This window comes from Muntiacus reevesi, chromosome 5, assembly GCF_963930625.1.
Source record: "Muntiacus reevesi chromosome 5, mMunRee1.1, whole genome shotgun sequence".
NCBI lineage: Eukaryota > Metazoa > Chordata > Mammalia > Artiodactyla > Cervidae > Muntiacus > Muntiacus reevesi.
In genome coordinates, this window is record NC_089253.1 from 39,710,630 (window position 1) to 39,777,860 (window position 67,231).

General features: G+C 47.0%; 2 protein-coding genes and 1 pseudogene across 3 annotated transcripts in view; 2 read left to right on the top strand and 1 right to left on the bottom strand.

Annotated features, from left to right (window-relative positions):
* Window positions 1–262, bottom strand: part of PLAAT5 (phospholipase A and acyltransferase 5) — a 16,861-nt gene extending 16,599 nt beyond the window's left edge. The window contains 3 exon segments of the mRNA XM_065936563.1: window positions 12–68; window positions 71–121; window positions 124–262. Of these exon segments, the coding sequence (XP_065792635.1) occupies window positions 12–68; window positions 71–121; window positions 124–262 (247 nt within the window).
* A 9,719-nt stretch (window positions 263–9,981) lies between these two features.
* Window positions 9,982–18,655, top strand: LGALS12 (galectin 12). Of its 2 annotated transcripts, XM_065936562.1 has the most exons (9): window positions 9,982–10,282; window positions 11,949–12,037; window positions 12,133–12,346; window positions 13,356–13,475; window positions 14,403–14,441; window positions 15,034–15,060; window positions 15,670–15,758; window positions 17,722–17,872; window positions 18,360–18,655. In XM_065936562.1, the coding sequence occupies exons 1-9, from the start codon at window positions 10,214–10,216 to the stop codon at window positions 18,504–18,506; spliced, it is 945 nt and encodes a 314-aa protein (XP_065792634.1). In that variant the 5' UTR covers window positions 9,982–10,213; the 3' UTR covers window positions 18,507–18,655. The 2 variants fall into 2 exon arrangements, with proteins under 2 accessions (XP_065792634.1, XP_065792633.1); XM_065936561.1 differs by lacking the exon at window positions 9,982–10,282 and having other exon boundaries at window positions 11,967–12,037.
* A 27,823-nt stretch (window positions 18,656–46,478) lies between these two features.
* Window positions 46,479–60,368, top strand: LOC136168908 (phospholipase A and acyltransferase 3-like; annotated as a pseudogene).
* The last annotated feature ends 6,863 nt before the right edge of the window (window positions 60,369–67,231 follow it).

Sequence of the window (67,231 nt, forward strand, 5' to 3'; positions counted from 1 at the left end):
ACCACGGTGACCTTTCTGGAGGTCCGAGGGCCTGCTGGGACCTGGAGAAGGACCCCGGAAGGCTCCAGCCCGGGCGTGGCGGCTCGGTGGGGAGAAGCCCCACGCCCGCGGCGGCCTGCCAGGGCCCGGCTGGAAGTCCAGGAGCGGGCTGGGTGCCATTCGGCCCAGTACTCGCGGTTCTCAAGGCGGGCCTGACGCGGGATCGTGCGGGCCTAGGGAGGCGGCTCCCGCCCTCACCCCGGTCGGCGGGGCTCAGGCCCATCCCGTTTGCTGCCGCCCCGCCGGTCCCCGGGCCTCGCAGGGGGCGACTCGCCGCGCTAGCTCCCAGACGGCGCTGGCCCGGTCGGCGGCGCGCAGGGAGGGCAGAGGGGCGCGGAGCCGGCACGCGGGCGCGCAGCAAACGGCGGGGGCGCGCGGCCAGAGCGCTCGGAGCGCCGGGGGCTCGGGCGCGGTGAGCACGTGCCCGAACAGGGAGAGCACCGATCGCGTGCTTGATAGCCCAGGAACCTGGGGGCGGAGGGATGTTGAGAGGAAAGGCCGGAAAAAGCAGCGTGGGCTGTTGGTGGGATGGAAAGTAACAACCGTTTGCGTGGGACTCAGGTGGAATCTGATGTGGTTGGAGAAGTTGAAGGTCATCGTTGCAGACAGGGGAGCGACAAATGGAGACAGGAGTTGAGGCCTGGTTAGGAGGTCTTGGAGAGGCATCTTATTGTTGTTTAGGAGTTAAAATCTTGGGAGATTCAGACTAGGTAGATGGACAGATAGTACAAACTTTAAATTATATACATATGTTATATATATATGTACATATATGTATACACATAAAAAAATAATAATAATGGGATACATGTAGTTTTGAAATTATGATAAAGTTACCACCGATGAATGCACCATCCAGAGTTTTCCAGCTGGCACCAGGGGTTAAAGAATCTGCCTGCCAATGCAGGAGATGCAAGAGATGCGGGTTCAGTCCCTAGGTTGGGAAGATCCCCTGGAGTAGGAAATGGCAACCTGCTCCAGTGTTCTTGCCTGGAAAATTCCCTGGACAGAGGAGCCTGGCGGGCTACAGTCCACAGGGCTGCAGAGAGTCAGACACTGCTGAGCGACTAAGCAGCAGCAGCAATGCACCATCGTTGGTAAGAACGCTGCAGCACATCAATACCCAGCGCAGATGATCCTCCTGCCTGTACGTTCTTCCCTTATCCTGTCTCCCAGCTCCTCTTCACCCCCACCCTCGATAGGTTACCTCTCTCCTGTCTATCATGCTCTTGCTTTATAAAACATTTTTTAAATCTCTTCTTTGTATTCCTAACACGCTGTTTCATTTTGCTTATTTGAAGCTCATAACACAATTTAATCACGCTGTATCTTCTGCAATCTGTTTCTTTTAAAGTTGTCTCTATAATGCATTCACATTGCTATACAAATCTGTAATTTGCTTCCCTTGCTGAAAAATATTCCATTATGTGAATAGACAATTTACTGATCTCCTGATGAAATTACTTGGGGTTATTTCTATTTTGGATTTAGAAAAATATTGAAAAGAACCCAAACTGTGTCCTGGTGTATGTATGCAAGAGAGTCTGTAGGATTTAATAGCTAGCAAGATATGAAAATATTCAACTTTATAGTAGAACACTGTCAAGGAACATTTAACAGGAGGATTCCTGGGTGCTGATTTCTATTTCTCGTAAATCTTCTGTTCCTTATCAGTTCCTGGCAATGGGAACGAGTGAAATGGCACACTATTCCCAGGACTGAGGTCATAGGATGAGACATGCATGAATCCCCTTCAGTGACTCTTTTCAGAGTCAGCGACCTTGTATGTATTAGACTATCCATATTGTGGCTATTGATAAAATTTCATCCTGTGTAATAGCTGAGTAATCATCTTACTAAAGATATATAAGCCTGCATTTCTGCTAATAAAGCACCCTTGCTCCATCAGAGCTTGGGTCCCCGTGTCTTTCTTTCTCTCTCTCTCCTTCTCTCTCTTTCATTTTCTTATCATCGACTCCGGATCACCAGGTTTCAGTTCATTAAAATGCCGCAACAGAACACTAAAACATTTTCCCAATTGGTGGTACCAGTTCCACTTCCACCAGCAGTGGGTAAGAATTCTTGTTGATTTACGTCTTTGTCAACACGTAGTACTATCTTCCAAGAAGGCAATGGCACCCCACTCCAGTACTCTTGCCTGGAAAATCCCATGGATGGAGAAGCCTGGTAGCTGCGGTCCATGGAGTCGCTAAGAATCGGACACAAATGAGCAACATCACTTTCACTTTTCACTTTCACGCATTGGAGAAGGAAATGGCAACCCACTCCAGTGTTCTTGCCTGGAGAATCCCAGGGATGGGGGAGCCTGGTGGGCTGCTGTCTATGGGATCGCACAGAGTTGGACACGACTGAAGTGACTTAGTGTGAGGCTGTCACGGCTAATGCCATGGCAGGCAGCCTAGAGTAGGAGTAGGCCTGGTTTCCCGGGGTAACATAATTATCAGGCCTCCTGGAGCCAGCCAATCAACATATGCCTAGCCAGAAGAAAGGGAACCTATCAGGGGAAAGCTGAAAGCCCCAGGTAGGGCCAACAAAAATTACCTTGCAACTGTGTAACCAATCCACTTACCCCAACTACCCACTGTGTAACCAATCCGCTTGCGCCAACTACCTGCTGCTTGTTTAGACCTAATAAATAGCCGAGAAAATTGGGGCTCGGGGCCTTTCGTCCTCACACACCTGGTGAGGGCGGGAGACCCTGGCTGGAGTCAGTAATAAATTCCCCTATTGCGAGTTGCATTGTTTCGAGGCGTCTTCTTTCCCGACCAGGGACTCGGACTACGGGCAGAACACTTAGCAGCAGCAGCAGTACTATCTTACTTAATTTTTCCAGGTGAGCGGATATAAAATAGTATTTCACTGAAGTTTTCATTTGCACATAACTGATCACTAATGGGGCTTCCCTGGTGGCTCAGACTTACCAGCAGGCTATAATCCTGTGCTGTGTGTAGTCACTCAGTCATGTCTGACTCTTTGCGACCCCATGAACTGTAGACTGCCAGACTCCTCTGTCCATGGGCATTATCGAGGCAAGAATACTGGAGTGGGTTGCCATGCCTTCCTCTAAAGGATCTTCCCAACCTAGGGATCGAACCCAGGTCTCCTGCACTGCTGGCAGATTCTTTACCTTTAAGCCAACAGGGAAGCCCAGGCTATAGTTCATGGGATCTCAGAGTTGGACATATCTGAGCAACTAAGCACAATCACTAATAACATTGAGACCTTTACATATATTTATTAGCCATTTAGACTCTCTCTTGTAAATGTGCCTGTTTGTGTCTTCTGCCCATTTGTCTTTGGAGTTGCACTCTTACTGATTTGTAGGTATTGTTTATAAATTCTCGATATTCATCTTTAGCCAGTCATATTTGTTTGCACACATTTTCTTCCAGTTCCTGGCTTGTCTTTTCACTCTCTCTATGAAATCCTTTGAAGAGAAATTATGGACTTTAAGGAAGCAGAATTTACCAATTCTTTCTTCTGAGGTCAGCTCCCTGTGTCTTTTCATGAAGTCTTACTTTGCCCTGAATTCAGAAAAAAATATTTTTCTACATTTTCTTGTAAATTTTTTAAAACATTCTTTTCATTCTGTCAACCTGGAATTGATTTTTGTGTGCATGTGAGGCAGAGATCCAATGTGTGTTTCCCTCATATGAATAATCGTTTATCTCAGCATCACTTACTGGTAGTTTCTTCCTTCCCTCCCAACCCCACCCCCAACCCCCACCCTCATGATGAGCAAGGCCACCTCTGTCACATGTCAGGTTTTCGTGAATGAACAGGAATATTGTTGGCTCTTATTCTACTCCACAGGAAAATGTGTTTGTCTTTGTGCTACTACTGTTAAGGGAAACACACGGACTGAAACCTCCCACCCTGGCCAGGCACCATAGTAACCATTTGTGTGAGTTATTTTACGACAGGTGGTCCTGGCAAGGAACACAGAACTAACAAGCCAGCACCAATGGGAGGAATCTGGGAAAGGTCAAAAGAAGATGCCACCTGTCCTACCACCTCCCAGAATCCTTCTCACTGCATCCATCTTGGCTAAGCAATGCATGTGCCACTAGGAAGGACCCTGAGTCAGAGTGACTGGCCAGAGAAAACCTGGAAGCGAATCCCATCACCATAAAATTGGGAACTGCAAGCCGCATGGCAGAGCAGTTCTCCTGGGTTCCCTTACCCTACATCTCTGCCTGGGAGCCCCTTCCAAATAAAGTTCCTTGCTTTGTCAGTATGTGTGTCTCCTTGGACAATCCATTTCTGAGTGTTAAACAAGAGCCCACTTACTCCTGGACTCTGGAAGGGATCCAATGATTTTATCATATGATCTTAATTACTATACCTTTATGATAAATCTTAATATATAGGTATCTTCAGATTCCCCTATTTCTTCCCCAGGAGTTTCTTGACTACTCTTGAGTTTTTGCCCTTCCATAAATATTTCAGAATCAGCTTGTCAGGTTGCTCAAAAGAGTGTGTCATCACCTTGATTGACATTACATTGAATTCATAAATCAATTTAGCAATTTTGAGATCTTTACAAAATTGAGTCTTCCAATCTATTACATATTATATCTCTCTTTTTGTTAGGACTTCTTTAATGTCCCTCAATAAAGTTTTATAATATTCTTCATACATATTTGATCTTAGGTGTGTGTTACATTTTTTTCTCTATTCATTTGAAAGTTTACACTCCATTCTTTTATTTATTGACCTCAAAATTTTAACATTCATGCTCAAAGGTTTAAAGTAATATCCTAAGCACCCCTCTGAAGCAATGTGAGAACCTTGGAACACTTTCACTCCAATCTGCCCCTTCCATGCTATTTTAGTTCTGCCCTTTTTTAAAACCCCAAATTCACATTATTAGTGTTACCATTATTATATTATATATACATATATGCTTAGATTTGCCTATACATTTGCCACTCCATTTGTTTATCATTCCTTCTCGCATCACAAACCTTCCCTCTGAAGCCATCTTTCTTCTTCCTAAAATATAGCCCTTTGAAGTTCCTATAGTAAACATCTGTGGGTGATTAACTCCTGGTTTGCTCCAGACGCTTGCTCCTTGGAACAAAAGCTATGACCAATCTAGACAGCCTATTAAAAAACAGAAACATTACTTTGCTGACAAAGGTCCATCTTGTCAAAGCTGTGGTTTTTCCAGTAGTCACATATGGATGTGAGAGTTGGACCATAAAGAAAGCTGAGCGCCGAAGAATTGATGCCTTTGAACTGTGGTGTTGGAGAAGACTCTTGAGAGTCCCTTGGACTGCAAGATCAAACCAGATCAAATCCTACAGGAAATCAGTCTTGAATATTCATTGGAGAGACTGATGCTGAAGCTGAAACTCCAATACTTTGGCCACCTGATTCAAAGAACTGACTCATTGGAAAAGATCCTGATGCTGGGAAAGATTGAAGGAAGGAGGAGAAGGGGATGGCAGAGGATGAGATGGTTGGATGGCATCATCGGCTCGATGGACATGAGTTTGAGCAAGCTTCAGGAGTTGATGATAGACAGGGAAGCCTGGCGTGCTGCAGTCTATGGGGTCGCAGAGAGGCGGACACGACTGAGCTACTAAACTGAACTCAACTCCCGACTCTCATGGTGCCCAGATGAGGACCTCAGAGGTTCCTTGGGTATCATATGAAGAAGCAAGAGCCACAGGGCTGTTCAGGCAGCCAGGCAGGTTGGGAGGGCTAGGGGAGGACAGGCTCCTGTCTCTGAAAGGGCCCAAAGGGAGACCCAGGTGCCTCTCTGAGGGGCTCCTCCATGACAGAGAGTGCTGGAGTAAAAGAACTTTGCCTGTTCTATTTCCACACTATTTCCACTGAGGCCCCCAGCACTAGAACTGCCCAGAGATAGAAGGAGTGCCTGGTGGGCCCCCATGGCCCTCCTCCTCCACCCCCACATTCAGGACCTTTCCACCTCCCCTCCCATTCAGGACACTGCAGTGGGAAGGTGCCCACAGGAGCAGACTGTGCTTCTGCTCTTCCAGGCCTTGCATCTCTCCCCCAGCAAAAAGGATAGGAGAGCAAAAGCTGTCCACTGATTGAGTTTTGGTTTGGGATTTTTGGATTCTTTGGTTGGTTGGTTCAGTAAGATACACATCAAAATATTAATAACAAGAAGTGTCATGTTAGCCTACTGAGCCTATGAGTGTTGCTTGTCCTTTTCCCAATTTTATGATATTTCTATCCATCTCTTTGGGGAGGGGGGAAGAGAAATAAAAACAGCTGGCTTTGTCCTATTGGTTCTCCCCTCCAAGTATATGTCTTCTCTCTCCAATTAGACTGGAGGCACCCCGAGAGTAAGATTGATTGCTGATCCCTTTAACAAATGCAGCATCCAGTTATTTTTTTAAAATTGCTGCAGTCACTAAAACTCACTTACAGGGCAGCATAGCCACCAAAAGAAATTGAAACTGTTTGCTCAAGAGTATACAAACCTGCTTTCAGACAATAGCACCTTCATTCCTTCAAACACACTGATTGAACATCCACTGTGTCCAGGCTCCACCTAAACTGATTCTTATACCCCCACCTCCTCCAAAATGATCTTGGCTGGAATTAACCAGCTTGCCACCCCCTCCAGGTTATACCTCAATCTTCCCTGTTTTTCCAGAATTTTCTGAATCATTTGATTCAAGATATTGGAGTCCCTTTTGGGAGTCCTTTTTCCTTGTCTCCCATATCCAGCCAGCTGTCAGGTTCTGCCAATTCTTCTTGCCTTGTCAATTTTTCTATCCTGCCACTATGTTTTAGGATGATGCAAAACTGGTTCTGAGAGAAAAAGGATCCATGAGCATTTTCAGTGACCTAGAAGGGAATCAGATAGAAGAAAGGGATGGAGACATAGACCGAAGTAGGTTAATCTATGCAGTAGCCCCTCCCTAGGCCCAGAGAGTTACGCCTATTCAGGAGCAGTGAAAGAGGCTGCTAGATCAAAGAATGGGGGAAAGTGGGGCACCTTGAGATCCCTGAGCATGGATTATGTTTCCCAAGCTATTAATTGGTAATTGACAAATATTGATTTTTTTTTTTTTATGTCTCAGTTACAATCTATAGCTAGTTAGAAGAGTATGTGGGCCATTTTGCAGCTGGGCCATGATTCCACACCTGCTACGGGAGAGACAGAGAAGAAGGCAGAGACAGGACAGGAGCTATAAACCATCACTTCTCACAGTCACCCAGTCTATATTCTGAGCACTTTCCCTGCGTCAGGCGTTTGGTTGTAAGAATACATCTGCCCTCTTGGAACTTACAGGTGAGGAGTGGGGGGAATAAGAGACAGACATTAAACAATTCTTCAGCACATAATGACAAGCTATGATAAATGCTCTGAGGAAAAGGTACAGGATGGAGGGTATGGAGGTGGGGTGGGCGAGTGCCAGTCTGTGGCAGGGGAACCCCACCTGCCAGCGTCAGGTCACCTTCAGCCCTTTCCTGAACCTCTCCCACAAGTGCCCCCTGACTCTGGCTCAGGAAGAGAAATTTACTCCACCGCCCCATGCCACCCCTGGACAGACTAACTAAGACCTTCTCTTACTCTGGAGCCTCTCAGATCAGATCCAGCAAGTCTGGATGTGTGCTTTAAACCAACCAGGTCGCCATCTGCCACCAGTTGTCAAAAGTTGGAGTCATCGGAAAAGAGAAATGACATACACCATCCCCCTTCTGCTGCCTCCCTCCTGCAGGCCCTCAGCAGCCTCCACTCCTGACTGTTGCAAAGAGAAACAGTTATAACCACCTGGGGTTTCAGAACCACTCTCCTGTTATGGGCTGAATTGTGTCCACCACCCCCAAATCATCTGTTGAGTCCTGACCCCAAGTATGGCTTCCCCGGTGGCTCAGTGGTACAGAACCCGTCTACCAATGCAGAAGATGCAGCTTCAATCCTGGGTTGGGAAGATCCCCTGGAGAAGGAAATGGCATCTCACTCCAGTATTCTTGCCTGGGAAATCCCATGAAGAGAGGAGCCCAATGGTCTACAGTCCATGGGGTCACCAAGAGCCGGGCTCGACTTAGAGACTACACAACAAAACCACAGCATGTAGAATGTGAGGTTGTGCCCTGTTTGGAGATAAGGCCTTTGAAAGGAAAAGGAAGGTAAAATGAGGTCAAATGGGTGGACCCTAATTCAATATGACCAGCCTCCCTACAAGGAAAGATGAGGCTGCAAACCAAGGAGAAAAACAACCCCAGGGAAAAAACAACCCCGCTGACAGCTTGATCTGGGCTTCTAGCCTCCAGAACCGTGAGAAAATAAACACCTGTTGTCTCAGCCACCCAGCCCCCAGTGTTTTATTATGCTGGCCCTAGTTCCTCAATTCAGGGAGGAGGCGCTGAGGCTGGAAAGGGTGTGGGGGACGGGCATCATTTGGGTGCCGCCAAGCTGAGCTCCGCCCTCTAGGGCTCCCCATCCCTGCCCAGCTGGTTTCTCTACCTCTGGTTTTTTCCCCCCTGCTGTGTATATAGATTATTCTTCCTGAACCCACCTCAGATCCAATTTTCCCACACAGAACACCTTCAGCCGCCCAACTCCCCCTACCCAGCAGGGTCTGAGTAAACAGCCTGGTTCTGTACCTGGAGCCCTGTGGGTTAGGACCTAAGTCAGTGTTTCCACGTAAATCCATGGCTGATTCATGTCAATGTATGGCAAAAACCACTACAATATTGTAAAGTAATTAGCCTCCAACTAATAAAAATAAATGAAAAAAAAATGAAAAGAAAAAAAAGTTAAAAAAAAATAAGTCAGTGTTTCTCAAACATTAAAATGCTGATTCCTGGGCTCTTCCACCCCAATATCTCTAGGGTGGAGCTCAAAAGTTTATATTTCTGGATCTTCCAGACCCAGGGATTGAACCTGAGTCTCCTGCATTGAAAGCAGATTCTTTGCCATCTGAGCCACCAGGGAAGCCCAATAAGTTCCCAGGAGGTATGGATGCAGCCTCTTTCCCTAGGACCCCCCAAGGGCTCACCCATCAGAGCAGCTGCTTCCTTTCCCCTCCCAACCCTGGACCCTCGAACCTTTGCCCAGCTTCATCCTGCCAGGAATTCTCTGCTGCCAAGTCGACACAGTGGTCAGATCCTGGGACTTCCCAACTCAGGATAAAGTTGAGAGGTTGTGCTGCTTTTTAAAGGAAAAGGCTTACTGGAATTTGAACCAGAACTGGAATGGTTCCAGTCCCAAGGATCATCTGTTGTTGTTGTTGTTGTTATTCAGTTAAGTCGTATTTGACTTTGCAGCCCCATGGACTGTAGCCCACCAGGCTCCTCTGTCCATGGGATTCTCCAGGCAAGAATACTGGAGTGGGTTGCTATTTCCTTCTCCACCAAAGGAGAACAGGGTAGCTTAAAAAAAAAAACCACAGAAATCTAGACCCACCTCCCTTCAAGACAGAAGACACGCTACTGTGATCCCCTTTTCTATATGTAAATGATCAAGAGGAGCCCCAGCGAGGGTGAGTGACTTGTCCTGGGGAACAGCTCACTAGAGCAGAGGCTGAGCAAGAACCCAGGCCTCCTTTGGTGTAGTTGTGTGCTCCCCTCTGCTCACCTGCCTCTTCTGAGCCAGAGGGTCTCCTCTCACCCTGCCTGTTCTTACCTCTCCCCATCCCAGTTCCTTGTGACCCCAACTGGGCCCTGGCAGTTCCAGCCATTGCTGAAATGGAGCCCCAAAGGACTATGAAACTTGCCAAAAGGAGAAGAGTGGGGAAAGCGGCAGAAAACGAGGGACAGAGGTGGAAACCTTTTATGGGGAGGGAAGGGGAAGCCCCCCATTGGTGGCCAGGAAGTTGGGGGCGGGGCTTCTCCTGGAACCTGCCCACATGTACCACCAGCTCTGCCTCTGAACCTCGAAGGGCTCTGGCTGCCGCCCTGGAAACCACAACCCCCTCCGGGCCTCAAAGGAACCACTCTGGCTTCCCTCTGCCACAGGCTGCGTGCTTCAGACCCTGAGGATTAGTTACTGCAAGCTTCGCACCCCTCGACCTGGACTTCTGCTGACACCCAATCCAGCCGGTGGGGCTGGAGCTGGGGCCGGGCGCTGGGGGTAGACAGCTCCCAGCGCCACTAGGACCCTGCCTGGTGCGAGTGAGACCGACTGCTGGGAGAGCTGCCCCAGGCACCCCACCCCACCCCCATGTCACCTGGAGAGAAACTGGACCCGCTTCCTGACACTTTCATCCTGCAGCCGCCAGTCTTCCACCCGGTGAGCAGCCTCTCAGGTCTGGAAACTCCTGGGTCTCAGGGCTCCCCCTTCCAGCTGGGCCCGGTCTCCCAGGTTGGCAGGGGGCTGGAGAGGCCCTGAGTCATGGACCCTGTTTCCCCAGCCCCTGCCCATGACTCTTGGAAGGTCCTCCTGAGCTTAGAGTGACTGACAGCTCATTTTCACTTGCTCTCAATGAGCTCATGGGATGATTGCATTTTAAAATCTGTAGAGCCTGAAGACAGTGCTGTCTCCTATTCCACAGTGGGTGACTAAGAGGGCCTGGGGAGGGGGAAGTGCGTAGTACTATTGGGGGACCCTGATCACTTAGGAAAGGCAGTCTCATCTCCAGCCTGGCAGTCAGGTCAGAACCTCCCAGTCAGACACCGGGTTGGGGTTTCCTGGACTCCTCCTTTGGCCCAGGGCCCTGCAGACTTCCTGAAGCCTGACAGTGCATTACAGAAGACCAAACTCCCAGGAGACCCACCCTCCCACTAATGAGCACTAATTATACTTTCTCTTTCCTTAGTCCTCTCTCGGGAGAACAGCTTCAGCTCAGTTAATTACAGGCCAGGCCCGAAGAAGCTTGGGAAGTGGGAGGGACTGACATGCTCAGCCCGGCTAAGCTGTGGGCACTCTGATAGCCGGGGCCTCCCGATCCTCCCCAGGTTAGAGGGGCCCCTTGCTTTGCAAGCTGCAAGCTCCCACCTGGAGGGCAGAGCTGTTGGGTCTCAGCTCTTCTCGGCAGTTTGGGTTTCTGAAAGCTGCCGGGAGTTGGAGAACACTGGGTAAGGGCCCATCTTGTGACACTGCCCAGTGTGAACCTGGGCAAGTTCGTGTTTATTCTGCAGATACCTCTTTAGAGCCCACTCTGTGCCAGGCCAGGCACTGAGCCTGTAGAAGCTAAAGACAGGACTTTGTCTTAGAGGCTTGTCCCTCCCAGCAGGAACAACCAGCCATAGGGCTCTAAGCCAGTCAGCCAAGGGCCAAACTAGCCACAGCAGTAGAGAGCACAGTGAGGGAAGGGATAATTCAGGCACCAAAATGGATGATGCTTGGAAAAGCAATCAGAGCCTGGGAAGTCAAGTCAGATTTCACAAGGTGGAGGGAGGGCTGAGAAAACAGTCCCAGAAAGGGCCAGAAGCAGTAAAAGTATGCGTTGTCTATTAGGAATACCGGGGGAAAGGTGAGCTGAGAAGGTAGACTGAGTCATTATCAGTCCTCCATGCCAGGATCTGTGCTCAGATCCCAACTTGTCCATCCCTCTGCCTCCCAGTTCCCAGGTTCTGGCCTATAAACAGTCCTCGGGGAGACTGGACACCAGGCTGGTGGAGGCCAGAGTGGCAGCCAGGGGACTGTGAACCTCAGTGGGGTCACTACCGTGCCCTAGGAGCTGAGGGGGGGGGGGGGCTGGGCTGGTGCTCCCAGGGTGCAGTGGAGCTGAATCCAGCTTCCCCCGTGCAGTGTGGCCTGGATGTTGTGAAGGTCCAAGACAGGAGAGGAGATGAAAGAGAACATTTCAGAGAAAACTTGTTTTTCCCCATCAGGACATTTTCTGTTTGGGGTGGGAGAGTTATCTTGTTCCTCTTCCCTCCCCATCCCACCCCCAACACAGGGGTCCCTAGGCCCTTTCTCCAACCTTGTATGGATGAGTTTCTTCTTTGTTCAGGTGATTCCTTATGTCACAACAATTTTTGGTGGCCTGCGAGCAGGCAAGATGGTCATGCTTCAGGGAGCGGTCCCTCTAAATGCACACAGGTAAAGGAAGTGCTCCATGGGGCTTCCTCTCTGCCTTCAGGGTCTCTGGGAGTCTCTGACCAGAGGTGCCCTTTGAGAGCCTCACCTCCCCACAGGTTCATGGTGGACTTCCAGTGCGGCTGCAGCCTGCACCCCCGGCCAGACATCGCCATCCACTTCAACCCTCGCTTCCACACCACCAAACCCCACGTCATCTGCAACACCCTGTACCGTGGGCGCTGGCAAGCCGAGGCCCGGTGGCCCCACATGGCCCTGCAGAGAGGGGCCAGCTTCCTCATCCTCTTCCTCTTTGGAAATGAGGAGATGAAGGTGAGCGGGAGGGGACACCAGGGCTTCCCAGCTGGTGCTCGTGGTAAAGAACCTGCCTGCCAATGGAGGAGATGCAAGAGACGATCCCTGGATTGGGAAGACCCCATGAAGGACATGACAACCCACTCCAGTACTCTTGCCTGGAGAATTCCATAGACAGAGGAGCCTGGAGGGCTACAGTCCATAGGGTCACAAAGAGTCCAACATGACTGAAGCGATTTAGCACGCACGCACGGGAGGGGACATCACGGGGTCTAGAACTCGTGTCCTTCTGCCTCTCTTTCCTTCAGCCATCCCCCTTGTCACTGAGTTAAGAGATATTTGGAGGGATGGAGCACAGAGTCCAGTACTCAGAGGACCAAGGAGCTGCCAGGCCCGGTTCCAAGCTGCCCTGGGCCCACCTGGCCTGGTATACATGGCGGTATTCAGCAGATGCCAAGGTGCTGCCACTGTCACTGGGAGCGTCTAGAGAGCACTGCAGATGCAGACGCTGTTCTCAGCTCACTGACTTCTCACAACAACCCATGAGGAGGGAACTTTCATTCTCCCCATCACACAGAACAGTGGGGAGGGAAGGGAGAGAGAAACTTGGCCTCAAGGCTTTCACCGCTGCTGTGAACTCCTGCCAGAAGGATCTTCAGATTTCTCCAGGGCAGAGGGAGCTGGTGCGAGCCAGCACTGCAGAGAGAGATAGGGGTCCCAGAGCCCTGAGGCTCCTCACCTGTGGATGGGGCAGGCGGAGGGCTGCTGCGGCTGCTGGCAGGTCAGCTGAGAGGCGAAAGGGGGCCAGCGTGGTGTGTCAGGGACCAGGCGGAGCACTAAAGGTGCTCTGCCTGCCAGTTCCACAACCTTGGGGAGGCTACTTAAGTTCCCCCAAGCCTTGGGCACCTGTCTGTAAAACATACCTGCCTCCTAGAGTTGGTGTGAAGTTAAAAGAGGAAAATTCCAGTAAGAGACTCAGTGGATGTCTGGCACGTCAGTATGGTCTCAGCCTCGTCTTTCTCTCCAGGTGAGTATAAATGGACAGCACTTCCTCCACTACTGCTACCGGCTCCCGCTGTCTCGGGTAGACACCCTGGGCATATTTGGTGACATCTTGGTGACGGCCGTTGGATTCCTTAACGTCAATGTAAGTTCCTCTGGGGCCAAGGCCTGGGTGGCAGCGGCCTCTGACTTCCCCTGATGCTTGAACAAGCCTGGTACCCCCTTCCATCCCAGACAAGTCCTGACACCAATTACAGCCAAGGTGGAGGGCATCCATCCAAGTGTGGGACATGGCGGGGCTGAGGGAAGAGGTGGCCACGGAAGAGGGGCCCAAGAGCCTGGGGCAGAAGTCTATCCTGGACGTGAAAGTGAAAGTTGCTCAGTTGTGTCTGAGTCTTTGCGACCCCATGGACTGTAGCCTGCCAGGCTGTTCGGCCCATGGAATTCTCCAGGCAAGAATACTGGAGTGGGAAACTGTTCCTTTATCCAGGGGATCTTCCCAACCCAAGGATCAAACCCAGGTCTCCCATATTGCAGGCGGATTCTTTACCGTCTGAGCCACCAGGGAAGCCCGTGAATACTGGAATGGATAGCCTATCCCTTCTCCAGAGGATCTTCCCAACCCAGGAATCAAACCAGGGTCCTTTGCTTTGCAGGCAGATTCTTTACCAACTGAGCTGCCAGAAGAGCTATCCTGGGCGTGGGGTCTGGTCAATGTGGAGCAGTGGCCAGAAGGCAAATGACTTGGAGTCTTGAAGCCGTGAGACCCAAACATAGCACTGGCTGTATCATTCCCAGTTGAGGAGTTGATTTAAAAATGCAGATTTCTGGGACCCACCACCAGAGATTCTGATTTAGTAAGTCGAAGGTAGGGCCCAGGAATCAGAATGATCAAAATGCCAGGTTTGAGAAGCCCTGACAAGGCCTCTAGGGAGAGGAAGAGCTACCAAGGCCACAGCCGGCCTCTGCCCTCCTTCCCAGGCACAGAAGGGCAGACGGGAGCCAAAACAGTCAAGCTCTAGACTTGCAGTGGTCCTGAATCCCACCTGTTGCTTTTTCTCTCTCCCAATAGCCATTCGCGGAGGGTGGCAGCGAGTATCCGGTTGGACACGTGAGTCTTGGAAGCTGGGTTAGCCTTTGCTGTCCCAGCCATCCCAGCTGAGCCGGTGCCTCTCCCTCTGACCCCAGCAGGGCCTGCCATTCTCTGGGCTGCTGCTCACCTTGCACAAGGCCCAGCTGCCCCTTCCCTCACTGTGCGGCCACCATGGTTACAGCTGGCCCTGCCTCAGCCCATGGGAGTCGGGATTTGCCTCTCCCTGGTGCCAGGGCCAGCTAGGGAGGACGGATGGGGTGGGCTGACTTCCTGGAGTGGGCAGGGCCCAGCCTTTCTGCCGGATCCATCTCAGATGGAGTTTCAGCAACCCTGCAAGGTAGCAGGTTGGCCTGCAGGGCAGAAGGGAGATGAGACCCAGGGACTCGGCCAGGGTCACGCAGTGAGTGAATGACAGACCCTCCGTCCAGTTCTTCCCCATTATTCCAGAGCCGGTGTCCACCTGAATTCAAGAGGGCCCCACTGGAGGCCCAATCATTTTCCTGTATTATCTCTGAGAGAAGCAAATCCCCAGTATCCCCAACTTTTAAGGATCCCTTTCATTGAGCGAGCACCACGTGGCCTCCATGTCGCCTCTTTCTTTCCTTGACAGCCTTTCCTGCTGAGGAGCCCTGGGCTGGTGAGTGACCTCTGTTCCTGCATCTGGTGGAAAGACAGTCCCTCACTTGCTCTATCAGGGCTGGGAGGGCGCCCCCACCTGGCGGGAAATGGCCCCCAGCACCAGGATTTCCCCTTGAATTGCAAGTTGTGGGTGAATGGGCAACTTCAGGCTAAAGCTCCAGCTTCATTTTACCTATTCTCCATTTATTCTGCACACAGTTTTCTGATAGTCGTCCCTGCTAGGCCCAGCACCAGGCTCCAGGGTGGAGGTACATATCAGCTCCACCCCCTCCAGCTGCTTACAGGCTGGTGGGGAGGCAGACCAAGGAATGAGCCATTACCATTTGGAGCTCAGCATTAGGAGCTCGCAGCACAGGGGGGCAGGCGAAGAGAAGGGGAGGACAGGAGAGCAGAGTACAGGAGGCCGGCCTGCAGTAGGTGTATAATAACTGAGCAGGGCTGTTTCCTCCTGCCTGCAGGTGCAGAGGCAGAGATTTACCTGCCTCGGGGCTCCCTGGCCCCTAAGGACAGCCCAGAAAGCAGCTCCTCAGGGCAGTAGCCCTCCCCAACCCCCTCTGTGAGATCCCCCCCCACACCCGCCTCTCAGTCATCTCCTCTGTTCCTTCAGGAGGTGCCCTGCTCACATGCCCTTCCCCAGGGTCTCTGGCCTGGACAGGTCATCATAGTGCGGGGACTGGTCTTACCAGAGCCCAAGGAGTAAGTATGCAGAATTGGGGGCGGGGTGGGGGACGGGACGCATCTCTGTGCCAGGCACAAGCTTTAGAAGCATCACCTCTTCAATCTCCAGGACTACTGCTTAGCCCCCAGCTGAGGAGACAGAGGAGCAGAGAGCAGAAGTACGTTGCCCAAGGTCACAGAGCCTGTGAAAGTCTCACCTGGGATTGGTTTCAGGGCTCAGGTAGCTTTGTGGCACCAGCAGCTCCAATCCTGGGAGTGTCTTCCCTGTCTGGACGTGTGGTCCGGCCGGCCAGCCTCTCACCGCAGGCCCCAGCTGCAGCCTCAGGAAAGGCCCTTTAAAGACACAGGCTCGGACTTTCACGGCAGCCCAGTGGTTAGGACTCTGAGCTTCCAGTGAGGGGGCACAGCTTTGCTTTCTGGTCAGGAAACTAAGATTCCCTCATGCCTCTCAGCCAAAAAAATAAAAACTAGAGAATAAAAGTGTACAACTTGAAAAGTCGCGTACAGATGGGAGGACGTGATCTCCCATAGTGTCCTGGTTTAGGAAACACCGCCAGAGGACCCCAGAGAGTAGCCCCGCACTGGGAGGTGGGGGCTTGGAGGAACTCTAGTCGAGTGGATGCTTCCTGGCTTCTCCCACAAGGGGCGCTACTACTTCATCCCTCAAACCTGCAGGCTCCAGTAGGACAAGAATCTTTCTTTTCTTTCTTTCTCCTTCTTTTCTTTCCTTCTTCCTCATCATCCTTCCTTCTCTCCTTCTTTCCGGAACTGCACTGGATCTCATGACGTTTCTGGACCCGATTTCCTGGGTTTACTTCTGTTGCATGCGTGCGTGCTAAGTCGCTTCAGTTGTGTCCGATTCTGTGTGACCCTAGTGACTGTAGCCCGCCAGGCTTCTCTGTCCATGGAATTCTCCAGGCAATAATACTGGAGTGGGTCATCATTTCTTTCTCCAGGGGATCTTCCCGACCCAGGGATCAAACCCGTGTCTCTTAGGTCTCCCGCATTGGCAGGTGCATTCTTTACCACTAGCACCACCTGGGAAGCCCTTGACTTCTGTTGAGGACACTTCAAATCTGAGCAGCTTCACAGCAGTGACCTTCCCTCCCTGTGCCTCCATTTCCTTGTCTGTAAAAGGGGGTAAAAATAGTGCCAGCTTTAGGGATTATGCCAGGCATATAACAAGTGGTCCACAAATGTGGTGGAAGAGCAGGGGAGTAAGGAGAATGACGTGTATTTTCCCTGCCCCATCGCCTTCTGTTTTGCTCTTGTTTTTTAAGTCACTGACCTGACTAAATCCTTGCTCCCCATGCTCTTGATCAGGTGCGTGAATTCTGGGCGGGTTGCAGCAAAGCCCTCGGCAGCATGGGCCTCAAAAACCAGGCACAACTGGATTAGATTCCTGGTTTTGCCTTTTATAAACTGTGGTCTTGGGCAAGTCACTCCACCCCTCTGAGCCCTGAGTTCCCCCATCAGAAAAAAAGGAGAAAGATAACCCCACCTGAACAGGGAAGATGAAAAGTTTCCAGTGAAGAAAAGAACCCCCGATCCTTCCCAAATTTGGAGACAGGAAGCCAGATCTTAGCTCAAAGTCACATGGTTATTAGTAGCTGACACACAGATCATTTTACTGCTCTCTCTCTAGGGCTGTGAATTCACGCGTCCTCAGAGGCCAGGCAGGTCACGTAAACAGTGAGGCACCAGGTTGAGAATGTGGTGAAGTGGAAAGAATATTTCTGTAGATTTTCTGATGCCAGATCTGAATTTTTAAAAAAAAAAAAAAAAGAAGCCAAAAGTTCTCTTTTGTATAAACTTTGTCAGTTTTCGAAAATGGTAATACTTTAAGTTGAACAATACTGGGGACCAGCCAGAACATTTCTACAGGTTAGGTCAGCCCTGGGCTACCGACCTCAAGGCTTAGCACAGCACCTGGTGTTTATTTAGCAAGCCTGCAAGCCCCTTCTCCGGCCCCTTCCCACAGTTTCACGCTCAGTCTGCGAGACGAGGCCGCCCACGTTCCCGTGACACTCAGGGCATCCTTTGCAGACAAAACTCTGGCCTGGGTCTCCCGCTGGGGCCGGAAGAAGCTGATCTTGGCCCCCTTCCTCTTCTACCCCCAGCGCTTCTTCGAGGTGGGTCAGAGCCCAGACCCCTGGTCCCTCTGGGGTGGAGCTCAGAGCTGCACTCCCATCCGGGAGAGTGGGGGTACGTCCGGGGAGAGGGGGCGCGGTTTGTGGAGCCAGAGCCACTAGAAGAGAGGAAACCAGTGGGCCTGATCGCACACCCTGAAACACCAATTTAATTAATCAAAGTGGGCCCTGGCCTCAGCATTATTAAAAAGCCCTGCTAATGACTCCAGTGTGCAGCTGAGGTTGAGACCACTCCTCCAGGGGAAGCAACCCCTGTTACAGATGGTGAAACAGAGGCCAAGTCTTGGGCAGATCCTTGTGGCAGGGCTGATGACAACCTGGGCCCCTCCGTCATCCCGTCTCTTTCACCACTGGGTGCCCCGTGGGTCCGTTCCGTGTCCTTTGGTGGAAGGAGAAACTTACTGGGTGGGGCGTCAGGCAGGCAAGGGAGGGTCTGGGAGCCCGCAGCACCCCACACCCTTCTATGCAGGTGCTGCTCCTGTGCCAGGAGGGAGGCCTGAAGCTGGCACTCAACGGGCAGGGCGTGGGGGCCTCCAGCCTGGGCCAGCAGGTCCTGGAGCAGCTACGGGAGCTGCGGATCAGTGGTAGTGTCCAGCTCTACTGTGTCCACTACTGAGGAGGGAGCCAGAGGGCCCAGCCAGAGAAGAGGACCTGCCTACACCGAGGGCCCCACCAGCTGACCCCACTCTCCTCCCCTCATTAAAAGTGTCACCACGATGTCGGGCCTGGCTCACCTCCAGAACCAGGAGCCTGAGTCTGCAGATGCTTTGGACCCCACAGCAGAAGGTGGGAACAAGAACGTGAAGGCTCCAGAAACTCTGCAGCTCCCTCTTCTGAGAGCCTGGGATTTAGCTCTGCTGTCCTTCAGGGGCCTCTAAAAGGAGGTAGATACTCCAAATGAAGCCCAACAAAGGTACTAATGAAGGTACCCCAAAATACAGCAGCTTTAAAAATTGAGATGTTTATTTCCTTCTCACATAAACAGAAAATAGTTCAGGTCAGTGGGTAACTGCTCGCTGTGGACTTTCTGGGTCATCCCACAAACCCCAGAACATCAGCATCACCTGCATGGCTGAGGCATGGTCACCACGTGTATCTGGGTTTCAACCACTGAGAAGGCAAATAAAGAATACGGACAAGGCCCACCTGATGTCGTAAGCCCCGGCCTGGAATTGGCACACACTATTTGCACTCACATCTCATCGGCAAATATTTACATGGCCACACTGTCTACAAGGGAGGCTGAAAGTGTTCTCTGTGAGATGACCATGTGCCTGGTCACAGGTCCACAACTGTGATTCCTGGCATATTTGGTTATTTGTATGATCTTATTTTGTGTTTTCTACTTACTATTGCTATTTTGTCCTTATGTTTTCAGCTTTCATACTTACTATTAGATTGATGAAGTCTCCTTTATCACCCTCCAAATTTTTTCTTAAGCTAATTTGAAAGTTATGAATTCCATTTTATATACTTCTAGTGGTTATCCATACTTTTTATTTTATTTTTTAATTAACATGTAAAATTGACTTTCCAGGATGGATAAAATTCTAGATTTATGTGATGACCACCAATACAATTAGGATATATAACTCCATCATTCCAAAAACTCCTTGGTGTCACTTCTGTGTAGTCATACCTCTCTACCCCCTCCCTTCAGTTCAGTTCAGTTCAGTTCAGTCGCTCAGTCGTGTCCGACTCTTTGCGACCCCATGAATCGCAGCACACCAGGCCTCCCTGTCCATCACCAGCTCCCGGAGTTTACTCAAACTCATGCCCATCAAGTCGGTGATGCCATCCAGCCATCTCATCCTCTGTCGTCCCCTTCTCCTCCTGCCCCCAATCCCTCCCAGCATCACGGTCTTTTCCTGATAAGTCAACTCTTCGCATGAGGTGGCCAAAGTACTGGAGTTTCAGCTTCAACATCAGCCCTTCCAGTGAACACCCAGGACTGATCTCCTTTAGGATGGACTGGTTGGATCTCCTTGCTGTCCAAAGGACTGTCAAGAGTCTTCTCCAACACCACAGTTCAAAAGCATCAATTCTTCGGCGCTCAGCTTTCTTCACAGTCCAACTCTCACATCCACACATGACCACTGGAGAAACCATAACCTTGACCAAACGGACCTTTGTTGGCAAAGTAATGTCTCTGCTTTTTAATATGTTATCTAGGTTGGTCATAACCTTCCTTCCAAGGAGTAAGCATCTTTTAATTTCATGGCTGCAGTCACCATCTCCTGTGATTTTGGAGCCCAAAAAAATAAAGTCTGACACTGTTTCCACTGTTTACCTATCTATTTCCCATGAAGTGATGGGACCAGATGCCATGATCTTAGTTTTATGAATGTTAAGCTTTAAGCCAACTTTTTCACTTAACCCCCAGCAACTCACTGATCTGCTCTCCATTACTGTATTTTGTATTTTGAGAATGTCTTATAAATGGAATCAGGTAGGATGTGACCCTTTGAAATTGGTTTCTTTCAATCAGCAGTACCTTTGGGTACTGATCTAAGTGCTGTGTATAACACTGAGTCATTTCTATTTATTATTAATACTCAGTATGATTCTATTGTACCACAATATATCTGTTAACCCACTGAAGAACATTTGGGTGGTTTTCAGTTTTTGACAATTATGAATAGAGCTGCTAAAAACATTTGTATACAAGTCTTTGTATGAATGTAACTTCATTTCTCTTGGTTTAATACCTACCACTGGGCTTGATGGATTATGTGGTAAATGCATGTCTAATTTTATAAGAAACTATCAAACTATTTTCCAGAGTTATTTCAGAGCAGCTTTGGAAATTTCACATTCCCACCAGCAATCTATGAAATTTCCAGTTGTTCTGCATGCTCATCAATACTTGTTATTGTCAGGATTTTTTATGTTAGCCATTCTTGATGTGTAGAGGTATCTCATTATGGCTTTAATTTGTATTTCCCTAGCAGCTAAAGATGTTGAGCATCTTTTCATGTGCTAATTTTCCATCTGAGTGTTCTCTCAGAAGTGCTGTCCCCTTCTCTATTTTCTGGAATTTTGTAAACATTGGGACTGTTTCTTTAAACTGTTCATGAAATTTGCTGGGGAAGCTATCTAGACCTGGATATTTCCATTTGGAAGATTTTTTAATTAAATATTCAATTCTTTTAATAGGACATAGAAATAGACTGTGTATCTATTTTATCTTGGGTTGGCTTTGTTAGTTTGTGTTTTTCAAGAATTGGTCCATTTAATCTAGATTCCATATATATGCATTAATAGGCAATATTTGTTTTGCTCTTTCTGACTACTCTGTATAACAGGTCCTGGGTTCATCCACCTCACTACAACTGACTCAAATTCGTTCCTTTTTATGGCTGAGTAATATTCCATTGTACATATATACCATATCTTCTTTATCCATTCATCTATCAATGAATATCTAGGTTGCTTCCAGATCCTGGCTATTGTAAACAGTGCTGCAATGAACACTGGGGTACATGTGTCTTTTTTGAATTGTGGTTTTCTCAGAGCATATGCCCAGTAGTGGGGTTGTTGGGTCGTCTGGTAATTTTATTCCTAATTTGTTAAGGAATCTTCATACTGTTCTCTATAGTGGCTGTACCAATCTACATTTAATCTTAGTTATCAAATGTAATACATGCATACAGTGCATAATATGATTTTCTTATCTTTTCAATGTCTGTGGGGTCTTTAGTGAAAACCCTTCTTTCATTTCTGATATTGGTAATTTGAATCTTTTTCCCTTTTTTTCTTTGTCAGTCTCACTAGAGTTTTACCAACTTAATTGGTATTTTCAGAAAAACGGCTTTGACCCTATTGATTTTCTCTACTGTTTTCTGTTTCCAACTTTATAGATTTCTGCCCTTATCTTTTTTATTTCCTTCTTTTTACTTGCTTTGGTTTATTTTGCTCTTTTTTTTTTTAATTTCTTCAGGTGAAATCTCAGAGTACTGATTTTAAACTTTTCTTCTTTTCCAGCATAAGCATTTAAGATAATACATTTTTTCTCAGCACTTTACCTATACCATACAAATTTTGATATTTTGTGTTTGCATTTTTGTTCATTTTGAAATATTTGCTAATGTCCATTGAGACTTCCTCTTTGATGGGTGGATTATTTAAAAGTGTGTTATTTAATCTCAAGTATTGTAGATCATTCTGATATCTTTCTGTTATTGAGTTATAGTTTAACTTCATTGTGGTCAGGAACACACTTTGTATAATTTCAATTATTTTAAAATTTTTAAGATTTTCTCATGATCCAGAATATAAACTTCAAGTTCCTGTGGGCACTTGAATGTGTACTCTGATGTTACTTGTTCAATAAATGTCAGTTAGATCCAATTTGTTGATGGTATTGTTCAGCTTTTCTGTATTCTTTCTGGTTTTCCATCTACAGGTCCTGTAAGGTTTTCAGAGAAGAATGTTAAAGCCTTCAGCTATAATTACATGTTTGTCTATTTTTCCTTTCAGTTCTGTCTGGTTTTGCTTCCTTTATTTTGAAGTTCTGTTTTTTGGTGCATATTAAAGTGCTTTAGATATGATACTGTTTCTCATGGTTAGATAGCATTACCAACTCAATGTACATGAATTTGAGCAAACTCAGGGAGATAGTGGAGGACAGAGGAGCCTGGCATGCTTCAGTCCTTGGGGTCACAAAAAGTTGGACACAATGCAGTTATACCGCCAAATGTCCAGGGTGGTAGAGGGTGGAGGTTTAAATTTCCCCAGCTGAAAACCACTGGTCTGTTATATTTCATTTCTGTTGTTCTTCCTTCCTTCCTGATGTTCCTGATTTCCTTTTAGTATCATTTCATTTTTTCTGAAGAATTTCCTTTAGCAATAGTTATAGACCAGATGCAGGTAATAAATTTTCTTGGTTTTCCTTTAACTGAAGACATTGTTTGTTCACTTAGGTGAATAAGTGAACACTTACAGGTGAAATTGCTGGATTGTAGGGTTGGTGTATGTTATGTTAAGTGTATGAGGGAGCCTGGGGTGGGGTGGGAGGAATGGGTGGGCAGAGTGTGCATGTGTGATGGTGAGATGGAGGAGAAAGAAGGAACAGCAATGGAAGCAGGAGCAAGAGGGTGAGTAGTGAGAACCTTAAGAACAAGTCTACAAAATACAGATTTATTTCAAAGACTGGTTGGTGGCTTGGCAGTTTTTTATTAGCTTAAATATACACTTACCATATGACCAGCAAGCCACTCCTAATTCACCAAGTGAAATGAAAATACATGTCAATGCAAAACACCCACATTTGAATGACCATAGTGACTTTATTAAAAACTAATACTCTGACATAAATCACAGCAGGATCCTCTATGACCCACCTCCCAGAATATTGGAAATAAAAGCAAAAATAAACAAATGGGACCTAATCAAACTTAAAAGCTTTTGCACAACAAAGGAAACGATAAGCAAGGTGAAAAGACAGCCCTCAGATTGGGAGAGAATAATAGCAAACAAAGCAACAGACAAAGGATTAATCTCAAAAATACACAAGCAACTCCTGCAGCTCAACTCCAGAAAAATAAATGACCCAATCAAAAAATCCGCCAAAGAACTAAACACACATTTCTCCAAAGAAGACATACAGATGGCTAGCAAACACATGAAAAGATGCTCAACATCACTCATGATCAGAGAAATGCAAATCAAAACCACAGTGAGGTACCATTACACACCAGTCAGGATGGCTGCTATCCAAAAGTCTACAAACAACAAATGCTGGAGAGGGTGTGGAGAAAAGGGAACCCTCTTACACTGTTGGTGGGAATGCAAACTAGTACAGCCGCTATGGAGAACAGTGTGGAGACTTCTTAAAAAACTGGAAATAGAACTGCCATATGACCCAGCAATCCCACTTCTGGGCATACACACTGAGGAAACCAGATCTGAAAGAGACACATGCACCCAAATGTTCATCGCAGCCCTGTTTATAGTAGCCAGGACATGGAAGCAACCTAGATGCCCATCAGCAGACGAATCGATAAGGAAGCTGTGGTACACATACACCATGGAATATTACTCAGCCTTTAAAAAGAATTCATTTGAATCAGTTCTAATGAGATGGATGAAACTGGAGCCCATTATACAGAGTGAAGTAAGCCAGAAAGATAAAGACCAATACAGTATACTAACACATATATACGGAATTTAGAAAGATGGTAACGATAACCCTATATGCAAAACAGAAAAAGAGACACAGATGTACAGAACAGACTTTTGGACTCTGTGGGAGAAGGTGAGGGTGGAATGTTTCGAGAGAACAGCATCGAAACATGTATATTATCAAGGGTGAAACAGATCACCAGTCCAGGCTGGATGCATGAGACAAGTGCTTGGGGCTGGTGCACTGGGAAGACCCAGAGGAATCGGGTGGAGAGGGAGGTGGGAGGGGGGATCGGGGTGGGGAATACTTGTAAATCCATGGCTGATTCATGTCAATGTATGACAAAAACCACTACAATATTGTAAAATAATTAGCCTCCAACTAATACAATAAATGAAAAAAAAAAAAAAAAAAAACTATGCACTAGAACTGCTTGGCAACATTTTTCCTTTTCCAGTGAAATTTGAAAAAAACCAAGATAATGTATTGAGTTATTTAAAAAGCTGAATTCATTCTGTCTTAAAGGATTAAAAAATTCCTGAGACTATGTCCTTCCTAAAAAAAAAGAAAGTGAAAGTCACTCAGCTGTGTCCAACTCTTTGTGACTCCATGAACTACACAGTCCATGATATTCTCCAGGCCAGAATATTGGCATGGGTAGCCTTTCCCTTCTCCAGAGGATCTTCTCAACTCAGGGATCGAACCCAGGTCTCTTGCATTGCAGATGGATTATTTACCAGCTGAGCCACAAGGAAAGCCCAAGAATACTGTAGTGGGTAGCCTATGCCTTCTCCAGAGGATCTTCCTGACCCAGGGGTCAAACCAGTCTCTCCTGCATTGCAGGCAGATTCTTTACCAACTGAGCTACAAATGAATTCATTTATAAAACAGAAATAGAGTCATAGATATAGAAAATAAACCTGTGGTTACCAGAAGAGAAGAGGTAGAAGGCATAATTGGGAGATTGAGATAGACTAGATAACTATTAAGAATCATCTGCATAGCAGTTGTTCAGTCACTAAGTCATGTCCAACTCTCTTGCAACCCATGGACTGTAGCCCGCCAGGCTTCTATGTCCACCGGATTTCCCAGGCAAGAAATACCAGAGTGGGCTGCCATTTCCTTCTGCAGGAGATCTTCCCAACCCAGAGATCAAATCCACGTCTCCTGCATTGCCAGGAAGATTCTTTACCACTGAGCCACCTAGAAAGCCCTATTGAACCGCACAAAGAGCACTCTTCAGTGCTCTGTAATGAGTTATATGGAAACAGAACCAGAAAAAGAGTAGGTGTATCTGTGTGCATGTGTGTAACTGATTCATTTTGCTATGCAGCAGAAACTGACACAGCATTGTAAATCAACTATACTCCAATAAAAATTAATTTAAAAATAAAAGCTAAAATTAAAATTAAAAGATTATAGTACATCCACATAATGGAACACTACCCAGTGAAAATAAATAACAAACTACTCTTTCATGAAACAACATTGATGACTAATAATTTTTTAAACATTATGTTAAATGAAAGAATCAGGACCCACAAAGCTCCATATTGTCAATCCCATTCACATGATATTCTGGAAAAGGCAAACTGCAAAGGACAAACATCAGAGTGGTGGCTGCACGAAAATAGGTAGGGGGAGGAGCTGACTACAAGTGACATTTGAGGGGTGATGAAATATTCTCTATCCTGATTGTGGCAGTGGTTACACAATAATTGCCAAAGCTCACAGATCTGAACTTAAAAATGACAAATTTTGCCATATGTAAATGAAAACTCAATAAACCGACAAAGGGTGGGATGGTTGGATGGAATCACTGACTCAATGAACTTGAGTTTGAGCAAACTCCAGGATGTAGTGAAGGACAGGGAAGCCTGACATGCTGCAGTCCATGGGGTCACAAAGAGTCAGATACAATTTAGCAACTGAAAAACAACCAACCCAACTTAAAAATTAAAAAGACTACTTAATGGAAAATAGGGCTTCCCAGGTAGCTCAGCTGGTAAAGAATCTGCCTGCAGAGTGGGAGATCCCAGGTTGATTCCTGGGTCAGGAAGATCTCTTGGAGAAGGGAGGGGCAGCTCCCTCCAGTATTCTTGGTCTTGCCTGATGGCTGAGACGGTAAAGAATCGATTTGCAATGTGGGCAACCTGAGTTCGATCCCTGGGTTGGGAAGATCCCCGAAGGAGGGCATGACAAACCCACTCCTGTATTTTTGCCTGAAGAATCCCCATGGACAGAGAAGCCTGGCAGGCTATAGGCCACGGGATCGTAAAGAGTCGGACGCGACAGAGTCGGGCAGGACTGATGTTTAGACAGGAAATCCTTCATTGATTGCAGGGACCAGATGGACCGCATTCTTATCTAATAGCCACTTTGTAAAAATCTCAGACAGATCTCCAGGTATAGTGTTTGGCCTGCCTGCCCTAGAAAAACCAGATATACATGAACCTCAGTCATCTGTCTCGAAGAGAGTGGCTTCTTTGAGGAGAAGAGGTGATGATTAAACTTCATCACGTGATGGGCAACCAGGACGGTGCAAGCACTTGTCTTGGGCACCAGACCCCACCCCTGCTCAGACATGGGAAAGGAGGGAGGGTCCTCGGACTGTGTTGGCTGAGTCCGTGATCACTCAGGTGTACTTTTGTACACCCAGGGCTGTGCGGATGTGTCTGCACATGTGCACTCATGACAGAGCATGCAGACCATCCTCCCAACATGTCCCAGCACCAGGCCCACCCAGCGCAATGCTGGGCACTCAGTCTTGCGGACAGACCCTCAAGCCGACCATCCTGTGCTCGTGGAGTCCATGGCCTCACTGGGCCCCATCTTTGGGTCCCCTCCTGCCCTCAGGATGCCCTCCTCTCATAGCTGATGTCTTGAGAGATGCAAGTTGGAGGGATCTTAATGGGACCCAACAGGCAGCTCGGCCAGGGGCCAGAACCTTGTGGGATCACACAGCTGTCAGCAATGGGGTGGACCCCTGCCCTGTGGCCCTTCCACCCACACAGCACCCTGACAAGGGAGACTCATCCCCGTTGTAGAGGTGCAGGAACCAGGGTTTCCAGAGGGTGACCACATGCTCAAGGTCACTTGTGCCAAGAGGCCAAGCCGGGCCTTTGCCCACAGCTCTCACCTGGCACCCCACAGTCCTGCCTGAGTCCCTTTCCTCACCCCATTCCTCATGGCCTGTGTTCCACCCCAGGCCATCCCAGCTGCAAAAACGAATCATTTTTCTGTTCCCTCTACATTCCTGATCTGGGGAATGACATCCCCTGTTCCAACCCCTCTTCCAGCTTCCCTAGTCCCCAGCGAGGGCCATCTTAAGTCCTCCATCTCCCGAACACAGCCTTTCCCGCTGCCCACCCTCAGCCCGCCCCTGCCGCCTGCATCCAACCACAAAGTCTGGACAGTGTCCACCCTGGAAGTCTATCCTGAGTTCACTGCCTTGTCCAGCTCCCCCACGCTGACTTGGTCCAGGCCAGCCCCGTCCCTCCTACTGTGACCCCTCCAACCTCTGCCCACACCCCCTACCTCCTATCTCCACCACTCAGTCTCCCCAAGACTCCCTGTGGCCTCCTGAGGGTGTATCGCCCATGGCCTTCCATTCGCCTTAGAGCACAGGGCACACGGTTTCGGCAGCTCACAGGCCCTTGCTGACCCACCCTCCTCACCCCTCCTCCCCCTTCCTGCCTCCCCCTTCCCAGGCTGACTGGCTGACGTGCCCTTGCCCTGACCGGTTGCTCAGCCTTGCCTCTGCTCCTCTGCACATCTGGTTCTCTCTGATCCCAACCCCTCCCCACACCCCCTTCCTCTTCTCCCCCATCTCCTCTGAGAAGCTGGCCTGCAGGCCCCAGCCTGGTGAGCTGATCCCCTCTGGGTCACCAGGACCCTGGGACCTCCCCCTCCTCCTCACGGTCATGTCTGGCTGGGATCCCGGGGCCTGCTTTCACCCCCTCTGGGCGTGGAGCTCCATCCAGGTAGGATCCTGTGTGCTTGGGCTTCCCTCCCCATGGCTCCAGCACCAGTCAGGGGCCTGGCTTGGAACAGGAGAAAAGCAATGTGTAAGGGGGAGGGCTGGGGCTCCGTGGGGCCAGGACTCCAGCCCAGCTCCTCTGCTCTCTCAGGCCAAGTGCCCCGTCTGCCACGGCAGGGCCAGAGATAGTCGACATGCAGAGAGCATGTGGAGACTATTCACTCCATCCTTAAATGTCCCCAATTGTCTAATACCATGGCTGGGACGCTGACAACAGCAGATGGTGGAAAGGCAGTCAGCTGTGTCTCTACTTGGAAAGGAAATGGGGCAGGATACAGGCGCAGAGCCGCACAGTCAAAGCCACACAGCCCCATGCTTCCTGAGAAATAGGATACCTTTTCCAGGAACTGACCGAGTTTCAGTAATTCGGAGGCTCTCTACATACCCACAAGCCTGCTCTGCATCCTCCTCCCATCCCCAGTGAGTCTGTCGCCCCGGATTTTCCTGCCAGATGCTGTCTGATTGTTGGAGAACTGGTTCCTATCTATTTGTAGCCTTGAAATAAGTTGTTCTTCACCCAGATGAGAAGCAGGTGAGTGCATCCCATATGTCGATTGTATAGTCAGGAGCCATCTCTCCCCGTGATGCATGCACACACCACGGTCACTCACCTCCTCCCAGGCTCACGATCCTGCTGTTCATCAGGCAGCAGGCGACCCTCCGGCTCCAGTCCATGCACCGTGAGTGGTCTGAAGCTGCTGGGGAAGCCCTTTCTCTTTGCCCACGATTGGTTTGGAAGGGGAAGCGTCACTCAGTTCTGGCCAGTGAAGAGGGAGAGCAGGCCAGCCAGGGGGTTATAGCAAAGACTGTGTTCCCTGGAGGAGAAAAAATAAAAAGACAAGTGATGAGAAACATCTTCCTTTAGTGCATTTGGACATCGCCAGGAGAAAATGTGCCCCTTGAGGCTGCTGCGGCCATGGTGACCGGGCAGGGTGTCACTGGGGACACAGCACCAGCATGATGGAAAAGCCTAGGTCCTTAGTGGCCTCGATGAGCTACTGAAATGGATCTGGGTCACCGGCCTCTGGCTTCCTGTTACAGACTCAGTGACTGTCCAGGCTGTCAAAATATGCTTTAGTTAAGTTCTGCTTCTTGCAGCCAAACGCATCCTACAGGGGTTAGTTAAGTTCTGCTTCTTGCAGCCAAACGCATCCTACAGGGGCATCGAGGTCCTGGGCCCCACATGCCACGAGGCACCCACCTCCTGAAGGCTTGCCCCGTGGAGTGCAACACGCCATCTGGCCCACCCCATGGCTTCTGACCCAGTATTTCCTAGAGTCGTTACAATGGCCTAGAAGGTGTCCTAGAAGGTTGGCACCTCTGAGCCTCTAAATGCCCCTCTTCCTGGAGTAGGAACAGTCGTCCGGGATTTTGTTGGAAGAGACCTTGGCTTTCTCAAATAAGGCCAGATGATAACAGCGGCCTCCTATTCTACTTCCAGGGGGCTTTAAAGTCCCAGCAATTCTATGTTTTGAGGTAGGTAATCATTGACATTTCCACTTAAAGCAAATCATAGTCTACATAAAAAAAAAGAAAAAAAACTTTACAGCATCGTAGTTTTTAAGAAGAGAAGAAAAGCGAAAGCGAAATTAAGCTTTGACATAAAAGCTGGTGTGAAAACCACTACAATATTGTAAAGTAATTAGCCTCCCACTAATAAAAATAAATGGAAAAAAACAAAAAAGCTGGTATGAGAGCTGCAAGATCTCAGTACTGCTCTGGCTGGCGATGACATCAGTAAGTCCCCTGAAACGCGCCACCACTGACTCTAAATGAGAGGGCAACTCCCTTCCTGTTAAGGCTGGGTCTTGCTTTTCCCACAGCCTGCCTGGAGAAGGCTTTCATAAAATATATTGGTTGTTTAAAACTTCCTTTTCCTGCTGGAACCGCGAGGTCTTTGGGCAGAGTGGGCTTCCTGTTCACACCCAGTGCAGTGAGGGGTAGGGACCACCATGGGGAGGAGTGGTGGGCGTTCTGGGGTCCATGGGGAGGAAGCTGGGGTGGCAGCGGAGGGGGCAACCCTGGGACAAGGGAGATGAGTGCATCCCACCTCCTCTGCCTCCTCCATCACCCAAGGCATCGGTCCTGCTGCAGAGAATGCACTTGCATTTCATGTTCTATTTCTGAAACACTCTCCCAAGCAACCAGTGTTTCTGAATGAGACAAGTTTCAGGGGGGAAGGGGGGGCGGGGGGGCAGGGCAGGCTCCTTTCCTAGTGTGCAGCTGGAAAGGAACAAGCCAGATTCCTGCCATTACTGAAAATCAACCAATTCTGGGAAGAGGTGCCATATTTCTCATAAAAGGCGGCATCAAGCCTCGCTCTGAGCTACTCCGTGCTTGGTTCCTGCCCCATTTCCTTTCCAAGTAGAGACACAGCTGATGTTCCGCCTTTCCGCTGTCTGCTGTTGCCAGTACCCCGGCCCTCGTCTTAGACATCTGGGATTATATAGGGATGCAGTGAACAGTCCATCTATATGTTCTCCAGATGGAGACAGGAAGTGGGGTGGGGATGGAGGGTTCAGGGGTCAGAGGGAGTCACAGATGCAGGGACGGGGCTGCCCTGGACCAAGTCAGAGGACGGGAGATGAGGAGGCAGTGAAATCAGGGAGAGCTTTCAGGGTCAGCCTTTTTAGTTGGACATGAACTTGAGAAAGAAAGGGGAGGTGAGATGAGTCCAAGTTTCTCTGTAGATAAGTTTGCTGCTGGGTATATATAGGTATATATTAGCAAGCTTGTTTCTCTGTATGGTTCTCCTTTCATTGGTATTTGCCTGGGACACAGTGAACTCCTTGAGTCTGTGTACCTACTGCTGCTGACTACTTGATCCCATATTACTCAAGTCCTAAATGTCTCTTTTCTAGTCCATAAGCTCCTTGAGGGCTGGGTCTCTGTCTTGCCTGTACGTCCTGGGTCATTCATGGAAAAGCCCAGTTAAATTCCCCTTGGGGACCTCTGGGCTCAGTCATGTCTGAGTCTTTGCAGCCCCATGAGCAGTAGTCTGCCAGATTCCTCTGTCCACAGGATTCTCCAAGCAAAAATATTGGAGTGAGTTGCCATTTCCTTCTCCACTGGGGATCCCTGATGACCTCCTAACTCTCACCGAACAATTAATGTACATTTTTTTCCTTCTATTCTGGAAAACAAATGAGATTCCTAAATTTTGACCATTGTCCATTGTTCTGAAATCGATTCTCAGTAAGGTCTGGGTGACTTCTTCTAGGAAGATAAATTATAATTACTGTGATAAGACAGCATGATTTGTCTGTAAAATCCAGCAAAAAAAGATATTTTTCCCACCACTTGGGATGCTTCTTGGCAGTTTTAGTGCTTCTACAAATAGAAATGAACTGCCCTTGCCCCTGCTTCACAGTCACTGTAGAGTGGGGATGGCCTATTCTCACTGCCCATCATTGCTATCCCAGGGGAGTCCACACTCCCTACTCATCTTTGCTGGAATCTCTCAGTCAGGCCAGAGTTGGGAGGTGGGATGTGGACAGACCCTATGGGTCTCTCCGCGAACAGCACGGGGTGAGCGGGAAAGGACAGAGGGTGAACAACCTCTGAGGGGCTCTGTCTCCAGGTGTCCCAAAGAGATTTACGGTTGGTTTGGACGAGGGAAGTCCAGATCGGAGTGCCCCCACCCGCAGTTCTTGGCACAGTGTCTGGTACTGGGACCTCAGTACATTGAATGACAGTGGAAGCTCTCCTGAGTGCTCTCAGGCTCCCATCACAGGGCGGGGCTCTGAGGAGCATTTCAGCATCCTCCCCACCTTCCCCTGCACACGCATGCACACCCTCACTCCCACACGCCCACTGTGATGTAATGAGAAATGTCTATTTAGTCTTGGTCCCAGGTTCCTGCCACAGAGCTTCTAAAGTGGGAGTAATTTCCTGAGCAGTGGGGGAGAGAGGAATGTGTTTAATCATTCAGAAGAAGCCCCTTTCAACCAACCGGGTGACCAAAGAGCTGGAAGTAGCATTAATCACCAGTAGGCAATGATCTCATCAACCGAGCCTACATAAGAAAGCCTCCATAAAACTGCTAAGCTTGCTTCTTGGTGAGAGCATGGAGGTCCTGGAGAGTGGAGTTCCTTAGAGTGGGCAAAGATGCTCTGAATCCCCCCTGCTCCATGGCTTGCCCTCTGCATTCCTGAGTTGCATATTTTCTAGTAAACTGGTCATCTATCAAGTAAACTGTTTCCCTGAGTTCTATGAGCTGTTCCGGCAAACCACTGAACCCCAGGAAAGGGGCTGTGGGAACCATCAATTTACAGCCAGTTGTTCAGAGCACAGGTAACAACCTGCAACTTGCACCTGGCATCGGAAGCTCAGTCTCCTGGGACTAAATGTGTGGGGTCTGGGCTGACTCTGGGCCGTCAGTGTCAGAACTGAGTTCAACTGTGGGACGCCCAGTCAGTGTGCACTCAGGGTTGAATTGCTTAGTGTGGGAGACCCACAATCCGGTGTCAGAAGGAGAGGAGTGAGCACGGTGCAGAGGAGAGTGTTCCTTCGCTTGGCACACACACATGCAGTGCTCTTACCCTCAGGATGAGCAGCCAGGGGCCCATTACTGCCAGAGGCTGACACCACCCTTCGCCAGGCTCTGGGTCAGGTAGGGGAGTGTCTGTGGAATACCATCCCCCCAGATGTGACGGCCTCTGCAGGGTCCCCGGGTGGGCAGCTCTAGGCAGATAACCCGTGTGCTTGCCTGAGGTCACTGTGGGGTTCAAGACGATGGCCTGGGAGTCAGGCGGCCTCACACTGAGTCCTGGTCACATCACTCAGGGGCTGTGTGGTTTTGTAAAATCTCCTTTCCATCTCTGAGCCTTGATTTCCTCTTTCATCACACGGGGTTCACAAAAGTGCCCATCTCATAGGCGGGTTGTGTGAATTTATTGAACAATACCTGTAAAACACTTAGCAGAGCCCTTGGCTCAGAGTAAACCTTCAGTAAATAATATTACTAGAAAGAGTAACAATCAGGTAGAAGTCCCATCGAGGTGTGCACTTTGCAAGTAGTCATGACAGATGGGCAGGCCCATAAGCCCTGGCAGACGTGTGAAGTGGGCCGGGTACCAGCATGGCCAGGCGGACTCGGGAGGATGTCCTGGAGAGCTGTAAGAAGAAGGCCACTGAGCTACTCCCGTTGGGTTAGCCCCACCCCTGGTTCCCAGCTCTCCCAACGCCTCTAACAGACTTCATCTTGGTTTTGCAGCCCGAACCCCAGCCTGGAGACTTGATTGATATTTTCTGCTCTTTCTACAGACACTGCGCTGTCTACGATTTCGGCAACGGACGCATGATCCACATGACACCCTCAAGTAAGGGCACCCAGCACCTCTACCGTGCTAAGGCTGGAAGCAGAGGGGATGGGGGAGCTGTGGGTAACCAGGGACCCCAACATTCTTCTTGCTCCCCAACAGGCAGTTGGTTCCTGAGGGCTACAAGAAGACATCTTGGTGTGGGGCCATGGTGTTCAAACTCTGCTTCTTGGAACCCAAGGGGTATTCAGATAGATTGAGGTGGGATTCCAAGGGGGCAGTTCTACTGTAATGCATTTTATATATTATGACCTTGTATAAAACACATTCAACTTTTAAGTTGAATCTTAACTAAGTAAATCCCCTGGAAAGAGCACAGGTGTTTGAACAGCAGAGGTGACTGTGGATCCAGTTGTATTCTCAACCTTCAGTTTCCTCATCTGTAAACTGAGGCTGAGAATTCTTAACTTGGGGTATTGTTGTGAGGATTCCCCACTCTCTTTTCCTAAATTATTTAACTGAGGACAAACCTAAATGCACTCAAGTGCATATATATTGTAGTGTACACTCAATGAATTTTTTAAAATATATCCTTCCATGTGATGATGAACAGATCAAGGCCTAGAACATTTCCACAGCCCTTAAAAGCTCCTCATGCCTCTTCAGGACCCTCTCTCCCTGCTGAGAGGTAGCCACTCCTCTAGGTCCTCCTGCTTTTGTTTGCCTGTTCTAGAACTACAGGGCAACTCTTGTGTTCGGCTCTTTCATTGGCAGCATGAAGTCACCCGTGCTGTTCTTACTTCATTGCTGTGTATGCTCGGACAATGGGAATCCCTCAATTTGTCATCCACTCTTCTGCTCATTGGCATTGGATGCTTCCAGTTGTAGGCTGTTCTGCATGTAGCTGCTGTGGACATGCTTGGGTGTATCTTCTGATGACCTAGGATGGTAGCAAAATCAGCAACCTCATGTATTTGCAGAGAAATCAAAGTAACCAGGGTAGATGTCACCATCCCCGCCCCTGATCAACCAAACTACCAATCTCCACAGGTACAGAATCTGCCTTTGCCCTTATTTATAAAGCCAGCCCCTGGGTTGGACAAAGGCCCTGGACGCCTCCTCTTACTTTCATAAGCATTTTGCCCTCAAATTCCCCCCTGCCTTCTGTGCTATTACTCTTGGCTTTGAAACCACTGGAATACCTCCCACTGTTAAACAAAGACCCCCTTGAGCACACATTCTCTCTAACTAACTTCCCATGGGGTAGATCTCTTGTCTGCCATGCCCATTGCTGGCTCCTCACTTCCCATCCTCTCTTCAGTTCCACCAGAGGGGATTTACGCCCCTCCTGGAGCAGCTCTTATCAAGGCTTCATCAGGATCCTGGTTCCAGCCTCCTTGCTTCTCTGCAGCATTTAGCACAAGTGACCTCTTTCAATGATTCCCCTGGCACTGCCTTTCTTCCTTTCCCTCTAGGCCCTTCCATGTGACCTCCTGTGGGCGGGGGGTGGCGTGGGTCCCTCCTCCTCTCCCATATCTCTCATTTTTACTCGTCCCTCACCTGTCCCCTGGATTCTAATACCTTCTATTTGTTGATGTCTCCCTAACACCACAACCTTAACTTAGGCTTGATCCTGCTCAGCTTCAGACTTGTATAACTTTTGACTACTTGGCATCATCCCTTAGGTGTCTAACTGGAATGTTGTACTTGACACACCTCAGATGGAGGGCTCCAGACGACAACACCATTCAGTTGCTTAGACCAAAAATCTACACATCATCCTTGATCCTTTTCACCCTACATCTAAACCATCAGGAAATCCTATTGGCTTTATCTATAAAACAGACCCACAATCTGATCACTTCTCAGCATCTCCACTGATGTACCTGGGGTAAGATACCATGATCTCTCACCCAATGCTACTGCACTTCTGCTTGGTTTCTCTGCCTCTTGTCCATGAATTGTCAGTCCTTCCTTCACTGGGCAGCCAGCATGGTCATTCTAAAATATAAATCTGATTATGTCCCTCTGCTCCTTAAAATGTCAACTGGAATTTCCATCACGTATAGAAAAAGTTTCAAATCTGTGCCTCTGAGCCTGGCATGGTCTGGCCCAGGCTGCCTATCTGATCTTCCTCTCCTTCTCTCCTCTTGGGTCTCCAAACTTCACTGGCCTCCTTGCACCCTTCCTGCCTGAGGTCCTTGCTTTTACTCTCCCTTCTGCTTGTGATGCTCTTTCCTGGCTCTTAGCACACCTGGTCCCCTTTCATCACTCAAGTCTCAACTCAAATGGCCATTGCTGGGCGTGGCCCTCCCCAGTCTGAGCAGGGGCAGCCTCCCCTGGTCATCCTCTCCTGTGTGACTTCACTTAGTCTTCCCCATAGCCTTTTCAAAACCTAAAAGTATTTTATTTTTTCTATTTGTTCATTGTCAGTGTCCTTTTACCAGAGCATAAACTAGCTGAGGGCAGGTGGGCTGTCTAGTGCATGTTCCCCTTCAGCACCTTGGACAGGGCCTGGCTCATAGTAGGGCCTCAGTATTGACTGACTGTGCTGAGTGGGTGTAACTGCTGGACAGGAGACAGGAAGGCACAACAGGGACCTGGGTGGACAGTGTGACACCCATCACAGGGTGAGCGATGCTCCTTAAAGGGAAAAGATGCTTCTCTCTGCATCTTCTCATTGGAGCTTCACAGGAATCTTGTGAAATAGGTGAGGCAAGGGGGACTGACCTCATACTCCTGAGAAAATGGTGGAAGTTAGAGCTGGATGGAAACTTAGAACAACCCAGTACTAATGAGAGCGGACACTTGCTGGGTACTAACCCTAAGCCAGGCACTGGGGGAGGCAGCTTACCTACTCAGTTTCCCAAATCCTTGTAGCTCCCCGTCCACAGCTGTAGGCCCAGGTGGAACTTATTGCACCTGTTCCACAAGGAACTGGGGACTCGGAGAAGTTAAGCCACTTGTCCACAGTCATATAGCAGAAAGTCGCAGAGGTGGGACTCAAACCCTGTCTCTGACTCTATTTCCTGCCTTTAAACCTGATGCTCCGTTGTCACGTCTGAGGTTCCCCAAATTTCAGTCATGGATTATTTGCCATATTCATGCACCCTTTCTCCAATTGTTGAACTGGTATTTTCTTTAACGTCGTTCAGTTGCATACCAGCATACCAGGCTTCCCTATCCTTCACCATCTCCCAGAGTTTGCTCAAACTCATGTCCACTAAGTCAGTGATACCATCCATCCATCTCCTCCTCTGTCATCCCCTTCTGCCTTCAGTCTTCCCCAGCATCAGGGTCTTTTCCAATGAGTCATATCTCTGAGCCAGGTGGCCAAAATGTTGGAGCTTCAGCTTCAGCATCAGTCCTTCCACTGTATATTCAGGATTGATTTCCTTTAGGATTGACTGGGTTCATCTCCTTGCAGTCCAAGGAACAACCAAGTGTCTTCTCCAACACCACAGTGCAAAAGCATCAATTCTTTGGCACTCAGCCTCTTTTATTGTCCAGCTATCACATCCACACATGACTACACATGGACCTTTGTCAGTAAAGTAATGTCTCTGCTTTTTAATATGCTGCCTAGGTTTGCCATATTTTTCTTCCAAACAGCAACCATCTTTTAATTTCATGGCTGCAGTCACCATATACAGTGATTTTGGAGCCCAAGAAAATAGTCTCTCGTGTCTAACTATAAACAGAAAAACAATTATTTTAAAAAGAGCCTTAAATTCCTAAAGTGATGTGTGTTCATGAATCCACCTTAGCTTGTATTTGTGGATTCCAGCGTTGGCTCAGCTAAGTGACAGGTCAAGACCATACAGTGATGGAACCAGAATCAGCACCCATTGCTTCTGCCTCTGAGCCTCTGCACACTCTCACCAGGGTGGCACCCAGCGTGTGGAGTGTAAGGAAGCCCTCACTGTTGGGTGTTGACTCTGAACTTGCACCTCTGGAGCTGGACCTCCTGAAATCCTGTGCCCTAGGCATCTACCTTGCCTCTCCCCAGTGCCAGCCCCCTACCTGCCTGCCGAGGGGCTGAAGGTGGATGGGCCTCTGGAGCTCCTCTGATTCAGTCCCCACACTGACCCTTTCAATAGACTCAGGGCTCAAACACAGCATCATCTCTATTTACTGCACTGAATCCGTTAGACACCTCCTGCCCTACTAGGAGGATATATGAATTCCTTGATTTTCTAAACCTCAGAGTTTTTCTCAGGGCAAGAGGGGTTCAGTCCTCTTTGGAAAGTCGAGCAGAACAGGACCTGCACTCTGATCAGACCCTCTGGCCTTTGCTTGTTGCTGTCATGTGGCGTCACAGTGCAAGATGGGTCCTCCCCGTATAATGGGATGCTTTCCCTCCTGGCAGGGACCTGGCGGTTCCTGATCATGGCAGGGCCACAGAGGCTGTCTGAGGGACACGAGTATCCTCTGTGATGTTCCCTGGGGCCCACCTCTTTAGTGCAAGCCCAGTTTTCAGTCATCATGCCCTCCCCACATGATATAAGCTGGTGACCTCAAGAGGGATCTCTGTGTGGGCACCAGCTTTCACTCCACACCCCCTCTACTGGCCCCAAATCCCTTTCTTCAAGGCAGTTTCACTTCTGGAAATCTGTTGCACCTTCCAGCCCCTCGGCATCGACCAGGCCTCTGCGAATGTACCCCTCCTTGACCTCCTTGGTGTCACTGCTCTGGGAGCAGCTGTGGGGTTTTGGTCCCTTTGTTCCCAGAAGGATGGACTCCCCTTCTGCAAATCCATTCAACTTTTCCACAGTCATCAGCTTTGTGTGTGTCAGGGAAGTGGGGCCTTGGCAGGATCACAAAAAATTCACACTCTATTCCCCCAGGGAGGTGGGTGTGCTCAGGGCCCATACTGCACAATCAAGAGGCCCACTGAAGTGTCACAGGGTGTACAAGGCCAGCTTCTCTACATTAAAGAAAAGTCACAATGCGTCATAGGATTTTACTCCTCCTTATTTCAGCTAAGAAAACCAGGGACCAGAAACCACAAGGTTCTTATCCAAAGCCACACAGCTCTGACCCTGGCTCACGTGCTCATCCCCTGGTGGATGTGGTGGATGCTAGGCTGGGGGCCGGCCCAGGACCAATCATGCTCCTCATCCTGAATCCACAGGAAAAATCCCGGGAGCTGATGAGGCCATTATCATGTCTTCAGTGGTTGACAAGGCCTTCGTGAAGGAGTGGCTGTGTGCCGTAGTTGGGGGAGATACATACAGGGTCAACAACAAGCACGATGACAAGTATAACCGTTTCCCTCCCAGGAAAACCGTCCAGCCGCCAGAGGAGCTGGTGGAGGAGGTGGTGGATCATTTACGCCGCAGGCTGATCAGCAATTACCACAAGCATTTCATCAATGAGCAGCTCTACACGGTCCTCCGCAGCGAACAGGTGGGTCCTCACTGTGTCCCTAGATCCATAGTCTCTTAGTTTCTTATTTCTCTGCTGTTTCTCTTACTCAGGTTGGCCACATCCCCCAGAAGTTGCCTTAAGATATATAGGATATTAAAAAAAAAAAAAAAAGATATATAGGATAATGGTGACACAGTTAACTCTACATGCCAGGCTCTAACTTGAATTGGTTGCTCTATGAGTTCCCGTGACTGCTGTAACAAATGGCCAGAAATTCAGTGGCTTAACACAACACAAATGTACTGTCTTATAGTTCTGGAGGTCAGAAGTCTGAAACAGGTCTCACTGACCTAAAATCAAGGTGTCAGCAAGGCTGTGTTATTTTTCTAGAGGCTCTCACAGAGAACCTGTTTTCTAGTCTTTTCCAGCTTCAAGGGGCTGCCTGCATTCCTTGACTTGTGGCTCCCTTTCCTCTTCAAAGTTAGAAAGGGCTGCTTGAGTCTCTCTCCCATTGCATCACTATGATACTGACTCTAATCCTTCCCCCTTCCATCAGAAACTCTGTGATTACATTGGGCTTACCTGGAAATCCAGAATAATCTTCCTATTCTAAGGTAAATTGATTAGCAACCTTAATTATATCTGCAATCTTAATTGTCTCTCTCCATGCAGCATAATGTATTTACAAGTATTAGGAATGAGGACATATTATGGAATTAAGACCTAGACATCTTTGGGGGCTATTTTTCTGCCTACCAGTTACTCTTTACACAGGGTACAGTTAATGTCCTGGGAGCTCCTCTTGCTGTTATTCTAGAAAGATTTCCCTCTATTCTCTCCTGCACCAGAGCACCACCTTCCATATCTCATGTCCTCTTTCTTGGTTTGTTGTTATTGTTGAATGGCTAAATTGTGTCCGACTCTTTTCTGACACCATGGGCTTTAGCCCACCAGGCTCCTGTGCCCATGGGATTTCCCAGGCAAGAATACTGGAGGGGGTTCCATTTCCTTCTCCAAAGGATCTTCCCAATCCAGGGACCAAACCCATGTCTCCTGATTTGGCAGGTTGATTCTTTACCAGTGAGTCACCTGGGAAGCCCTGTCTTGGTTTACACATTTCTTATGGTGGAATCTCCTTCAGCATCTTCCTGACAAAGGATGCAAGGAAGGAGAATTTGTTTGAGATCCTGTATGTCTGAATTATTTTTCAATTTACCCTCCCACTTGATTTAATAGTCTGTATAGGTATAGAATTCCAGGGCTTCCCTGGCAGCTCAACTGGTAAAGAATCCTCCTGAAATGCAGGAGAGCCTGGTTTGATTCCTGGGTCAGGAAGATCCCTGGAAAAGGAATAGACTACCTACTGCAGTATTCTTGGGCTTCCCTGGAGGCTCAGACAGTAAAGAATCTGCCTGCAATGTGGGAAACCTGGGTTCAGTCCCTGGGTTGGGAAGATCCCCTGGAGGAGGAGGGCATGGCAACCCACTCTAGTATTCTTGCTTGGAGAGTCTCCATGGACAGAGGAGCCTGGTGGGCGATGGTCCATAGGGTCGCAAAGAGTCAGACACGACTGAGCAACTAAGCACAGAGGGGTATAATTCCAGGTTAGAAATTGTTTTACTTTAAGATTTTGAAGGCATTCTTCCCTTGTCTTCTTGCTTCCAGCACTAGTAGGATGAAATCTAAGGTAATTCTGATTCCTGGTCTTTTCTCGGTTTCCTGTTTTTCTCTCCTGCTCTAGAAGATGTGATGTCTTGTCTTTACCCAGTGTTTTAAGATCTCACACTAATGTGCCTTGCATAGATCTGCTTTTATCCTCAAGGCACCATTTCAATCTGAAAACATATATCCTTTGGTTCTAGTAAATTTTCATGAGTTATTTCTCTCTTGCTTCCCCTCCTCTGAGTTTCCTCTAGTCCCTCTTTTTGGAAAGTTTATTATTCAAATGTTATGCTGACTGGATTATTCCTTCATTTTTACCTTTGGAAGCTGTTTTCTATAGCTTCATCTTTTCTGCTGTTCCTTCTGAGAGATTTCCCCAACTTTATCTCTAAAATGTCTACTGAGTTTGTAATTTCCATCATATTTTTATTTTCTGAGAATTGCTTTTATTCTCTCAACATTCCGTTATTTTTAATAGCACTGTGTTCTTCTTTATGGTTGTTGTTGTTGTTCAGTCACTAAGTCATATTTGATTCTTTTGCGGCCCCATGGGCCATAGCCCACCAGGTGCCTCTGTCCGTGGGATTTCCCAGGCAAGAATACTGGAGGGCCTTCTCCAGGGGATCTTCCCAACCTAGGTATCCTGAATTGCCAGGTGGATTCTTTACCACTGAGCCACCTAGAAAGCCCTCTGTATAGCACAAGGACCACCATTCAGTACTCTGTAATGAGTTATATGGAAGCAGAACCAGAAAAAGAGTAGGTGTATCTGTGTGCATGTGTGTAACTGATTCACTTTGCTCTACAGCAGAAGCTGACACAGCATTGCAAACCAACTATAAATAAAATTATAGTTAATAAATATTAATTTAATTATTAAATTATTTATTAATGTTTAAATGAATGTTTAAATTTATTAATTTATAAATAATTATAAATTTATTAAAATAAATAATTATAATTATAATTAATATATTATATATTACATATGCATTTTATATACATTATATATTATATATAATAGAATATACAATGATATGAAATATAATTATTTATAAATATTTGTATTTATTGAATATATTTGTTTAATATTTAATAAATATTTAATATATATTGTTTATATATCAATATAACTATAAATAATTTATATATTAATATAAATATAATATATATTTGTATGTTCATAATATATATTATATAATTATATATAATTTTTATTTATTTATTTATTTAATTTTATTTAATTTAACATATTTAATTTAATTTAATTATAAGTTGATATTTATATATACTTATATATATAAATAATTTACATATTTATAATTTATATATTTATTATAAATACATATAAATATATAAATATAATTTATATATTAATATGAATATAATTGATATTTAATATATTTATTTAATATTTAAAATATTTAAATTACTTATAAAAATATATATTTATATATATTATATATAAATAATTAATTATAAATATAATTATAAATAAAAAATAATTATAAACTTATTTTAAAATATTTATTAATTTATCAATTATTTATTTAATAAATACTAAATTTAATTATCAAATTAATATATTAATTGTTGATATATTGATTAATTTGTTAATATAGTTAATAAAAATTAATTTAAAATAAAAGCTAAAATTAAAATAAAAGATTATAGTACATCCACATAATGGAATACTATCTAGTGAAAATAAATAACAAACTACTCTTTCATGAAACAACATTGATGAGTAATAATAATTTTTTAAAACATTATGTTAAATGAAAGAATCTAGACCCACAAAGTTCCATATGGCCAATTCCATTCACTTGATATTCTGTAAAAGGCAAACTGCAAAGGACAAACATCAGAGTGGTGGCTGCCCGAAAATAGGTGGAGGGAGGAGCTGACTACAATTGACAATTGAGGGGTGATGAAATATTCTCTATCCTGATTGTGGCAGTGGTTACACAATAATTGCCAAAGCTCACCGATCTGAACTTAAAAATGACAAATTTTTCCATGTGTAAATGATACCTCAGTAAACAGAGAATGAGATGGTAGGATGGCACCACCGACTCAATGAACTTGAGTTTGAGCAAACTCCAGGATATAGTGAAGGACAGGGAAGCCTGACATGCTGCAGTCCATGGGGTCACAAAGAGTCAGATACAATTTAGCAACTGAGAAACAACCAACCCAACTTAAAAAATAAAGAGACTACTTAATGGAAAATAGGGCTTCCCAGGTAGCTCAGCTGGTAAAGAATCTGCCTGCAGAGTAGGAGATCCCAGGTTGATTCATGGGTCAGGAAGATCTCTTGGAGAAGAGAGAGGCAGCTCCCTGCAGTATTCTTGGTCTTGCCTGGTGGCTCAGATGGTAAAGAATCGATTTGCAATGTGGGCAACCTGAGTTCGATCCCTGGGTTGGGAAGATCCCCTGAAGGAGGCCATGGCAAACCCACTCCTGTATTTTTGCCTGGAGAATCCCTATGGATAGATGAGCCTGGCAGGCTAGAGGCCATGGAATTGTAAAGAGTCAGACACGACTGAGAGTCGGCCAGGACTGACATTTAGACAGAAAATCCTTCATTGCTTGCAGGGACCAGATGGACCGCATTCTTATCTAATAGTCACTTTGAAAAACTCTCAGCCAGATCTCCAGGTATAGTGTTTGGCCTGCCTGCCCTAGAAAAACCAGAAGTACATGAACCTAAGTCATCTGTCTCACAGAGTGGCTTCTTTGCGGAGAAGGGGTGATGCTTAATCTTCATCACGTGATGGGCAACCAGGACGGTGCAAGCACTTGTCTTGGGCACCAGACCCCACCCCTGCTGAGGCGTGGGAAAGGAGGGAGGGTCCTGGGACTGTGTTGGCTGAGTTCGTGATCACTCAGGTGTACTTTTGTACACCCAGGGCTGTGCGGATGTGTCTGCACATGTGCACTCATGACAGAGCATGCAGAGCATCCTCCCAACATGTCCCAGCACCAGGCCCACCCAGCGCAATGCTGGGCACTCAGTCTTGCGGACAGACCCTCAAGCCGACCATCCTGTGCTCGTGGAGTCCATGGCCTCACTGGGCCCCATCTTTGGGTCCCCTCCTGCCCTCAGGATGCCCTCCTCTCATAGCTGATGTCTTGAGAGATGCAAGTTGGAGGGATCTTAATGGGACCCAACAGGCAGCTCGGCCAGGGGCCAGAACCTTGTGGGATCACACAGCTGTCAGCAATGGGGTGGACCCCTGCCCTGTGGCCCTTCCACCCACACAGCACCCTGACAAGGGAGCCTCATCCCGTTGTAGAGGTGCAGGAACCAGGGTTTCCAGAGGGTGACCACATGCTCAAGGTCACTTGTGCCAAGAGGCCAAGCCGGGCCTTTGCCCACAGCTCTCACCTGGCACCCCACAGTCCTGCCTGAGTCCCTTTCCTCACCCCATTCCTCATGGCCTGTGTTCCACCCCAGGCCATCCCAGCTGCAAAAACGAATCATTTTTCTGTTCCCTCTACATTCCTGATCTGGGGAATGACATCCCCTGTTCCAACCCCTCTTCCAGCTTCCCTAGTCCCCAGCGAGGGCCATCTTAAGTCCTCCATCTCCCGAACACAGCCTTTCCCGCTGCCCACCCTCAGCCCGCCCCTGCCGCCTGCATCCAACCACAAAGTCTGGACAGTGTCCACCCTGGAAGTCTATCCTGAGTTCACTGCCTTGTCCAGCTCCCCCACGCTGACTTGGTCCAGGCCAGCCCCATCCCTGCTACTGTGACCCCTCCACCCTCTGCCCGCGCCCCCCACCTCCTATCTCCACCACTCAGTCTCCCCAAGACTCCCTGTGGCCTCCTGAGGGTGTATCGCCCATGGCCTTCCATTCGCCTTAGAGCACAGGGCACACGGTTTCGGCAGCTCACAGGCCCTTGCTGACCCACCCTCCTCACCCCTCCTCCCCCTTCCTGCCTCCCCCTTCCCAGGCTGACTGGCTGACGTGCCCTTGCCCTGACCGGTTGCTCAGCCTTGCCTCTGCTCCTCTACATATCTGTTTCTCTCTGATCCCAACCCCTCCCCACACCCCCTTCCTCTTCTCCCCCATCTCCTCTGAGAAGCTGGCCTGCAGGCCCCAGCCTGGTGAGCTGATCCCCTCTGGGTCACAGGACCCCTGGGACCTCCCCCTCCTCCCCACGGTCGTGTCTGGCTGGGATCCCGGTGCCTGCTTTCACCCCCTCTGGGCGTGGAGCTCCATCCAGGTAGGATCCTGTGTGCTTGGGCTTCCCTCCCCATGGCTCCAGCACCAGTCAGGGGCCTGGCTTGGAACAGGAGAAAAGCAATGTGTAAGGGGGAGGGCTGGGGCTCCGTGGGGCCAGACTCCAGCCCAGCTCCTCTGCTCTCTCAGGCCAAGTGCCCCGTCTGCCACGGCAGGGCCAGAGATAGTCGACATGCAGAGAGCATGTGGAGACTATTCACTCCATCCTTAAATGTCCCCAATTGTCTAAGACCACGGCTGGGACGCTGACAACAGCAGATGGTGGAAAGGCAGTCAGCTGTGTCTCTACTTGGAAAGGAAATGGGGCAGGATACAGGCGCAGAGCCGCACAGTCAAAGCCACACAGCCCCATGCTTCCTGAGAAATAGGATACCTTTTCCAGGAACTGACCGAGTTTCAGTAATTCGGAGGCTCTCTACATACCCACAAGCCTGCTCTGCATCCTCCTCCCATCCCCAGTGAGTCTGTCGCCCCGGATTTTCCTGCCAGATGCTGTCTGATTGTTGGAGAACTGGTTTCTGTCTGTTTGTAGCCTTGAAATAAGTTGTTCTTCACCCAGATGAGAAGCAGGTGAGTGCATCCCATATGTCGATTTTATAGTCAGGAGTCATCTCTCCCCGTGATGCATGCACACACCACGGTCACTCACTTCTCCCAGGCTCACGATCCTGCTGTTCATCAGGCAGCAGGCGACCCTCCGGCTCCAGTCCATGCACCGTGAGTGGTCTGAAGCTGCTGGGGAAGCCCCTTTCTCTTTGCCCACGATTGGTTTGGAAGGGGAAGCGTCACTCAGTTCTGGCCAGTGAAGAGGGAGAGCAGGCCAGCCAGGGGGTTATAGCAAAGACTGCATTCCCTGGAGGAGAAAAAGAAATAAAAAGACAAGTGATGAGAAACATCTTCCTTTAGTGCATTTGGACATCGCCAGGAGAAAATGTGCCCCTTGAGGCTGCTGCGGCCATGGTGACCGGGCAGGGTGTCACTGGGGACACAGCACCAGCATGATGGAAAAGCCTAGGTCCTTAGTGGCCTCGATGAGCTACTGAAATGGATCTGGGTCACCGGCCTCTGACTTCCTGTTACAGACTCAGTGACTGTCCAGGCTGTCAAAATATGCTTTAGTTAAGTTCTGCTTCTTGCAGCCAAACGCATCCTACAGGGGCATCGAGGTCCTGGGCCCCACATGCCACGAGGCACCCACCTCCTGAAGGCTTGCCCCGTGGAGTGCAACACGCCATCTGGCCCACCCCATGGCTTCTGACCCAGTATTTCCTAGAGTCGTTACAATGGCCTAGAAGGTGTCCTAGAGGGTTGGCACCTCTGAGCCTCTAAATGCCCCTCTTCCTGGAGTAGGAACAGTCGTCCGGGATTTTGTTGGAAGAGATCTTGGGTTTCTCAAACAAGGCCAGATGATAGCACCGGCCTCCTATTCTACTTCCAAGGGGCTTTAAAGTCGCGGCTATTTTATGTTTTGGGGTAGGTAATTATTGATCTTCCCACTTAAAGCAAATCATGCTGCTAAGTCGCTTCAGTTGTGCCCGACTGTCTGTGACCCCCATAGACGGCAGCCCACCAGGCTCCCCCATCCCTGGGATTCTCCAGGCAAGAACACTGGAGTGGGTTGCCATCTCCTTCACCAATGCAAGAAAGTGAAAAGTGAAGTCACTCAGTCATTTCCGACATTTCGCGACCCCATGGGCTGCAGCCCACCAGGCTCCTCGGTCCATGGGATTTTCCAGGCATGAGTACTCGAGTGGGCTGCCATTGCCTTCTCCGAAAGCAAATCATAGTCTCCCTTAAAAAAAAAAAAAAAAAAAGTTTACAGCTTTGTAGTTTTTAAGAATAGAAGAAAAGCGAAAGCGAAACTCAGCTTTGACATAAAAACTGGTGTGAGAGCGGCAAAACCACAGTACAGCTCTGGCTTGCGATGGCATCAGTAAGTCCCCCGAAACTCCCCACCACTGACTCTAAATGAGAGGGCAACTCCCTTCCTGTAAAGGCCGGGTCTTGCTCTTTCCAGAGCCTTTCTGGAGAAGGCTTTCATAGGAAAATATACTGGTTGTTTAAAACTCCCTTTTCCCATCCAAGTACTAACCAGGCCCGACCCTGCTTACCTTCTGAGATCAGACGAGATGGGGTGCGTTCAGGGTGGTATGGCCGTAGACGTGGATAGGGAGGTGGGAGGGGGTATCGGGATGGGGAATACATGTAAATCCATAGCTGATTCATGCCAATGTATGACAGAAACCACTACAATATTGTAAAATAATTCGCCTCCAACTAATAAAAATAAATGAAAAAGAGAAAAGAAAAAAAAAAACCTTCCCTTTTCCTGCTGGAACCGCGAGGTCTTTGGGCAGAGTGGGCTTCCTGTCCACACCCAGTGCAGTGAGGGGTAGGGACCACCATGGGGAGGAGTGGTGGGCGTTCTGGGGTCCATGGGGAGGAAGCTGGGGTGGCAGCTGAGGGGACAACCCTGGGACAAAGGAGATGAGTGCATCCCACCTCCTCTGCCTCCTCCATCACCCAAGGCATCGGTCCTGCTGCAGAGAATGCACTTGCTTTTCACGTTCTGTTCCTGAAACTCTCTCCCAAGCAACCAGTGTTTCTGAATGAGAGAAGCTTCGGGGCGGGGACGGGGGGGCAGGGCAGGCTCCTTTCCTAGTGGGCAGCTTGAAAGCAACAAGCCAGATTCCTGTCATTACTGAAAATCAACCAATTCTGGGAAGAGGTGCCATATTTCTCATAAAAGGCGGCATCAAGCCTCGCTCTGAGCTACTCCGTGCTTGGTTCCTGCCCCATTTCCTTTCCAAGTAGAGACACAGCTGATATTCTGCCTTTCCGCTGTCTGCTGTTGCCAGTACCCCGCCCCTCGCCTTAGACATCTGGGATTACGTAGGGATGCAGTGAACAGTCCATCTATATGTTCTCCAGATGGAGACAGGAAGTGGGGTGGGGATGGAGGGTTCAGGGGTCAGAGGGAGTCACAGATGCAGGGACGGGGCTGCCCTGGACCAAGTCAGAGGACGGGAGATGAGGAGGCAGTGAAATCAGGGAGAGCTTTCAGGGTCAGCCTTTTTAGTTGGACATGAACTTGAGAAAGAAAGGGGAGGTGAGATGAGTCCAAGTTTCTCTGTAGATAAGTTTGCTGCTGGGGATATATAGATATATATTAGCAAGCTTGTTTCTCTGTATGGTTCTCCTTTCGTTGGTATTTGCCTGGGACACAGTGAACACCTTGAGTCTGTGTACCTACTGCTGCTGACTACTTGATCCCATATTACTCAAGTCCTAAATGTCCCTTTTTCTAGTCCATAAGCTCCTTGAGGGCTGGGTCTCTGTCTTGCCTGTACGTCCTGGGTCATTCATGGAAAAGCCCAGTTAAATTCCCCTTTGGGGACCCTTGTGTTCAGTCGCTCAGTCATGTCTGACTCTTTGCAGCCCCATGAGTAGTAGCCTACCAGACTCGTCTGTCCATAGGATTCTCCAGGCAAAAATACTGGAGTGAACTGCCATTTCCTTCTCCACTGGGGATCCCTGATGACCTCCTAACTCTCACCCAACAATTAATGTACATTTTTTTTCTTCTATTCTGGAAAACAAATGAGACTCATAAATTGTGACCATTGTCCAGTGTTCTGAAATCAGTTCTCAGTAAGGTCTGGGTGGCTTCTTCTAGGAAGATAAATTATAGTTACTGCAATAAGAGAGCATGATTTGTCTGTAAAATCCAGCAAAAAAAAGATATTTTTCCTGCCACATGGGATGCTTCTTGGCAGTTTTAGTACTTGTACAAATAGAAATGAACTGCCCTTGCCCCTGCTTCACAGCCACTGTAGAGTGGTGATGGGCTATTCCCACTGCCCATCATTGCTATCCCAGGGGAGTCCACACTCCCTACGCATCTTTGCTGGAATCTCTCAGTCAGGCCAGAGTTTGGAGGTGGGATGTGGACAGACCCTATGGGTCTCTCGCCAAACAGCACTGGGTGAGCGGGAAAGGACAGAGGGTTGAACAACCTCTGAGGGGCTCTGTCTCCAGGTTTCCCAAAGAGATTTACAGTTGGTTTGGACGAGGGAAGTCCAGATCAGAGTGCCCCCACCCACAGCTCTTGGCACAGTGTCTGGTACTGGGACCTCAGTACACTGAGTGACAGTGATCTTAAAGCTCTCCTGAGTGCTCTCAGGCTCTGGGCCACTGCTCCCATCACAGGGCGGGGCTCTGAGGAGCGTTTCAGCATCCTTCCCACCTTCCCCTGCGCGCACACACACACCCTCACTCCCACACACGCCCACTGTGACGTAATGGGAAATGTCTATTTAGTCTTGGCCCCAGCTTCCTGCCACAGAGCTTCTAAAATGCGAGTAATTTCCTGAGCAGTGGGGGAGAGAGGAATGCGTTTAATCATTCAGAAGAAGCCCCTTTCAACCAACCGGGTGACCAAAGAGCTGGAAGTAGCATTAATCACCAGTAGGCAATGATCTCATCAACCGAGCCTACATAAGAAAGCCTCCATAAAACTGCTAAGCTGGCTTCTTGGTTAGAGCATGGAGGTCCTGGAGAGCGGAGTTCCTTAGAGTGGGAAAGGATGCTCTGAATCCCCCCTGCTCCACGGCTTGCCCTCTGCATTCCTGAGTTGCATATTTTCTAGTAAACTGGTCATCTAGCAAGTAAACTGTTTCCCTGAGTTCTATGAGCTGTTCCGGCAAACCACTGAACCCAAGGAAAGGAGCTGTGGGAACCATCAGTTTACAGCCAGTTGTTCAGAGCACAGGTAACAACCTGCAACTTGCACCTGGCATCGGAAGCTCAGTCTCCTGGGACTAAACCTGTGGGGTCTGGGCTGACCCTGGGCCGTCAGTGTCAGAACTGAGTTCAACTGTGGGACGCCCAGTCAGTAGTGTGCACCCAGGATTGAATTGCTTAGTGTGGGAGACCCACAATCCGGTGTCAGAAGGAGAGGAGTGAGCACAGTGCAGAGGAGTGTTCCGTCGCTGGGCACACATGCATGCAGCACTCTTACTCTCAGGATGAGCAGTCAGCAGGCCATTACTGCCAGAGGCTGACACCACCCTTCGCCAGGCTCTGAGAGTAACAATCAGGTAGAAGCCCCAGCGAAGTGTGCACTTTGCAAGTAGTCATGACAGGTGGGCAGGCCCATAAGCCCTGGCAGACGTGTGAAGTGGGCCGGGCACCAGCATGGCCAGGTGGGCTCGGGAGGACGTCCTGGAGAGCTGTGAGATGAAGGTCACTGAGCTGCTCTCTCTGGGCTGAGCCCCACCCCTGGTTCCCAGCCCCTTGCTCACTTCTAACAGACTTCTTCTTGGTTTTACAGCCTGAACCCCAGCCTGGAGACTTGATTGAGATATATCGCTATTGCTACAGCCACTGGGCTGTCTACGTTGGCGATGGATATGTGGTCCACGTGGCACCCCCAAGTAAGGGCACCCAGCGCCTCCACCATGCTAAGGCTGGAAGCAGAGGGGATGGGGGAGCTGTGGGTAACCGTGGACCCCAACGTTCTTCTTGCTCCCCAACTGGCAGTTGGTTCCTGAGGGCTACAAAAGACATTTTGGTGTGGGGCCATGGTTTTCAAACTCTACTCCTTGGAACCCAAGGGGTATGAAGACAGATTGATGTGGGATTCCAAGGGGGCAGTTCTACTGTAATGCATTTTATATATTATGACCTTGTATAAAACACATTCAACTTTTAAGTTGAATCTTAATTTAGCAAATCATCTGGAAAGAGTACAGGTGTTTGGCAGCAGACTGACTGTGGATCCAGTTTCACTCTCAACCCTCGGTTTCCTCATCTGTAAACTGAGGCTGAGAATTCTTTTTTTTTTTTTTTTTTTTGAGAATTCTTAATTTGGGGAATTGTGAGGATTCCCCACTCCCTTTTCCTAAATTATTTAACTGAGGGCGAACCTAAATGCACTCAAGTGCATATATATTGTAGTGTACACTCAATGAATTATTTAAAAAGTATCTATCCATCTGATGATGAACAGATCAAGGTCTAGAACATTTCCACAGCCCTTAAAAGCTCCTCATGCCTCTTCAGGACCCTCTCTCCCTGCTGAGAGACAGCTACTTCTCTAGGTCCTCCTGCTTTTGTTTGCCTGTTCTAGAACTTCAGGGAAACTCTTGTGTTCGGCTCTTTCATTGACCTCATGAAGCCAGCCATGCTGTTCTTACTTCTCCACTGCTGTGTATTCTCGGATGATGGGAATCCCCCCATTTGTTATCCACTCTTCTGCTGATTGGCATCAGATGCTTCCAGTTGTAGGCTGCTCTGCGTGTAGCTGCTGTGGACATGCTTGGGTGTATCTTCTGATGACTTAGGATGGTAGCAAAATCAGCAACCTCATGCTGTATTTGCAGAGAAATCAAAGTAACCAGGGTAGATGGTTACTACTACTAACCATCGCCACCCCTGATCAACCAAACCACCAATCTCCACAGGTACGGAATCTGCCTTTGCCCTCATTTATAAAGCCAGCCCCTGGGTTGGACAAAGACCCTGGATTCCTCCTCTTACTTTCATAAGCATTTTGCCCTCAAATTCCCCCCCTGCCTTCTCTGTTATTCCTCTTGGCTTTGAAACCACTGGAATATCTCACACTGTTAAACAAAGACCCCCTTGAGCACACATTCTCTCTATCTAACTTCCCATGGGGTAGTTCTCTTGTCTGCCATGCCCATTGCTGGCTCCTCACTTCCCATCCTCTCTTCAGTTCCACCAGAGGGCATTTACGCCCCTCCTGGAGCAGCTCTTATCAAGGCTTCATCAGGATCCTGGTTCCAGCCTCCTTGCTTCTCTGCAGCATTTAGCACGAGGGACCTCTTTCGAGCTTCCCCTGGCACTGCCTTTCTTCCTTTCCCTCTAGGCCCTTCCATGTGACCTCCTGGGAGGGGGGTGGAGTGGGTCTCTCGTCCTCTCCCATATCTCTCATTTTTACTCCTTCCTCACCTGTCCCCTGGATTCTAATACCTTCTATTTGTCGATGTCTCCCTAAAACCCCAACCTTAACTTAGGCTTGATCTTGCTCAGCTTCAGACTTGTATAACATTTTCAATACTTGGCATCTTCCCTTAGGTGTCTAACTGGCATGTTGCACTTGACACACCTCAGATGGAGGGCTCCAGACGACAACACCATTCAGTTGCTTAGACCAAAAATCTACACATCATCCTTGATCCTTTTCACCCTACATCTAAACCATCAGGAAATCTTATTGGCTTTATCTATAAAACAGACCCACAATCTGATCACTTCTCAGCATCTCCACTGATGTGCCTGGGGTAAGATACCATGCTCTCTCACCCGATGCTACTGCACTTCTGCTTGGTTTCTCTGCCTCTTGTCCACGGATTGTCAGTCCTTCCTTCACTGGGCAGCCAGCATGGTCATTCTAAAATATAAATCTGATTATGTCCCTCTGCTCCTTAAAATGTCAACTGGAATTTCCATCACGTATAGAAAAAGTTTCAAATCTGTGCTGTGGTCTCTGAGCCTGGCATGGTCTGGCCCAGGCTGCCTATTGATCTTCCTCTCCTTCTCTCCTCTTGGGTCTCCAGACTTCACTGGCCTCCTTGCACCCTTCCTGCCTGAGGTCCTTGCTTTTGCTCTCCCTTCTGCTTGTGATGCTCTTTCCTGGCTCTTAGCACACCTGGTCCCCTTTCATCATTCAAGTCTCAACTCAAATGGCCATTCCTGGGTGCGGCCCTCCACGGTCTGAGCAAGGACAATTTCCCATGGGCATCCTCTCTGTGTGACTTCACTTAATCTTCCCCATAGCCTTTTCGAAACCTAAAAGTATTTTATTTTTTCTATTTGTTCATTGTCAGTGTCCTTTTACCAGAGCATAAACCAGCTGAGGGCAGGTGGACTGTCTAGTGCATGTTCCCCTTCAGCACCTTGGACAGGGCCTGGCTCATAGTAGGGCCTCAGTATTGACTGACTGCTGAGTGGGTGTAACTGCTGGACAGGAGACAGGAAGGCATGACAGGGACCTGGGTGGACAGTGTGACACCCATCACAGGGTGAGCGATGCTCCTTAAAGGGAAAAGATGCTTCTCTCTGCATCTTCTCATTGGAGCTTCACAGGAATCTTGTGAAATAGGTGAGGCAAGGGGGACTGACCTCATACTCCTGAGAAAATGGTGGAAGTTAGAGCTGGATGGAAACTTAGAACAACCCAGTACTAATGAGAGTGGACACTTGCTGGGCACTAACCCTAAGCCAGGCACTGGGGGAGGCAGCTTACCTACTCAGTTTCCCAAATCCTTGTAGCTCCCCGTCCACAGCTGTAGGCACAGGTGGAACTTATTGCACCTGTTCCACAAGGAACTGGGGACTCAGAGAAGTTAAGCCACTTGTCCACAGTCATATAGCAGAAAGTCGCAGAGGTGGGACTCAAACCCTGTCTCTGACTCTATTTCCTGCCTTTAAACCTGATGCTCCGCTGTCACGTCTGAGTTTCCCCAAATTTCAGTCATGGATTATTTGCCATATTCATGCACCCTTTCTCCAATTGTTGAACTGGTATTTTCTTTAATGTTGTTCAGTTGCTCAGTCATATCCAACTCATTGTGACCCCATGGACTACAGCATACCAGACTTCCGTGTCCTTCACCATCTCCCAGAGTTTGCTCAAACTCATGTCCATTGAGTCAGTGATACCATCCATCCATCTCCTCCTCTGTCATCCCCTTCTGCCTTCAGTCTTCCCCAGCATCAGGGTCTTTTCCAGTGAGTCAGATCTTTGAGCCAGGTGGCCAAAATATTGAAGCTTCAGCTTCAACATCAGTCCTTCCAGGGAAAATTCAGGATTGATCTCCTTTAGGATTGACTGGTTCATCTCCTTGCAGCAAGGAATTCTCAAGAGACTTCTCCAACACCACAGTGCAAAAGCATCAATTCTTTGGCACTCAGCCTTTTTTATGTCGAGCTCTCAAATCCATACATGACTACATGGACCTTTGTCAGTAAAGTAATGTCTCTGCTTTTTAATATGCGGTCAAGGTTTGCCATAGCTTTTCTTCCAAAGAGCAACCGTCTTTTAATTTCATGGCTGCAGTCACCATCCACAGTGATTTGGAGCCCAAGAAAATAGTCTCTCGTGTCTAACTATAAACAGAAAAACAATTATTTTAAAAGGAGACTTAAATTCCTAAAGTGATGTGTGTTCATGATCCATCTTAGCTTGTATTTGTGGATTCCAGCATTGGCTCAGCTAAGTGACAGGTCAAGACCGTGCAGTGATGGAACCAGAATCAGCACCCATTGCTTCTGCCTCTGAGCCTCTGCACACTCTCACCAGGGTGGCACCCAGTGTGTGGAGTGTAAGGAAGTCCTCACTGTTGGGTGTTGACTCTGAACTTGCACCTCTGGAGCTGGACCTCCTGAAATCCTGTGCTCTAGGCACCTACCTTGCCTCTCCCCAGTGCCAGCCCCCTACCTGCCCGCCGAGGGGCTGAAGGTGGATGGGCCTCTGGAGCTCCTCTGATTCAGTCCCCACACTGACCCTTTCAATAGACTCAGGGCTCAAACACAGCATCATCTCTATTTACTGCACTGAATCCGTTAGACATCTCCTGCCCTATGAGGAGGATATATGAATTCCTTGATTTTCTAAATCTCAGCGTTGTTCTCAGGGCAGAGGGGTTCAGTCCTCTTTGGAAAGTCGAGCAGAACAGGACCTGCACTCTGATCAGACCCTCTGGCCTTTGCTTGTTGCTGTCACGTGGCATCACAGTGCAAGATGGGTCCTCCCCGTGTAATGGGATGCTTCCCCTCCTGGCAGGGACCTGGCAGTTCCTGATCATGGCAGGGCCACAGAGACTGTATGAGGGACACGAGTATCCTCTGTGATGTTCCCTGGGGCCCACCTCTTCAGTGCAAGCCCAGTTTTCAGTCATCATGCCCTCCCCACATGATATAAGCTGGTGACCTCAAGAGGGATCTCTGTGTGGGCACCAGCTTTCACTCCACACCACCCTGGCCCCTCTATTGACCTGAAATCCCTTTCTTCAAGGCAGTTTCACTTCTGGAAATCTGTTGCACCTCCAGCCCCTCGGCATCGACCAGGACTCTGAGAATGTACCCCTCCTTGACCTCCCTGGTGTCACTGCTCTGGGAGCAGCTGTGGGGTTTTGGTCCCTTTGTTCCCAGAAGGATGGACTCCCCTTCTGCAAATCCATTCAACTTTTCCACAGTCATCAGCTTTGTGTGTGTCAGGGAAGTGGGCCCTTGGCAGGATCACAAAAAATTCACACTCTATTCCCCCAGGGAGGTGGGTGTGCTCAGGGCCCATACTGCCCAATCAAGAGGCCCACTGAAGTGTCACAGGGTGTACAAGGCCAGCTTCTCTACATTAAAAAATAAATCACAAGTCATAGGATTTTACTCCTCCTTATTTCAGAGAAGGAAACCAGGGACCAGAGACCACAAGGGTCTTATCCAAAGCCACACAGCTCTGACCCTGACTCACCTGCTCATCCCCTGGTGGATGTGGTGGATGCTAGGCTGGGGGCCGGCCCAGGACCAATCGTGTGCCTCATCTTGAATCCACAGGCAACATCCCGGACGCTCCTGTGGCCAGTATCATGTCTTCATTGGTTGAGAAGGCCTTCGTGAAGAAGGAGCGGCTGCGTGACGTGGTTGGGGAAGATAAGTACAAGGTCAACAACAAGCACGATGACAAATACAAGCCGTTCAAGCCCAGCAAAATTGTCCAGCAGGCGGAGAAGCTGGTGGACAAGGATTCTCCTACAATATGTTCAGCAATAACTGCGAGCACTTCGTCAATGAGCTGCGCTACGGGGTCCCCCGCAGCGACCAGGTGAGTCCTCACTGTGTCCTTAGATCCATAGTCTCTTAGTTTCTTATTTCTCTGCTGTTTCTCTTACTCAGGTTGGCCACATCCCCCAGAAGTTGCCTTAAGATATATAGGATAATGGTGACACAGTTAACTCTACATGCCAGGCTCTAACTTGAATTGGTTGCTCTATGAGTTCCCGTGACTGCTGTAACAAATGGCCAGAAATTCAGTGGCTTAACACAACACAAATGTACTGTCTTATAGTTCTGGAGGTCAGAAGTCTGAAACAGGTCTCACTGGCCTAAAATCAAGGTGTCAGCAGGGCTGTGTTATTTTCTAGAGGCTCTCACAGAGAACCTGTTTTCTAGTCTTTTCCAGCTTCAAAGGGCTGCCTGCATTCCTTGGCTTGTGGCTCCCTTTCCTCTTCAAAGTTAGAAAGGGCTGCTTGAGTCTCTCTCCCATTGCATCACTATGATACTGACTCTAATCCTTCCCCCTTCCATCAGAAACTCTGTGATTACATTGGGCTTACCGGGAAATCCAGAATAATCTTCCTATTCTAAGGTAAATTGATTAGCAACCTCAATTCTATCTGCAATCTTAATTGTCTCTCTCCATGTAGCATAATGTATTTACAAGTATTAGGAATGAGGACATATTGAGGAATTAAGACCTAGACATCTTTGGGGGCTATTTTTCTGCCTACCAGTTACTCTTTACACAGGGTACAGTTAATGTCCTGGGAGCTCCTCTTGCTGTTATTCTAGAAAGACTTCCCTCTATTCCCTCCTGCACCAGAGCACCACCTTCCATATCTCATGTCCTCTTTCTTGGTTTGTTGTTATTGTTGAATGGCTAAATTGTGTCCGACTCTTTTCCGACACCATGGACTTAAACCCGCCAGGTTCTTCTGCCCATGGGATTTCCCAGGCAAGAATACTGGAGGGGGTTCCATTTCCTTCTCCAGAGGATCTTCCCAATCCAGGGACCAAACCCATGTCTCCTGATTTGGCAGGTCAATTCTTTACCAGTGAGTCACCTGGGAAGCCCTGTCTTGGTTTACACATTTCTTATGGTGGAATCTCCTTCAGCAGCTTCCTGACAAAGGATGCATGGAAGGAGAATTTGTTTGAGATCCTGTATGTCTGAATTATTTTTCAATTTACCCTCCCACTTGATTTAATAGTCTGTATAGGTATAGAATTCCAGGGCTTCCCTGGCAGCTCAACTGGTAAAGAATCCTCCTGAAATGCAGGAGAGCCTGGTTTGATTCCTGGGTCAGGAAGATCCCTGGAAAAGGGTTAGACTACCTACTGTAGTATTCTTGGGCTTCCCTGGAGGCTCAGACAGTAAAGAATCTGCCTGCAATGTGGGAAACCTGGGTTCAGTCCCTGGGTTGGGAAGATCCCCTGGAGAGGAGGGCATGGCAACCCACTCTAGTATTCTTGCTTGGAGAGTCTCCATGGACAGAGGAGCCTGGTGGGCGATGGTCCATAGGGTCGCAAAAAGTCAGACACGACTGAGCAACTAAGCACAGAGGGGTATAATTTCACGTTAGAAATTGCTTTACTTTAAGATTTTGAAGGCATTCTTCCCTTGTCTTCTTGCTTCCAGCATTGCTATGATGAAATATAAAGTAATTCTGATTCCTGGTCTTTTCTCGGTTTCTTGTTTTTCTCTCCTGCTCTAGAAGATGTGATGTCTTGTCTTTACCCAGTGTTTTAAGATCTCACACTAATGTGCCTTGCATAGATCTGCTTTTATCCTCAAGGCACCATTTCAATCTGAAAACATATATCCTTTGGTTCTAGTAAATTTTCATGAGTTATTTCTCTCTTGCTTCCCCTCCTCTGAGTTTCCTCTAGTCCCTCTTTTTGGAAAGTTTATTATTCAAATGTTATGCTGACTGGATTATTCCTTCATTTTTACCTTTGGAAGCTGTTTTCTATAGCTTCATCTTTTCTGCTGTTCCTTCTGAGAGATTTCCCCAACTTTATCTCTAAAATGTCTACTGAGTTTGTAATTTCCATCATATTTTTATTTTCTGAGAATTGCTTTTATTCTCTCAACATTCCGTTATTTTTAATAGCACTGTGTTCTTCTTTATGGTTGTTGTTGTTGTTCAGTCACTAAGTCATATTTGATTCTTTTGCGGCCCCATGGGCCATAGCCCACCAGGTGTTTCTGTCTGTGGGATTTCCCAGGCAAGAATACTGGACTGCCTTCCCCAGGGGATCTTCCCAACCTAGGGATCCTGAATTGCCAGGTGGATTCTTTACCAGTGAGCCACCAAGACGTCCCTCTTCTTTACTGTATACATTCTATTCTCTAAAGACATCTTTTAAAAAGATGTTATCTCTTCTTTCTCCAGATTGCCTTTTCCTTTTTTTTTTTTTTTTTTTTTTTTTGCTCTCTGTCTTCTATTTCAGAGGTCCTGCTAGATGTCTGGTACATCTGGATTGTGCACTCATGATTAAGAGTAGGGGGCTTGTGGAGTGAGCTCAGAGGGGGCAGTGGCGTGTTGACTTTGAGTTTCACTTCAGAGTAGACTGGAAACCCTCATGTTGGTACCTTTCATTGTTTCCACTTCGGCCAGTCAGAGTCCCCAAAAAAGTTTCCCTGACTCTTATGTAGAGGGTAAAGTCCTGGGAGCAGAGGGGACGGGAAGGCCAAGAGTCTCCGTTTACCATATTTATGGCCTCTCAATTCCTTTTTGTAGGTATGATACCCACATCCTCACATGTGCTTCTGTTTTCAGACCCCCAAATCTTCTGATTTTCATTGTGGTTAGGGAGGAACCTCAGCTCTCTCTCTTTCACCCATTTCCAGAAGTACCTGGTGATGTCAATATGTGATCTTTTTCGGGGATTCTGGTGTATACAGTTAGCCCCCTACATACAAACATTCAAGTTTTGAACTTTCAAAGATGCAAACTTGTGTTCCAGCAAAGTCAGGAATGAGAGACACTGAAGCTTGCCTTCCGTCTCCTATTGCTGACGATCCTTCAGTTCTACCATCGCCCACCCCCTCTCCCTCCTCCAGTGAATAGCGCTTCTTGCCTGTTCTCGTGACACCAGCCCCAACAACACCAGTGTTGTTCTTTACTACTGTACCTTTCAAAGTACTATACTGCAAGGTTAAAGATATATGAGTGGGACATCCCTGGTGGTTCCAGCGGTAAGGAATTCCCCTGCCAATGCAGGGGACACAGGTTCGATCCCTGGTCCAAGAGGATCCCACCTGAGGTGAGGTAACTAAGCCCTTGTTACCTCACAACTACTGAGCCCAAGTTCTAGAGCCTATGCTCCACAACAAAGAGGAGCCCTCACTTTCTGCAGCTCGAGAAAGTCTGAACACGGCAATGAAGACCCAGTGCAGCCAAAAATAAATGAATACATCTTTTATTTTTAAATGTATGAGAACCCTGTTAAAAGGATGGCTCAGATGTGGAAAGAATCTGCATTCAATGCAGGAGATTGGGGTTCAATCTCTGGGTTAGGAAGTCTCCCTTGAAAAGGGAGTGGCAATCTACTCCTGTATTCTTGCCTGGAGAATTCCATGGACAGAGAAGCCTGGCGGGCTACAGTCCATGAGGTCGCAAAGAATCAGACACAAATGAACAGCTAAGGCTTTCACTTTCAATAAGTATTTTTGAGTGTGATAATAGAGAATTTAAGTTGAAGTTTTTAAAAGATGTTTTCTTTATTCTTTGTTTTTGTTTTTTATGTGTTTTTTGTGTGAAAAGTATTATAAATCTTTTACAGTACAGTACTGTATAGTTGATTGTGTTACTTGGGTACCAAGCTAACTTTGTTGAACTTTCGAACAAATTGGACTTAAGAACATGCTCTCAGAACTGACCAGGTTAGTATTTAGGGGACATACTGTATTTAGGATTAATATTCAGCTTTTTCCACAGCTTCCTTAGCCTTTAGTGTTCTCTGAGTCCTAGTGGAATTATGCCTGAAACTAATGTCTTACTTTATTTTTATTTGGAGTTCAGGAAGGAGTGAAATTTGATACATGTTTTGTTTTTACCCTGAAACTTACTCTTACTTTTGCAGGGTTTCTTTTCTAGCACAAGCAATATAAATAAGATATCTTAATAATTTAAAGTATAACATCACCACTCTTCTTCATAGTTGAGTCATTTATTGAAGAATGTGCAAAGAGCCCTTGGCGCCTGGCAGGTCTGGGCTCTGGGGATACAGCAAACATGAAGACAAGTGAGGGTTCTCCTAGGACCCAGGTCAGAGTTCAGTGAGGATTCAATAGCAATTCCTCTTCAACTTTATACATACCTCAAGAGCTCCCTGTTGATCAGCCAGGATTTCAACCATCTGGCTTCATCTCCCTGTCCTTTCCACAGTCACCCTGTGGGGATCTGTCTGCTTTAAAAACTTGCAGGCTGAAGGGAATTTCCCTCTACAGGCCTGTGTATGTCATTGGCCAGCTGCCCCATTCACAAATTCCTTCCTCGTGAATTCCTCCTTAGTTTGTCAAGGAGGCTATGAGGCACATGAAGCTCCCTGAGCTGGACATCCTTGTTGAATGTACAGTCTGTACTCAACTTACTGACACAGAGTCTGACTCACCCTCCTCTCTCTCGCAGGTCAGAGATGCTGTCACAGCAATTATCAACATGGAAGTGCTCCTGGCACTGGCAGTGCGCCTATTGACTAGAGTCATGTTCTCAAGAAACAAGTAGCAAAATCAATGGCCTGGAGAGAGTGTCTTGTCAGCAGTGACATTATGCATTAAGGAAAGTCTTGTTTTGCTAAACAGTTTTAAGAGTTAACAGGCAGGTTGATAGGGAGTCCAAGGCCCCTTTAAGGAGGAAGTAAACTTTCTTTCTTTTTCATATTCTTTTGCCTTAGTCTTGTGGGCCCTGTAAGCTATGACATACCTTGCTCAAGGACATGCTCATTTTAAAAGCTCTGTGGTGAAGACCCAGAGGAATCGGGTGGAGAGGGAGGTGGGAGGGGGGATCGGGATGGGGAACACATGTAACTCCATGGCTGATTCATGCCAATGTATGACAAAACCCACTGCAATGTTGTGAAGTAAGTAGCCTCCAACTAATAAAAATAATTGAAAAAAATAAAACTAAAAAAATAAAAGCTCTGTGGTGGGAGGGGGGATCGGGATGGGGAATACATGTAACTCCATGGCGGACTCATGTCAATGTATGACATAACCCACTGAAATGTTGTGAAGTAATTAGCCTCCAACTAATAAAATAAATAAATAAATAAAAGCTCTGTGTTAATTATGCAACAGTCTATTTCATTTGAAACCTGGCCTTTTAAGCATAATATATCTTACTCATGGGTATGCTTTTCTCAGACTCTATGTCTCTATATTAGTCATTATAACTGTAACAAATGTTGCCTGGGAACCTGTTTCCTCACTGCTTACATAGCAATAACACATCTCTCCCAGGGACAGGGTGCTTAAAACCCCATTCTTCCAGACTAATCTTGGGTCAATGTTATCTCAATATGTATGCTGTGGGAGAGGGTCTAGATAAAACTTTCTCAATCTTGAGGTATTCTTTTTATCTATTCTCATCAACCAGTTGAAAAGTATATAATGCCCTGCTTAAACTAGTGAGGTGGGTGCTCTTTCTACCCCCTTCTGATATCTATGTCAGAAAATTACTCTGTCCTTTTACATTAAATAAAAATCTTTGCTGCACAAAGCTCTGAGTGACTGAGACTGCATCTTTGGTCCTGGAGTTAAATCTTCTCCTTTGGAGACCACAAATTTGACACCAAACACCATAAGCTATCAGTTTCTGGTTTGGTTTGTGGATTTCATTTTTTCTTACAGTAATAAAAACAAAACCCAATAAGGGAGGATTTTACTGGGGGACATGCATCAAGAACTGCCTGGCATGAAGTCTGTTGCGGTTGCAGTGAGGCTCTGTTCCTACTGATGCCAGGCTGTGCTCTGGGTCTTTGGTGATTTTCTCTCACTTTCTATTTGTGTGGGCTGTGTTCTTTACCTGCAGGAAACAAAGTCCAGCTCTGGTTATCTCAAGTAATGGGTGTTTCCAGTTGTATAGATACAGGTGCGCAGCAAGGAAGACGGACAAACCTGACTGATATGCAGGAACAGGAACCAAGGGAAACCAGGACTCTTGACCTGGAACTAGACCCAGGCCGGCTTCCAGGAGTCAGTAGCTGGAGTCTGTAGATGTCCAGTGGGGCTCAAACCAAACCAAATCACAGCCATAATGAAATGTATGTGCTCTGGTCAATCTTGTTTAAAACCTCCCCTGGTCTCCACAGCTTTTCTCTGCCTTATCAGTTCCACCCCGCAGTAATCCTGCGTCCTCTCCTCTTGGGGCTTGTCACGGCCCCCAAGTCTCTGGTCCCACACCCACTCCTGTGGCTTCTCTTCCCATATCCACTTAGCTTCATCCCTCCCTGTGGCCAGCGAGGCGCTCCTAGCACAAGCTCCTGAGAGAGAATCTGACTGGCTCACTCACACACTGAGCTGTCTACTGATTGGCTGACTGCCATTGGGTCAGGTGGTCCCACTAGACCAATCAGCTCTGCCCAGTGGAGCCAGGTTACGTGGTACAAGGCTGCCTCAGACCTTATGGAGTGTGGGTGTGGGTGTTCCTATATCTGACCTGCGTGCTGCTGAGGCCTCTGGGGAGGGGTTAGGGAAGGAGGTATGACCATTCCGGGTTGGACCCTTGAGATTTGCTGCCATCACTCACTGGGCTTGGCAGATGTTCAAAATTACCATTTTCCTGGAAAGAGCGTTCGTGGGTTCCTCAGAAGCACCCTGATGGGGCCAATTTGTCCTTCAGTCCACAGGACAAGTCTTATCCTCCATCTAGTTGCCAGTGTTTCCTTGATCAGCTCCAGTTGTACCTGGAGGCAATTCCACAGGCAATATGCCTGTGGAATCCTGGACAGAACTTATAAATGGCTCCTTGCCAGCTCCCTCCTGCTTGGACCATATCTGACCTAGGATAAGCTTGTGCTTTTTATGCCCCAGTGTTGATATAAGAATAATTTTCTCCTGGTGTAGTTTGGTTTTTTTGTTGTTGTTGTTCAGCCCTATTGATGTAACATGTCATGTCAGCTCTCAAGCTCCCCAAACCCAAGAGACACAGGCCAAATATAAAAGGGTAGGCATCTTAGAGCCCCTTCTCTTACATGGGGCAGAAATGTGATGTGGACACATAGACTATAAACCTCCAAGCTAACTATATAGTAAAAAAAAAAAAAAATGAGGAAAAATAAACACAAGAAAGCAAATCAAAACACCCAGTTAAATTTAAAAATAAAGAAATAAAAATACAAAAAGTGTGGTGTGTAGAAATAACCAGATAAGATGTAAGAACTAATTCCAAATGTATTAGTAATGACCATAAATATAAATGGATTAAACTTGCCAAACTTTCCAAGTAAAAGCAAACATTACACTGGATTAGAAAACTAATCCAGGGAATATAAGAACACAAACATAAGTTAAAATGATGGACATTTTACATGACAACTCATCTAATGTCTTTAAAATGTTAATGTTATCAAGAAGAAAAACTGAGGGTATATATAAATTGTCCTAGACTGAAAAACATGTTGGAGGCAAAACAATTAAGTGTGAAAAATGAATATAAAAGCAATCCGGAATAACTGGGGAAATTTAAATATGGAACGAGTATTTTACAATATTAAGAAATTATGAATTTTATTAAATGTGATAGGCATGAAATTTTATGTAAAGCACATGATCAAGCTTAAAAATAGATGCAGATAAGCAAATATGACAAAAAATAAATTTTTAATCTATGCACTGGGTATATGAATAGTCATTGTACTAGTCTTTCTAGTATTTTTGTATATTAAAATTTTCACATAAAACATCTTAAAAATTTATGAAATTTGAATTTGAAAATTTAAATAAAATAAAACTTTCAAAATTGTTTCAATAAATTATATAATTATTTTTAATTAAAAGAAGATATGCTAGGCAAGTACTAACTAAAAATTGGTTAATTAGTAATACTGATTAGCTAAAAGTTTGTATAGCATTTTCATATCCTATAATATAGGCTTTAAAGCAAAAATGATTACTAGACAGTAAGAGGATAAAAAGTGTGGCATAATAAGAAATACGCTTGTTCTTTGTCCTTGGTTCTGGGCCAGAGCACCTAAGACCCTCAGAATTTCCTTGGTGATAGGCTTGTCTTTTGTTATTTCTAAGGAACCCCTTTGATCAACCTGAGTTTGTGCTAATCTGGTGACTTAGACTCTAAGGTAGCCTTAGGATGGGGCTGGTCATCAGAAAGACCCAGTGATTACAGGGTTGGAAATTTCAGGCTGCTGATCTCTAAGAAGGGAACATGGGAGAGGGTGCTGAAGATTAAGTTGTATAAAAACTGTTCAGCGAGGAGACTTGAACTTCCTGGGTGGTGAACAAACCAAGGTATCTGGAGAGTGGCTGCCTCAAGAGGACATGGGAGCTCTTTGCAAGCTCTGCCCCAACACCTTGCTCTATGCATCTCTTCCATTTAGTGGTTCCCGAGTTGTATCCATTATAATAAATCAGTAAACATAATTAAAGTGCTTTCCTGAGTTCTGTGAGCTTCTCTAGCAAATGATTGAACCATCAGAGGGGTTGTGGGAACCTGTGATTTTTAGTCCATTGACAGAAATACATGTGGCCTGGGACTTGCAAGTGGTGAACAGCATCTGAAGGTGAAGGAGGGCAGTCTCAGGGTACTGAGCACTAACGCTGTGAGGTCTGTGGTTAGTGTCAAAATCGAACTGACTTGTTGAGCAACCAGTTGGTGTCTGGAACTCGGAGAATTAGTTGCTGATCTTAAAATATACTCCACAACAATTCTGATAAAAGTTGCAACTCAGTAGGAAAGTATGATAATTCTAAAATTATTCACATCTAATAAAAGTCCTAAAATAGATATTGAAAACGTTGGCCTGTTGCAAGTGGAAAATAACAAATTCACCATACAGTAGGAGATCTACATACACTTCTCTCGGGAATTGATAAATTAAGGATACACAAAAATCAGTAAAGATACAGAAGCTTTGAAAAAGTTACCTGCAAGCTGATTTAATGAACACATACAGTACAATTGTGGAATACAGATTCTTTTTGACCACACACAAAGGAATGCTTATGAAACTGACCATGTCCTTGACCTTGAAGAAAGTCTGAACAAATTTCAAGGGACTAGTAAGACAAAGATAATTTTTTCTAGCCATAATGCGATTAAGCTAGAAATCAATAACAAAGAGATAGCTAGAAAAATCCTATACTTAAAGACATTTTAGAACACACTATGAGATAAATTATGAGTCAGAGAAGGAAACATGATGGGAACTAGACAATATTTAGAACTAGATGATAACACAAATACTAAGATATCACTATTTGGGTCATTCCACTAAAGAGATACCTAGAAAGGAATTTGTACCATGAATTCTTACATTAAGAAAGGAAAAGGTACAAATTAATGAGTTAATCATCCAATTTAAGAAGATATTAATAGAAAGAATCATATAGATGGCCAATGAAGTGAAGTGAAAGTCACTCAGTCATGTCCAACTCTTTGCAACCCCATGGACTATACAGTCCTTGAAATTCTCCAGTCCAGAATACTGGAGTGGGTAGCCTTTTCCTTCTCCAGAGGATCTTCCCAACCCGGAATCGAACCCAGATCTCCCTCATTGCAGGCAGATTCTTTACCAGCTGAGCCACAAGGGTAGCCCAGATGGCCAATAGGTAAATGAAAAAAATGCTTAACAGCAGTAATCATCAGGGAAATGAAATCAAATCTGCAATGAGATATCACTTCATGGCTATCATCATAAAGGCAAGAAATAACACATGGTGGTGAGGATGTGGAAAAAAGACAACTGCTCCACTGTTGGTGGGAGTTTAAATTGGTGGAGCCACTATGGAAAATAGTAAGAAGGTTCTTCAAAAAATTAAAAGTAGAACTACCATATGATCCAGCAATCCCTCTTCTGGGTATTTATCCAAAGAAAAGAAAAAAATAATTTGAAAAGATATGTGTACCCCCAAGTTTGTCACAGCATTATTTACAACATCCAAGATATGGAAACAACCCAAGTGTCCATCAGTAGATAAATGGATAAAGAAATTGTGGTATACAAAATGTTTTTAGTTTAAAAAAATTTTTTTTTAATTTTAAAAAGGTGCTGATTCACTGAAAACTAAAAAATGAAAAGCATTGTGGTATATATAAATGAAATGGGACACTATTCAGTCATAAGAAAGAATGAAATCTTGCCATTTGTGACAGTATAAGTTGACCTTAATGGCATTATGCTAAGTGAAATAAGTCAGATAAATGCAAATACTATATGATCTTACTTATATGTTGGATCTTTAAAAAAAACTTATGCTTGTAGACACAGAGAACAGATGGTCATTGGCAGAGGTGGGGCTTGGGGTGGGCAAAATGGGTGAAAGAGGTCAAAAGATACAAACTTCCAGTTATAAGATAAATAAGTCATAAGGATGTAATGTACCACGTGGTGACTGTAGGTAAAATACTGCATTGCATATTTGAAAGTTTCTGAGAGAGTAGCTCTTCAAAGTGCTTGTCACAAGAAAAAGAAAAGTTTGTAACTATGTATGACAGATGTTAACCAGATTTGTTGTGGTGATTATTTGCAATATATGCAAATATCAAATCATTATGTTGTGCTCCTGAAACTAAGATAAACTAAGATAATGTTGTATGTTAATTATACATTTAAAAAAGACTGAAAAAAAAAAAAGAAGATAGAGGCAAAAGGAAAAAAATAGGAAGAAAATTTTAAAAAAAGATATGAACCAAGAGAAATGAATCAAAATAAGCAAACAAAAGAGAATGCACAAGTAAATGTTTTAGGGAAAAATGGAGATATAGCTACAGATGCTAAGGAGAATGAACAACAAGAAATCAATAACTAACTTGAAGACAATGAATTAGTAAATTTGAATGTAATTAATACATTCTAAGAAAAACATGTTATGAAAATTGAACCCAGGATAAATAAAAAAAATCTAAGTAGCTCTATTACCATTGAAGGAATTAAATCAGTAGTTAAAATTTGTCCCACAGAAAAAAACATGCCTGGATAGTTTTACAGATGAGTTTTACCAAACATTCAAGCAATATATGGATGACAACTCTGTGGAGAAAATATTTAAGGACATCGAAGGAAATCTAGTAATTGGAGAGAGATACAGTATTCATGGATAGGAAACCTCAGCATCATAAATGTCAGTTTCTTTCCACATTTCATCTCTAGATTCAATGCAATTCCAAACCAAATTCCAACAGGGTCTTTGCTGAAATTTGCTGCCAGATTCTAAAGTGGACCTCTAAAAAGTAAAGAGGCAAGATTTGCTTTTTCATTGCCAAGAAGAAATACCAGGCAGGGAGACTTGCACTATCAAATATCAAGATTTACTGTAAATTATTATTGTGATCAAAACAGTAGGGGGTAGATAGATGAATGCAAGAAGAGGTTCATTATAGGAATTAGTTCACATGGCTACAGAGGCTGAGAAGTCCCACGACCTGCCATCTGCAAGCAGAGAACAGAAAGCTAGTCATAACTGAGTCCAAGCCCAAAGGCCTGAGAACCAAGGGAGCAGATGGTCTAAGTTCCAGTTCCTGGTCTGAGAACTTGCAGCGTGGGGTGCTAAGGTAAGCCCTGGAGTCTAAAGGTCGGAGAACCAGGAAATCTGATTTCAGAAAGCTGAAAAAGATGGACCTCCCAACTCAAGAAGAGAGAGAGTTCTTCC

Excerpts from the sequence above, each read along its gene's own strand:
- LGALS12 (XM_065936562.1), top strand. The coding sequence starts at position 10,214 with ATGTCACCTGGAGAGAAACTGGACCCGCTTCCTGACACTTTCATCCTG. Across the intron at positions 12,038-12,132 it reads GTCCCTCTAAATGCACACAG|GTTCATGGTGGACTTCCAGT; the intron begins GTAAAGGAAGTG and ends ACCTCCCCACAG. Across the intron at positions 17,873-18,359 it reads ACCCCCAGCGCTTCTTCGAG|GTGCTGCTCCTGTGCCAGGA; the intron begins GTGGGTCAGAGC and ends CCTTCTATGCAG.